The sequence below is a fragment of the Myotis daubentonii genome, chromosome 3 (assembly GCF_963259705.1).
Source record: "Myotis daubentonii chromosome 3, mMyoDau2.1, whole genome shotgun sequence".
NCBI classification, from domain to species: Eukaryota; Metazoa; Chordata; class Mammalia; order Chiroptera; family Vespertilionidae; genus Myotis; species Myotis daubentonii.
In genome coordinates, this window is record NC_081842.1 from 732,628 (window position 1) to 802,932 (window position 70,305).

Consider the following 70,305-nt stretch of genomic DNA (forward strand, 5'->3'; position numbering starts at 1 on the left):
TCAGACATTCCTCCTGGGGCAAGGGAAAGAAAGGAAAAATAAACAGATGGGACTACCTCAAACTAAAATGTTTTTGCTCAGCAAAGGAAACCATCAACAAAATGGAAAGATAACCAATTAAATGAGAGAGCCAGTGATACACCTGATAAGGGCTTAATATCCGAAATTTATTTTAAAAGCTTATAAAACTCAACATCAAAAGAACAAACAACCCAATTAAAAACAGGCAAAGGACCTGAACAGACACTTCTCCAAAGAGGACGTACAAAAGCCAAGGGACAGATGAAAAGATGCTCAATGTCACTGATCATCAGAGATGCAGATTAAAACCACAACGAGGTGCCATCTCACACCTGCCAGAACGGCTGCCATCAGCAAATAAAGGAATGACAAGTGCTGGCGAGGATGCGGAGAAAGGGAACCCTCCTGCACTGCTGGTGAGAGTGCAGACTGGTGCAGCCACTGTGGAAGGCAGTATGGCGTTTCCTCAAAAAACTAAAAATGGAGCTGTCTTACGACCCAGCAATTCCACTTCTGAGAATATATCTGAAGAAGCACGAAACACTGATTCAAAAGAATATATGCCCCCAGTGTTCACTGCAGCATTACTTACAGTAGCCAAGAGCTGGAAACAGCCCGAGGGCCACCCTAGATGAGTGGAGAAAACAGCTGTCGTAACATTTACACAGTGGGATACTACCCGGCTGTTCACAGAAAGAGAGAGAGAGAGAGAGAGAGAGAGAGAGAGAGAAAAGAAACGCAAATTTTACCCTTTGCAAGAGCGTGGATGGACCTGGCCAGCATTTTGCTAAATGAAATAAGCCAGTCAGAGAAAACAAATTCCTCATGGTTTCACTCAGATGTGGAACCTAATGAACAAACTGAACTACCAGCAAAATAGGGACAGACTCACAGACAGAGAGCAGGCTGACAGTTCTGAGGGGAGGGTGCTGCGTGGAGGGATTGAGCAAAAAAGAAAGAAGAAGGGAAAGAACTCAGGGACACGGACAGCAGTAGACTGATGAAGGGGGAGGCGGTGGGTGGAGATGAAGAGAGTAGGGGGGGTAATTGGGAAAGAGAAAATAAACTAGAAAGGAGAGTAAAACTGGAGAGGGAAGAAGACAAGAAGAGAAAGGGTGAAAGTGTCCTCCTCTCCTACAGGGGACCACGTCTTTGTCGCTGGGAGTTTTCGGACGAAGTGAGATCATATTTCTCAATTAGTTTAGCTCTTGTGTAGCCCACGGTAAATTTTCTGCATCATTTTCCACTATAAACTGTCACCTGTGAAGTCCGCATTGCTTCAAAGTACTTTCTTATGTTTTCCCCTCAAAAATATGGACAGAAAACTTCATTCTTGCAATGTGCAGTTCTGTGTTTGAAAAACCTAGTCTTGTGGTGCAGGCGCCGTAACCAAATCCTAAATGGGGCCACACCCCTCCCTCCAAACCCCTCAGGCTTTTCTCAACCCCCTTTCAGTCACTACCTTCCAAACCCCTAGACCCTGGAAATGGCTGCCTGTTCTACATGAACATGGCTGTGCTTTCCCAGGAGGCCCCATGGTGTTGGGGTCCCCACCCCCGTCCTGCTTTGGGGAGTTCGCTAGAAGGACTCACATCATTGTGCTCACGGCGAAGATCTGTCACAGGAGAGAGGTGGGGTGCACAGCTGGGTCAGCAGGGGAAGAGCAGGCAGCCTCCAGGGGTCCAGGGGCAGGCGTTTCATGTCTCTCCCCCACGGGGCCACTCAGAGCTCACTCTGGCCCAGCAAAGGGAAGGGTGCGTCTGTGTGGTATCATTTCTGCCCCAGGAAGCCCCTGGACACTCAGTGCCTGAGATCAGAGAGGCACCAGCAAGATTCCAGGCCGTCAGGGGGAAGGTGGCTCAGCAAAGCACACGTGTGTGCAGACCCGGCACCGTGAGCAGCCACTGTGTCAACGAGGAACTGAGAGAACACGCCTGAGCCCTTCCTCACCTGGTGACGGCCGTAGGGTCTGCAGTGATGCCTCCGTTTTACTCCTGCTCTTGATAAAATGCGTATTCTCTCCTTTTCTCTTTGCTGGTCTTGCTAAAGGTTTATCAACCTAAACCTTTCAGAGAACCAGCTTTTGGTTCCATTTACTTTTCCTGTTTTTTAGAAAATGATACTGACTTCAGCGGTGACCTGTATTATCTCCTCCCTGCCTTCCTCCTCAGTGCTCCTTGCTGATGGTTTGGCGGAATCTCGTTACTGATCTGGAAGCTTTCTTCTTTTCCAATGTAAAATGGGCTGCCATGGTTCCCATGTGAGCGCTGCCTTCACTGCATATCACACATGTGCATATCTTTTGTGTTCATGTTCATGCAGTTCAAAATGTTTTATTTCCTTACAAATTTTCTCCTTTAGACACACATATGTGTGAGCACACACACACACACACACACACACACACTTATATTTAAACTGATTTTCTTATACAAAATATACAGATGAGTTTGATTTTAGCCAGTTAGACAATCTGTGTTTAAATGTGAATTTAGATATTCACAATGTTTAATTTTTAAAAAATATATTTTTATTGATTTCAGAGAGGAAGGGAGAGGGAGAGAGAGAGAGAAACATCAATGATGAGAGAGAATCGTAGATGGGCTGCCTCCTGCACGCCCCCTACTGGGGATCGAGCCCACAACCCAGGCCTGTGCCCTTGACTGGAATCGAACCTGGGACCCTCCAGTCAACAAGCTGACACTCTATCCACTGAGCCAAGCCAGCTAGGGCAGGTTCTTTAATTATAAGTCTGTACAGCAAACAGTATAAAGAGCTGAAGCCATCATGCGGGAGGCGAATTCCTGTTCTTTTTACCGGAGAAGAGCTGAGGCTCACAAAGCTCGCAGATGTTTCCGCGGTTACATGTCATGGAACCAGCACAGCAAAAAGAAACATTGAAGAAAAATCATTGCTATCCTACGAACAGCCAAAGGAACAAGGAAAACACGGCACAACAAATGAAAGGAGATGAAATGAGTTTTTTCTTCCAGATTCGTTAGGAAATTTAAAATGTAATAGAGCAACAGAAGAGCCAATTCCACATAAAATTACAGAAATAGCAGTGATGCCAATCTCATCCTGATGTGAAGGGGAACATGAGCTCACAGGATGAGTTTATATCCTCCCAGATATCAAGTGGCATCAGATGCAGACACCAGGGCCCAGCAAATCCTATCTGAGCTGGGCAGCGTGTGGGACAAATCACCTGATGGGTGGGGTTCAGGCCTGGGGAACCACTAGCTAGACATTCAGAGGGTGAGAGTCCCCATGGCCTCCTCAATAGTAGTAGCCAAAGCCAGAGCCATAGCCACAGCCACAGCCATAGCCACAGCCACAGAGAGAGCGGGAGCCATAGCTGCAGCCATAGCCACAGCCCAGTCCACGGAAGCCACAGCCACAGCAGGAGCCACAGCCCCAGCCCAGGCCTCCATAGCCACAGCCTCCATAGCCACAGCCTCCGTAGCCACAGCCTCTGTAGCCACAGCCTCCATAGCCACAGCCTCCGTAGCCACGGCCCCCATAGTAGTTCCCGTAGTAGCCACACATGGTGCTGGGGGTGAGGGTGTCCTTGGGTGGAGAAGGGGTGGAGGGGACTTCAGTCTGCACCCCTCTCCTACAGGAGCCTTTTATGGGCCTCAGGGTGGGAGGGACCAGCACCTGGGCGCACACCATTGGCTGGTGGCAGGACCCACCTGAGTCACTGCTGACTCCTGGGCCCCCGTGGCTCCCAGGCGGGGTCATTCATGAGAACCCATTGTCTCATCCTAAACGCCACACTTGTCGGTCTCCTTGAGAATCATGGGAGCTCTAATTCGCAGATACAATGGGAAAATCCAAGTATTTTCTTTAAAGTCGTCTGTGTGGGAGACATTGCAACTGAACACACTTGAGTCCTGACGGAACAGGCCTTTCTCTCAGCCCTGGGTGTGGACAGATCCTTCCTCTTTCAGGAAACAGCCCAGTGAAAGCAGCCAGATGTTCACAACCAGGGTCAGGGTGAGGACCAGGGGAGCCCAGCTCTCCAAACAGAGCTATCGCCAGAGGAGGTAGAGCCCTTTAACACGCTGAGAACATTTCATAAATTCACTCATACTCAAGAGCCAGGCAGTGTATAAAAGAAATGTCAGGCATATGTTCCCATGGGGAATTCTGGAAAGAGGAAACATGTTTGTCATTAGAGTGGATTTCCAAATGTAAATATTCCTGGAGGGCAGAAAACATCAGCGTGAGGTGGGATGAGGTACAGTTTCAGAAATCCTTCTAGAATTTGGAGCAAAAATGTTGTAAGAAAAAATGTTCAAAGTGTAAGGGCTGTGCAGACATGTTTTAGAATCTGTCACTCAAAGAAAGGGATAAACAGAGGAGAGAGGAACAGGGGATTGTAACGAAAGACGTTTCTAAAGGGGAGGTTCAGAAACACAGATGTGGTCCTCACATGTACTTAGTGAAGCATCGCAAGCTATTCACTGAAGGGTGATAATACCTAGATTATCCTGGGAGTTCTTGAGCCTTTTCTGGAGAAAACGCTAGCTGGCCAGGAAATGCAATGTTTGTATTCCTATCAGAGATGAAACCTGTCATTATGGGGCCAGACTCTTGAATAAGCCGCCTCCTCTGGTCGCATTTCTGTTGTAAATGGGGTGGTGTGACCACACCTGAGGGTTGTTCTGAAGATCATGGAGATAATGCACATCAGTACCTCACACAACTAGTAAACGCCGTTAATCATCACTGTTGTTAGAGCTCTGACACAGGACCTGCATGGCGAACACCAGGCAAGGTGAACAGAGACTATTCTTACACACGAAGAAGCAGAAGATAAATCTTGCCTGTAGTCGTACATGATGACACATGTGAAGCACGTGTTAAATTCTAGGCATGTTCTAAGTGCTTTACATATTTTAAACATGTACTTCTCATTAAAAACCTGGAATGGTGCTAATTTTTAGGCAAGAATGCCAAGGCCAAAGAAGTTGAATAACTTGCCCAATGTCATAGGTTGCTAAGTGACAGAGGCTAAATCCCACACAATGCGGTATGTCCATATACACTTTCTGACTCATGAGAGAGCTTGGGAGTTGCTAGCCCTTTATCATGGTAATGGATTGTTTATAATAGAAATCCATAATTTAGACTGATATAAATAAAGTTACAATCAAGTGGGAAGGAAAACTTCTTTGCAGTAGGACACCAGCTAATATATTTTTTAAATGATGAGAATCAAAAAACTCAACATTTGCCATCCATCATCATGACTAACCATTCAGGCAAGAAAGAGAGATAAATGTGAAGGCCAGAGGTGAGCGCTGGGAGATGAATGGAACATCTATATCGTCACAAAACACCTCTAAAGAAGACTTCCTGATTGTGCAAGAACCATGAAAGCAGCTTCTGAGGAGAGAAATCTGGTCCTCACTGTATGGGTCAACTGATCAAGTTATCAGCATCAGTAATGGGACAAGCCATCCTCCCCTCCCTCCCCGTGGGGGAAAGAGAACCAAACGTTATCACTTCCTGTATTTGCTTCACAAAATCCATAGCCTTGTTCTAATCACAAGGAATGTAGGACAATCCAACCTGAAGAATATTCTAAACAGAATTTCCTTCAAGCTACAGAAATATGGAAGTCCTGGAAGTGACTACACCACGTGGTGGCGGGTCCTGGCCTGGCCCTGAGTTCGATTGTTTTTCTGGAAACACATTACTGGGGCGACTGATGTTGGAATGACCATTGAGGAAGGAAGAGCAGGCAGCAGCCTGGCTCACAGGGGTCTAGGGGACCATGTGGGACCAGGAGTTGGGATGAATCAAGGAGTTGCTGGGGCGGGAAAGGGGGTGTGTCTTCAAGCCTCTGCCAACCTTTGGGTGGGTGCTGGGAATGGGCAGGACCTTGTGTGCCAGGCTCTTCAGCTGAGCGATTTGTGTAGGTGGCTCACAGCCCAAGCACCTCTGCCTGAGACCCCTCAGCCCCTGGGGCGCCCATCCTCCCTGCTGACCAGGAAAGTGGGGATGGCACGGGACTCAGTAGAGAACTAGTCTGCAGAACAATTCCCCAGGGTGGTGCCCAGGTGAGGCACAGCCTTGCAATAACCTGCTGAGTGTTGGGTGGTCCAGTCATTCGTTTCCAAAATCCAGCATACAGCCCGTCAGCGCTTCCCCGACTGCACGGCCTTCTCAGTGACACGCTACTCACACACGTTCTCCTCCACTGTGCTCTTAGGTTTCACTCCACAACACGTATCCACTCAGTGCCTGATTAAGCTTCAGTTTTCCTAATTTCGGGCACATTTGATCATCTTTGTCTTACAAGTATTCACTTGTAAAATGTATAATTATTACAATTGATATGATCAAAAACAGATTGTGGCATTTTCTAGGGAGTAATTATCTTTGAATCTTAAGCGTGTGTCAGTGTGTTAACATCATGGACTAATAAGAGGCGGGAGATGCTCTGGATTCCATGGGATGCTGGTTACAAAGGACAATACATTGCAAAGTGTGGCCCTTCTCTCTAATTTAATTCTGTGTCAAAAATAATAAAAACGGCACGTGGGGAAATGACCATGGACTATGAATTAGATGACAGTGTTGTATCAAAACCGTATTTCTTTTGGTGATAATGTGATTGCAGTTACTTGGGGAACATCCCTGTTCACTTGATAATAGTGTTATGAATTCTACAGAATAGTTTCCCATGGTTCAACAGTGTGGTGTATGTGTGTGTGTGAGTGTCTGTGTCTGTGTGTGTGTGTGTGATACTGTGTGTGTGTGTGGTGGGTTGTGTGGGGGGTGGAGGTGGAGATACAGAGAGAGAAAATGAAACTGACAAATATTAATTTTTCATATCAAGGTCAACAGAATTCAGGTGCTCACTGCACTATATTCCTGGGTTCTTTGCGGGTTTGACATTTTCCAATATTAAAGTCTGGGAGAAATACATTCACATTTAGGCAGATATTGCTTTGGGAGTACTGAAATCTGCAATGAGTCACTTCTTCAATGCCTAAATTTAAGTGGTTCCTGTTTCAAAGACCAAATAGAGTAAATAGAGTGAATAGTTGGGGTCTAAAGTTTTCACTGTAAGAAAAGACACCCAACAGTGGAATGGGGTTCAGGGTAGAAGCACCTGTGTTTTCCAGGTTCAGGTGGAGCAATTCATTATCTGAAGACTTTAAAGTCGTCAACAAGCCAGTGTGAGTACAAACGAGAGAGATGTTTGTTTGGGCTGTTAGCGGTGGCATTGACCTTCCAGTTAGACACATCAGGGGGCCTAAAGACGTCAACCAATTAACACATGTGTAAGGGGCCAATCATGGAAAATTATAATCACCAGGAATATTGTCTTGTGAGCTTACAATTAAGTCTAGTATCTAATTTGAGTCACTATCTAATTTATTTGTAGTCAACTATTGTGACCTCTGGAGTAAGAGAAGTAGCTTTAACAATCTGTTTCTTGAGATAGACCAAGACCATTCAGTTTATCACAATATCAAGTGGAAAACGATAAGCTTTATGAGTAAAGTGAGGAGAGGAGACAAGTCCTCCCAGAAGATCGATGTGAAGACAAGAAGCTCTTTCTTCTGCGCTGTGACCTTCCTGGGATCCTCGTTCCTTCTCGAAGCCTCATTTCCTTCCTGCCTCCGACCAGTGGAAATGAATGGGACAGGCCACTGTCTGACGCTAACACACTCCTCACACCCCTTCAGGGCCAACCCGGGAGCCAGGACCCCCATAGCAGGGAAGGTAAACCCAAGTTTACGGATCCATCAGTCACAGAAAATGAGTGGGAAAGTAAATGACTGATGGCTACAACTGTGGACACGCACCAATTAGAGGAAAGAGACAAGATTATAGAACAACAGCAAATGCCGCCAACACTTAAATATGTGATGAATGTTAGACAAGGTTTCACCTCAAACATCAGCTCTAGTTCAAGACACATAAAGATAATGGAGGTGGAGCAGGTTTAACCTCCTCTGCTCTTACCTGGGCAGCATCAGAAACCACTTCCTGTTCAAATCGGCCACAGAAGATTAGACCAAAGAATTATGTGTCAACTTTCAGATCTTCTAGGATTTCCTCCGTGAAGGTTTCAGTGTCTCAGCACTTAGCCTGTGAGTGTTTTCAGGTGATGCTCAACTGTACTGACACATGATCCCTCCTTGAACCCTAACCCTAAGTCTAGCCCTAATCTAGTCCTAACCCAAACCCAAGCCCTAACCCTAACCCTAGCTCTATCCCTAACCCTAACCCTAACCCTAATTATAATCTAATCCTACCCCTGGCCCTAACCCTAACCCTAACCCTAGCTCTAGCCCTAACCCTAACCCTAACCCTAACCCTAACCCTAATTATAATCTAATCCTACCCCTGGCCCTAACCCTAACCCTAACCCTAACCCTAGCTCTAGCCCTAACCCTAACCGTAACCCTAGCCCAGCACAGCTTGTGGCATTGCTGCTCCCCCAGAGCAGAAAGTGAGGGCGATGAGGTTATCTCTTCCTTGTGTCACACAAGGGTTTGATAGAGCAACTGAAGTAGAAACATTAAAAGAAGACATCCCCTAAGTAACTCATTGTTTCCTTAAAACACAAAATAAGAGACACTGGACTTTGTATAAAAGTAACGCAGGCGTATTGTTTCAGGTTGAACAGGTTTATTAGGAAAACGGAGAAGGAGTCCTACATGAAGGTCAAGGGCAGGACCTGTGATGACATCATTCCCTGAGAGACCTCCCGGGACCCTCAAGATGAACTTCCCAGGACCCCCTCATGAGTCAGACTCAGGAAGGAAAGGTGGGGTGTCAGACCCAGAGGGCACTGGAGGGCACGCCTTCCACAGGGCCCAGGGCAGGTGGCTTCAGACTGGTGAACCCCGACGTCCAGGTGGGCGGGATGAGTCTCCCAGGTGTCCTCAATAGTAGTAGCCAAAGCCAGAGCCATAGCCACGGCCACAGCCATATCCACAGCCACAGAGAGAGCGGGAGCCGTAGCCATAGCCACAGCCGTAGCCACAGCCATAGCCACAGCCACAACCCAGGCCTCTGTAGCCACAGCCGTAGCCACAGCCACAGCCGGTGCCCCAGCCCCAGCCCAGGCCTCCGTAGCCACAGCCATAGCCACGGCCCCCATAGTAGTTCCCGTAGTAGCCACACATGGTGCTGGGGGTGAGGGTGTCCTTGGGTGGAAGTGACTTCAGTCTGGACCCCTCTCCTCACAGGAGCCTTTTATACACCCTCCGTGTCGGGGGACCCACCACAAAGGCATGTCACCGGCTAATTTGTTGACTCCTGATTGAAGGCCTGGCCTCAGGGGACACGGAGAATGTCCATTGTGGTTTAGCCACATCTGGCTCATCTGGGGTCATTAATAAGAATGGATTGTCTCATTTTCAAAACCTGCTCGCACAAGTTCCTCAAATTACCCATTTGTAACCAGCTTCTGGCAGAAACGTCATTTCCCAGAGACACGGACCTACTCCAGTCAACCAACACCTTTGCCTCCTTCTGGCTGATAGTCAACAGGTCATGAGAATCTGCCTTAACCTGGAGTTCCCCCAGCGCGTCCCTGCTGCTCCAAACCATTTTCTTTCCTTTAGGAATTCTCGTCTTACGTGAGAGCTGGTTTACTGTGAAAAGCCCGCAGCTATTACTCAGCCTCATGAGAGGTTTGACCAGAAGGCCGTCGTTTGAAATTCTGGAACAGCAGTCCTGATGAAACGGAATTCCTTTCTCGCTTACATTCGTATTTCCTTTTATGTTTCTATTTTTAAAACCCCAAATATTTTCCCAGTGGTTTCACATTTATATCTGAACCTACAGCCAGCAAATAGACACGGTGACACGTCATTTATGAAACCGCACTTTCATGGAAGCGTTTTCTTTAGGTTTCAACATCTTTGCAGTCTTTGTGCTCTGGCTACAAGGGGGTTGAAGAGTGAGCCTGGCAATGACACCTACCAGGCACCGCGGCGGCTTCACCAACAAGCCCGGGTCCCGGGCAGAGCAGCCCCGACCGTGAGAGCCCTCACCAGGGGCCATGTCTCTGCTGTGCCGAAGCTCAGAGCTACATTCAACGATCGAGTCAAGTAGCTTCTCAGCTCATATTCTTAGACGGCCTCACAGGTTTCCCAAGAAAACAGTAGACTCCAGAGAAAGTTCTAGAATCACTCTCTGGGTTCAAGGCCTATCTCTGTCACTTATGGCTGTGCAGCCACTATAGCCATGAGCCTCAGTTGCCTCATCTGGAAATGGGCTGATAACAACACCGCCCACCCCACAGGGCGATTCTGAGCATTAAAGGAGTCAGTGTGTGTCGGGCCCGTGGAGCAGTGTCCGCACACAGTAGGTTCTGCGATCATGTTTGTTCTTAAGTTTGCTTCATCCCATCACTGTTCCCCAGAGAGAAGCTTTAGTGCAGAGCCGCTGAGCGGGACATCAGAACTCAGGCGTGGCTCTGTCCTGCCTCAGGGCTGAGCATCTGGGCGGGGGAGAAGGCCCTCTGGTTTCCTGAGAAGGAGCAAGGCCCATCGGTCACCCCAGACGTCCTGCAGACAGAGCACGCGCTGGCTCCCACCCGATGGAGCGAGGGAAGGCGCACCGATTTCCTGGCCCAACCAACGACTTCCTGGCAGAGAGCCCCGGGGAGCAGCACCCCCCCACCCTGGGTGATGGGTGAGCAGAGCAGAGTTCTGCTGCAGCCACGGAGAGTGGAGAGCGGCCCTGTCCTGGCCACAGATGCCACTGCAGGACAGAGGGAGGCTGCCCCTCGATGGGCCAACGCCTTCAGCCCTGAGCACACCCGCCAGGGCTAACTCCACTGTGCGTCACGCTCTGTGGGGGTCCCACGTGCCGGCTCTACTTCTCTCTGGAAGCTGTGCTGACGTCACTGGCACAGACCTCGTGTCCAGGCCCATGGGACGGAGGGATGGGGTGCCCACTCTGAGAGCCTTGCTGCTGTTTGATAAATCTCCTCATGCTTGGCCATTTCTATTATGAAGTCCATTCCATATATGCATTCACATACTCACTCCTTCTTCATTCACTCACCAGTCAGCTCCTCACGTAAGCCAGGCACGCTGCAGAGATAGGGTTAACGGAGAACATCTGTGTTTTTCCGTAAACGATGAGAAGTAGTATCTTGTTTTCTCAGTGTGTACAGTGTTTGATCGGTGTACCCCCACAGCACACTGGAACTCTTTCCAATGGCCTTCTAAAGCCACCACAGTCCATGTCACGAGAAAGAAGTCAAGTACCACTAAGTCCACGCGGCCAGCACCTTGGACAGTGCCCCGGGAGTGGATTTAGCGCCGTGGAAAGGGGAGGGTCCGGCCTCCTCCATCCTCGTCCTCCATCCTGCGGCCACAGATCCCTGGGGGACAAGTCCACCACATTGAACCCTCGGACGATTCCGATGAGGGAACTGGACAACCGTGCCCTTAAAACTACCCCATAGCACGGGGCAAGTGGCCGTGTGTGCACAGCTGGAAAAGCGTCTTCTAGCAGGCTCTGCCGTGGACACCATCGCACAGGGCCTGTCAGCCGCTGGGACACGCAGGACGCCGGCCAATGCGGTTAAAAACACAACTCAGCTGTGAAAATCACGGCTCATTTAAAAATAAAGCCCTGAGCACCTTCTCCTGCAGACGGAATTTATCTCTCTCCACGCGGAGAGCTGCACGCGGGTGACCCCGAGCATAGAAACACCGGCCCTGTGCACGCGCACCCCTCAGCTCTGTGTCCCCGCGCCCACCCTGCTGCCCGCCAGCTGCGCCTGAGCCAGGTCACCCTGGGGCCCGCGGGGCCGCAGAAGGAGGGGAGGGGACACGCCGCAGCTCACCCTCCTCAGCCCCACGCCTAGGCCAGGGGGACTGGCTCGCACTGCGACAGAGGAATCCACAGCGGCCAGCACTTCCTACCAGGAAACAGATAACAACTGTCCGAATGCGGCGTCACACGTTAATGGAAAAGAACACAAATAAGTGCTCAGTAGCTGAGGAAAAATGTAACCAAACGGAAAGATCAAAACGTATTTAAAACGGGCAAAGGACCTGAATCGACACTTTTCCAAAGAGGCCGCACCGAAGGCCACGACACATGTGGAAAGATGCCCGATGTCACTGACCCTCAGAGAGGTGCCCCAGGAGACATCACCTCAGTGCCGCCAGAACGGCTGCCATCAAAAACCGACAAACAACAGGAGCTGGCGAGGACGCAGAGAAAAGGGAGCCCGCGTGCACTGCTGTGGGGATGCAGGCGGGTGCAGCCATTATGAAAACAGTGTGGCGTTTCCCCAGGAAGTTAAATATGGAACTCCCTTGTGACCCAGTGATCCCACTTCCGTGCATATATCCTAAGAATCCCGAAACACCAGTCAGAAAGGCCATATGCACCCCTATGTTCATAGCAGCATGAATTACAATAGCTACGATCTGGACACAGCCCAAGCGCCCTTCAGTAGACGAGCGGATAGAAAAGCTGAGGTGCATCTACACAGTGGAATACTATGCAGCAGTGAAAAAGGGGTTCCTATCCTTTCAACAGCGTGGAGGGGCCTAGAGAGCATTACGCTGAGTGAAATAAGCCAGCGTGATCTCTAATGAGCAAATAGAACAGCCTGGATCCATGGGACAGAGGACAGTTGTCAGAGGGGGGGTGGGGAGGGGCGGGGGCGGGACTGGATGACAGAAGGCGGAGGGGTCAGCCACAGAGCAACAGGCATCACCCGTAGACAGACAGTGTGGCGATGGCCAGAGGGAAGGGGCTGGTGGAGGCGGGTAAGGCGGGGTGTGGCCTGTAATAGTGTCAATAATAAAAATCAAGTGAAAAACTAACGTGAGCATCGGGAGCAGGCCTCTTTACCACGGAGAGACCCGGCCTTGCAGCTGTCAGTTAACCGGGGCCACGCCTCCCTGAGGAGCGCGGTCCTGGGATGACAACCTTTCCCTCCGACAAAGCCGTGCGTTAAACTTGCAGACGCGGCTGCACACTTTCCTCGCCCGCCCACGTGGCCGGCCGCTGTGTGGGCGCCAGTGTTCCTCCCAGGGACGCGGGAAAGCAGCCCCGAGGCCGCACACGCCTGAAGGTGCGTGGAGCCGGCCGAGACGGTGTCCACCCAGCAGGTTACAAGGAGCGGGCGAGGCTGCTTGAAGGAGAGAGAGCGGAGATGTGAGGACAGGCGTCACCATAGCATCACCTGAGGCGTTCCCGTGGCCGAGGGAGGGAGGGAGAGAGGGAGGGAGCGAGGGAGGGGGGAGGGAGGTGGGAGGGAGAGAGGGAGGGAGGGAGCGAGGGAGGGGGAGGGAGGTGGGAGGGGGGAGGGAGGGGAGGGAGGTGGGTGGGAGGGAGGAAGGAGGAGGGAGGGAGGGAGGGAGCGAGGGAGGGGGGAGGGAGGGAGGGAGGAGGGGGGAGGGAGGGGGGAGGGAGGGGGAGGGAGGGAGGGAGGGAAGGAGGGAGGTGGGTGGGAGGGAGGGGGAGGGAGGGGGGAGGGAGGGGGAGGGAGGGGGAGGGAGGGGGGAGGGAGGGGGAGGGAGGGGGAGGGAGGGGGAGGGAGGGGGAGGGGAGAGGGAGCAGCGCTTTGCAGGTGGGTCTGAGCTGCCAGTCACCCTCGCCGTGGTCTGCGGTCGCGCCGCCTGCTATTAACTTTGCACAGAAGCTCCTTTGAAGAGCCGCACCCACTCGGGGAGCCTTTCCTGCTTCCGATGGGGAGCAGGAGGTGTCGCTGTGGCGCCCCAGGGGTGGCCTGGTCACGGGACAGGTGTGGGTGGAGCGATGGGGTTTTAAAGTCAACATTTTACAGCTTCTGGCAACAGTGGGTCTAGGTTCCCATGAGCATGTGTGAACATCCGTGGACCCACTGAGGAGCCCAACGTCGCTGGGTGTGCAGGATGGGCACCCCCCCCCCCCCGTCCCCGGGGCAGGGCAGGCGGGGAAGTGGGAGGAAAAGGTGAAGCAAAAAGTCCTTCTAGCCCAGCCGTGGGCAAACTAAAAATAAAACTAAAAAAAAAAAGACCGTACCCTTTTATGTAATGATGTTTACTTTGAATTTATATGAGTTCACACAAACACTCCATCCATGCTTTTGTTCCGGCCTCAGGTCCAGTTTAAGAACCCATTGTGGCCCTCGAGTCAAAAAGTTTGCCCACCCCTGGGCTAGATCCAGACAATAGCCTGGTGATTCCCAGAGGGAAGCGGGGGAGGAGGTAGGAGAGGGGAAAGGGGGGTAAATGTGAGGGAAGGAGACTGGACTTGGGGTGAACACACAGTACAACATACAGATGATGTGCTGTAGAGTCATACACCTGAGACCTGTATAATTTTGTTAACCAATGTTACCCCAATAAATGCAATAAAAATGTTAAAAATAATAAAGTAAATTAGAAAAAGAAAGTGCACAGAGCACCTATCAACAATCTTTCTTATTAAAAAGTAAGCCTGGCCCTTGCTGGTGTTGCTCAGTGGATAGAGCGTCAGCCTGCGGACCAAAGGGTCCTGGGTTCAATTCTGGCCACGGGCGCATACCTTGGTTTCAGGCTCCTCCCCAGCCCAGGCCCTGGTCAGGGCTCGTGCGGGAGGCAACCCATCACTGTGTTTCCCTCTTGTTTCCACTCTCCCTAACAATCAATGGGAAAATCTCCTGGGAGGGCAGGAGGGGGGATTAAGCAAAATAAGGAGAATGACCAGAATCACATCTGCTCCCCACATTCACCTGGGGAGACGCTGACGGTGTGAGAGCCGGAGGACATGGGGGAACATCGAGGATCCAGGAGCCCCGTGCAAATCTGAGCACGCGGCAGGACAACAGTGGTTTCCTCAGATACAACGTGCATGAAAGAAAGGATTGGGGGAGGGACTATTACATCTCTAAGACGGGTTACGTGACAGTGTGTCTAAGTGGAACATGAGTCCCAACGTGGGAAAAAGTTAATTATAAAAATATACGTGTGAGCCAGTGTAGGAACCTGAGCCTGAGCTGCTAAGTTTTAGCCCAGGGCTCCTCAACCTTTTTAAACAGGCGGCCAGTTCACTGGTCCTCAGACCGTTGGAGGGCCGGACTACAGTTTAAAAAAACACTATGAACAAATTCCTATGCACACTGCACATACCTTATTTTGAAGTAAAAAAACAAAACGGGAACAAATACAACATTTGTATTTGCATGTGGCCCGCGGGCCGTAGTTTGAGGACCCCTGTTTTAGAGGATTCCAAGAAACTGTTTCTTATATGTGATTATGGGATTGTGGAGATATATATATACACCCTAGAGGCCTGGTACACAAAATTTGTGCACTGGGGGGCGGGGGGTCCCTCAGCCCAGCCTGCACCCTCTCCAATCTGAGACCACTCGGGCCTAAACTGGCAGTCAGACATCCCTCTCGCAATCCAGGACCACTGGCTCCTAACCACTCACCTGCCTGCCTGCCTAATGCCCCCAACTGCCCTCCCCTGCCTGCCTGATCGCCCCTAACCCCCTGCCAGCCTTATCTCACCCCTAACTGCTCTCCCCTGCCAGCCTAATGCCCCCAACTGCCCTCCCCTGCCTGCCTGATCGCCCCTAACCCCCTGCCAGCCTGATCTCACCCCTAACTGCCTCTGCCTGGGCCCCCAACACCATGACTTTGTCCGGAAGGAAGTCAGACGTCTGGAAGATGGCCGGTTGACCCAGTCTAATTAGCATATTACCCTTTTATTAGCACAGATAATGTTTTTAAAACTCACTTTGTGATAGAGATACACACTGAGTGCGTATAAGAAAAATGATAAACCTTGCTTGGATTGGTTTTTAAATACTCAGCAGAAATAACAGCAGTAAGAAAAAGTACACGGGGAGAAGATGAGCTAAGTGGGATATTGGCAGTTATTAGATCCCGACGGTGAGTTTATAACGATTCAAAGTGCAGCTCTACACCCTCCCCTGCTGCACGGAACGCAGTGACTAAAGCGGATAATAAGCCCGGAGAGGCCTGCAGCCCCCCATGTGCTCTGGGGACGAGAGCGTCACCGTTCGCGCCGAGGAAGACCCCCACGTGGTCTTTGCGGCTGTAACGAGGGGACTGAAAGCCGGCGCTGGGGAAGCTGGTCAGGATGGCACTGGTGAAGGAGGGGTCACATTCTTCAAGCCCCGTGAATAGAGGGTGAGCAAGGGTTGTAAAGCGAGAACAAGAAGACACGTCGGAGGCGCGAGGTTTTGTCATAGGGATGCTGACTCAGCCGCAAAGTCATCTCTCTTACAAGGGCCTCTCATTGTCTAATAAAGCAAAGATTCGGACGTGCACGCGCACAGATTAGTGGGGAACGTGTCGTAAACGGCCCTGCAATGGGTCCCGCCCACCACGCGGGCGCGTATAAAAGGACCGTGGTCCAGGGTGATGCTCAGACTGAGGACACCTACCCCCTGCTCTTCCATCAAATCCTTCCCTCCTGAGACCATGAGCTGCTACGGCAACTACTACGGCGGCCGCGGCTACGGCTACAACGGCGTGGGCTGTGCCTATGGTGGCTGTGGCTATGGCGGCCTGGGCTACGGCTATGGCGGCCTGGGCTATGGCTACGGCTGTGGCTACGGCTGTGGCTATGGTGGCCTGGGCTGCGGCTACGGCTGGGGCTCTGGCGTCTATGGATACGGCGGCAACCGCCCGTCTTACTGCAGAAGATTCTGTTTGTACGGGTGCTACTGAGACGCTCCCAGAGAAGCTCCCCCGCAGGCCCTCCCCGGCCGCCGCACCCACTGCCCCACCCTCCAGCTGGGCAATTCCGTTTCTGCTCGAAAAGCCAACCTCAGCCTCAAGCGTCTGAAAGGAGCAGGACCAACTCCCGAGTCAAGGAAATCGCCCGGAACGTTTCACAACTTTCTGAAAACCTTTTCCTTTGCTATTTTATTGACTTTAGAATTCTTACATTTTTGATCAATAACTTTCCTGCGAGAAAAGTTTAAATTAATCTTAATAAACATCTCATTGCAATACTGATTTATTGCATTTAAATTGCTTTTCCTTCATCATTTGTGTGTGTGTTGGGATGTTGGCAAATGTGATGGTTAATTTCATCTGTCACCTGGCTGGGCCCAGGGAGTCCCAGAGAGCCGATACGTGCTCCGTGATTTCCGGGTGTGTCCGTGGGCGAGTTTCGGAAGGAGACTTGCATTTGAGTCAGTGGGCGGAGTGAGGAGGCTCACCAGGGCAGGTGGCATCAGCCCCTCCGCTGTGGGCTCATGGACAGAAAGAGAGGGAGGGCAGCCGTGCTCTCTCTGCCTGAGGTGGGGCGTCCATCGTCTCCCGCCCAGGGCGGCCGGGGCCGCGTCTCAGGTCTTCGGGTTTGGACTGAACTGTGTGGGCATTTGGCTCCCCGGCTCCCCAGCTCGCAGGTGGCCGGTCACGGGACCTCGCGTCCCCCACGATGACGTGAGCCATCCTGTGACAGCCTCCACGTGGACAGAGCAGAGCGGGCACATCTGCACAGCTCCTCCTGGTTCTGTGTCCCCTGAGAACCTGACTCACACCGGTGGGGGGAGAGAGAGAGAGAGAGAGAGAGAGAGAGAGAGAGAGAGAGGCTTGGCACACCCTGAGGTGACAGTGATGCCGGAGAGACCCGAGCGTGACATCAGCCCCTACAGAACATGCGCTTCCTCTGGTTCCCTCCTCGCTTCCCCATCTGACCAGCCAGAGGCTGAGCTCCAAGCCCGGCCTGGGTCACACCGGCACCAGCCAAGCCGCAGGTGACAGGTGGACCCGGCACCAGCCAAGCCGCAGGTGACAGGTGGACCCAGCACCAGCCAAGCCGCAGGTGACAGGTGGACCCGGGAGGGCGGGGACGCTCACCCTCCCCTTACACTGCGCTTGACGTCAACTCCTCGTGAGAGATGCTCGCAGCGGTCTCCGACGGCGGCAACAGAAAGCCGCCAAGAGGGGTGAGGAGATCAACAGATGGACTTGTATACATGTATATAAGCCAAACCAATGGACATGGACAACGGGGGGATGGGAGCATGAGTTTGTGTGTGGGGGGGGAGGTTGGGGGTTAATGGGGGGATGAGGACACATTTGTAATACCTTAACTAATAATTAAAAAAAAAAGGAAAAAAAAAAAGAGGGGTGAGGAGAAGCAGCCGTGCGGGGTGCTAGTGGGGTGACCGGCTGGTTTCCTGACGTCAGGAAGCAGGAGAGGGAAGGCCAGACAGGAGCACGGCCACAGGAAGCTGCACTTCCCTCCCAGGGCAGCCCGGCCCATCCATTCCCTGCAGACCCCACGGGGGAAGGGAGGGACGCTGGGCAGTGATGTGGGGTGAGGCAGGGACGTGCTGGCCTGTCCGTCTCGCGTGGGGAAGGGTCACGGGGCAGGAGGGCGGGGCCGCGGCAAGTGGGTGCAGTCAGACCGCGTTCCCGCGCGCCCGCTCGCTCCTGCCGCTGGCTCTCCCTCCCTGCTGCTGGTTATTTTCAAAGGGCGCATGTTCCAACTTACAGATGGTGGGCTGACAGATCAGAATTGTGTCTTCTCTGTTACAATGGATCGTGAAGGCGCCCACCGCCCAGAAGGGCAGGCGTGACCGACACCCCTAACGGGTGCCAGGGCCTCGTGTGCTTGCTCTGTGTCCAGGGGGGAGATGAGCTGTCGTTGCTCAGAGTTCCAAAGGACCATGTCTCTGGTCCCATCGGCTGCACCATCTCAGGTGCTAACGAATGGTCTCCTTTCTATAGGATTCCTTCCCAGAGGCGCTGGATCGTCCTGTTGGGTTTAATTTTAAGCAGCGTGGGAAGTTACCCCGCAGCCTCGGAACCATAAGAAAGGAAACACTCAGGCAGTGCAGCCGCTTGGCTCGGCGGCCACACTCCGCTGTATCGTAGAGATTCTAGCTCTGTTTTCCCAGGTGTGGGGGGCGGGGGAGCCAGGTGGGGTACAGGGGCCGCTAAGGGGCTTTCTGCTGCGCGTCCACGAGATGATGGATGTGGGATATGCTGCACCGTTGCCCTTGAATACAATGAACACGCACAGTATGTCTCTGTGTTTACTTTATGGAAAAGAAAACCAAAATAGCCCTGAGTCATTCCTAAGCATTGAAAGCAAAATCCTGTGGGACTGGTACACGACGGAACACTGTGCAGCTGTGAAAAGAGGGATCTTACCCTCTGGGGCAGCACGGATGGACCTGGAGAGCATGATGCTCAGTGGAATAGCCACACTGAGAAAGACACGGGTCACATGATCTCACTCATCTGTGGCATCTAATGAACAGAGTGAACGGACCAACAAAGTAAGGCCCGCAGCCAGGAGGCAGGGAGCAGCCTGACACGCCTCCACGTGGGGTTGGGGGCGAGAAGAGAGAAACCGACGACCTTGTATACGTATAGGCACAGCCCATGGACACGGGCCACAGGGCGTGAAGACCTGGGGGTGGGAAAGGGATGGAAGGGGGGGGAAGGGAGGGGAAAGGAGGAGAGATCTGTAATACTACCAACAATAACAAATATTTTTTTTTACAAAGAGGGAATGTGAAATCCCATCACTCTGTAGAGCCCTCCACGCCCCTGCATCGCCCACACTGTGGAGGCGGCAATGCCTGGAGCTCGGGCCCCACGGCCGTCCCCACCTCCACGGGCTCCCACGAGAGACGGGGAGACAGACACAGGACGAGCAGACCCCCCAGTCCCAGGCTGTGCCCCTTGGAAGCGGAGAAGACAATACACTAAACGGGAGGCCACACGGCAGAGGGGCCGCTTGGCGACTACAACACACAGCCCTTCCCCGCACTGTCCCCTGCGCCGGCCCCTGCTCCCCACTGAGGACCCTTCTCGTCGCCAGGACGACGGCCTGGGTCAGAGTTCACGGCCTCTTTTCATGGATGGAAACAGGAGTTCTGAGGGTCGGACGCCTTCTGGCGCCTGCACGGCTGGTACACGGGGACCCAGAGGGGTCTGTGTGCCCCCCCCGGGCTGTTTAAGTGGGACCCCCCTCCCCGCACAGGCTCATCCTGAGTCTCACCTCCACCTGCTCTCAGCCCCCAGGAGCCCCCGCATCCAGGCTGAGGCCGATGCAGGGGACACCAGGTGTGTTAGGGAGCGAGGCCTTGTGTGAGGAAGTGGCTGGCTGTGCCCCATGTCAGGGTCACCCAGGGGTGCAGCCTGTGCTCCCACAGCAGCCATGGAGCAGGGACAGGAAAACAGCCCGAATTCACAGCTGCAGACTGCTCAGGAGGGGGCCTGCTGCCTCGGGACGCAATGGAGCTCAGGGGCCACCAGGTTCCCGGCCAACAGCAGTTCTTCCCTTTGCTGTGAGTCACAGACGGGGAGTTCCACCCGGACCTGGAGGGGTCGCTTCAAAGGCCCGGAGGCCCTGTAGACAAGTGGCTGGTGGCCTAGCCGCAGCCGCAGCCATAGCGGGACCCGCATCCACAGCCGGAGCCGCAGCCGCAGCCCCCGCAGGAGTTCCCGCAGTAGCTGCCGCACAGGGTGTGCGGGGGGGGAGGGGGGGCGGGGGGGGTTCAGGGGAGGTGCACGGGGGGAGGGGGGTGGGGAGGGGGGCTGATGTCTGCCCCACTCTCCCAGGACCTGCGTGTCCCTCCCGGCGGGCGGCTGCTCCCTCGAGTGCTCTCCTCCCTCCTTTTACAAGTGTTTGCCCAACGTGAGCTCATCCGTGTCCGATGGCCTTGCTGGGAAGCCAGCGTTTATTGCTGCTCCCCTGGACGTGCCTCAGCCTCAAGAAAAGTCAAGACATTTCTAAGCACACGCGTGCGCACCCATCATTTACCTCCCGTAATTGCGCGAAGAGGCCATGACACAGCACCTCACCGGATACATGGGCCTGTGACTATGTTTACTAGTTTGCTCTCTCAACGTCTGAGAATTGCCCATTAAACTCGAAGTTCTGCTGTTAACACCCTCTTTACCGTCGTCATCATCGTCTCCATCATCACGTCACCTTGTTGTTTTTCTCCTTTCTTGGTATTTCAGGGAGGTTTTCACCCTAAACTCTCCTAAAGCACTTTTCACAGACTTGGGACCAGGAGTTAGTCTTTCAACGTGTTTGTGTACATTCCCAGAAATGGCCTCTTTTTCTCCGAAGGAAACGGTGTCCAGCCCCTACTTTTCTCGCCAAATTATGACATGTCCTCCTTTGGGGAGAAATGAGCGCTAAACTCCCGATGGGTAAATTATGTAAACGGCATTATTGATCATTTAGATAAGAAGGACCATCTTCTCCCAGAATCTCAATGTAGAGGGAAGAAAAGGCCGGGTTCGAGGATCCCTGCATCTGCCTGGGTTCAGTCCGGAGGCAGGAACCACAGCTGGTGAGGTAGGGACAGTTTAACATAGAAATTATTAAGTCATGATACAAGAGTAACTGTAAGATGTGAGGAAACTGCCTGGCCAGCGTGGCTCAGGGGCTGAGCCTCGACCTAGGAACCAGGAGGTCAGGGTTCGATTCCCGGTCGGGGCACATGCCCAGGCTGTGGGCTCCATCCCCAGTGTGGGGCGTGCAGGAGGCAGCCGATCGATGATTCTCTCGCATCATTGATGCTTCTATATCTCTCCCTCTCCCTTCCTCTCTGAAATCAATAAAAATACATTTTTAAAGAAGATATGAGGAAACTCGAAATGCCCTAAGGAGGGGAAAATACTCGAGGAAGGAAAGCTTCGAGGGGGGCTCTGCAGGTAGCGGGGAAGTTGGCTGTGGGGTCCGTGGCTGAGCGCGCAGCGGGCAGCCGTGTGTGGGGCAGACGGCGAGGAGCAGGGAGCGCCGCCTGAGCTACTTCCTAACCACCAGGCCATGGGGTCGTCCTCAATTCGTAAACTCCGTGTCTGCACCTGCCACCTAGAAATAACTGCGTGGTAAAAGTCCGTCGAGGGAAAGAGGGGGGGTGGGGGGGGGGGACACTGATCTTACTCTCCGGTTTATTTCCCGTGTTTCCATCCAAGCATCTGCATTCCCAAAGGAACAGCTTCTCAGATATCTGTATGCACTTGTATTGATCACACTCAATCTTTAAGTCTAATGTTTACATCCATGTTGCTGCGGTTGTGTGTGTGGGGTGTGTGTGTGTGTGTGTGTGTGTGTGTGTGTGTGTCTTAAGTAACATTCTTCACACTAACTTTTCAAAAGCCACCCACTCCCTCGGCGAATGACCGCCTGTGCGTGTGCCTGTCCTCGCTGCCCTGGCCGGAGGCACGTCGAACGGAACACTTTTGTAGACACACAGAATCAGGCCGATGTCGCCAGCTGGCTTCGTGGCTCCTTGAGAGGCCCGGGAATCAGGAACGAGCACAGAAATGACAGGCACCGAACCACAGACACGCCTGCGGCCACGGGGAGACGTGCCCTACCGCCCAAGGCCGTGGGCAGCCATGCAGGGCGCAGCCGTGGGGGGAGGCCTGAGCAGTGGCCGCGGAGACCCCGCAGAGAGGAGCGGAGCGCCATTCCTCACAGCCTCCCCTCCTGCTGCCGCGCCCCTCCGACCTCCGGCACCCGAACCCCAAGAGCCGGCCGCAGCCTCCCCAGTCCTCACACCGACACGGGTCACACTCGGGCGGCCTCCCTGCCTCAGACGCTGAGTCTGATCTTGCCGTCTGAGACGGCGCCCGATGGCTTTTTAAACCAAACTTCACTTTTCAGAGCAGCTTCACATTCACAACCAAACTGAGCAGAACGCACAGAGGTGCCCCCCCGCCCGCCCCGCTGCCCCCACAGCACAGCCCTCCGGTCAGTAACGCCTGCACCAGAGGGTCCGCCTGGACCACTTCACGGGCGCGTGGCCCCTCTCCCGACGGTGACACCGTCTTCAGGGCGGCGCTGAGCTCTCCGGCCATGTTTGAGTTGGGTGGCGGGTTCTCTTAGTGTTGAGTTTTGAGAGCTCTCTGCACATTCTGTCCTTCTTCTTCAGGAATGTCTTCGGCAAATATTTTCTCCCAGTTGGTGACTCGTCTTCTCGTTCTCTGGACATGGTGGGTCCCAGAGCAGGCGTTCTTGACGTTAAGGAGGCCCAGCTGGCCCCTCCTCTCTTTCATGGGCCATGTCCCTGGTTTTGTATCAACAACTCATCGCCAAACTCAACGTCATCCAGGTTTTCTCCTGCGCTGTCTTCCAGGAGGGTTGTGGTTTTGCCTTTTACCTTTAGGTCTGCGACCCACAGTGGGTTGATTGTGTGCAGGGTGCACGGTCTGTTTCCAAAGTCAATGTCTTTGTGGGTACATGTCCAGTTGTTCCAGCCACACTTGTTCTTTGCTTCTTTTTCAAAGAGCAGTTGACTCTATTCGTGTGAATTATACGGGGTCTCTCTATTCAGGTTCACTGATCAATTATGTTTTTAATGTTTTTCGCCAATACCACTCTGTCTTGATGACTGCAGTTTAAAGTAAGGCTTGAAATCAGATAGTGTCAGTCCTCCAACTTTGTTTTTTTCCTTCAATGTTGTGTTGGCTGTTTTCTGGCTCTTTGCCTCTCCATATAACATTTGTAATCTTTTTGTCAATATTCAAAAAATAACTTGCTGGGGTTTCTATTGGGATTGCTTTTGATCTATAGGTAAAATAAGGAAGAAGCACTGACATCTTGACAATATTGAGTCTTGCTGCCCATGAACGTGAAATAATATATTTTGTTCATTTTTTAGTTCTTCCTTCATTTCTTTCACAGAGTTCTGTAGTATTCCTCGTGTAGATCTTGTACATATGTTTAGACCTCTATCAAAGTATTACATTTTGGGGACTGCTATTGTAAGTGGTATTATGCTTTAAACTTCAAATTCCATGCACTCTGTGTTGATATGTAGAAAAACAATGACTTTTATGTAGTAACCTTATATACTGCAACCTTGCTATATAATCTCTTATTAGTCCCAGAAGGGTTTTGTAGATTTATTTGGATTTTCTAAATAAACAATCATGCCATGTGGAAAAAGACAGTTTTATTTCTCTTTTTTTCCTATCAGTTAATCTGTTTTTGTCATATTGCATCTCAAAGACTTCCAGAATGATGTTGAAAAAGCAATAGATAAGGAGGGCATCCTTGCCTTTTCCTATCTTAGCAGAGATGTTTCTGGCTTCTCACCACTAAATATGCTGTTAGCGTCAGGGTTTTTGTAGAAATTCTTTATCAAATTGAGGAAGATTCTCTCTATTCCCAGTTACTGAAAGTTTTCATCATGAATGGGTTTTGGATTTTGTCAAATGCTTGTTCTGCCTCTATTGAAATGATTGTGTAATTTTTCTTCTTTAGGCTATTGATATGATGGGCTACGTTAAGCAATTGATGAGGGTTGAACCAATCCTGAATAATTGGCACAAATCCCACTTGGTTATGACGTCTAATTCATTTTATCTATTGTGGGATTCAAATTCATAATATTTTGTTGAGAATTTCTACATCTACGTTTATTTAAGATATTGGTCTGTGGTGGTTTTGTTTCTTGCAGTGTCTTTACCTGTTGTTGGTATTAAGGTAATGATGACCTCATAAAATGAGTTAGTAAGTATTCCTTTATTCTATCTCCTGGAGATATTTGTGAGACATTGGTATAACTTATTTCTTAAATTTTTTGTAGAATTTACCATTGAATTCATTCTGGTTTGATGCTTTCTGTTTTGGAATATTATTATTGACTCAATTTCCTTAATAGATATAGTCCCATTAAGATTTTATATTTCTTCTTGCAGCTTTGGTAGGCTACTTGATTTTTCATAGCAAGTAACTGTTTATTGGTTATTATAAAAGTGTTTGTAATTGTTATTTACTTTATTTACTTATTTATATGTTGGATAGCTACTTAAACTTTTGTCTTACTTCCCCACTAGAATATGCCCTCTTTGAATACAAAAATAATCATTCTTATTCAACATTGCATTAAAGCACATCACAGAAATTAAAGAAGACATACATATATGAGGAGATATACCATGTTCATGGATTGGAAAACTCAATATTGTTAAGATGTCTATCCTACCAAAATTGATCTATATTCAACTCAGTCCCAATTGAAATCTCAGCACAATATATTTATGGATATTGACAAGCTAATTTTAATGTTTATATGGATACCAAAAACAACTAAAATAGCCAAAATAACTTGGAAAAGGAGTATCAGCATAGTCACATTACTTAATATCAAGATTTATTGCAACCCCGAAGTAAACCACCAGGCGGCATGGGTGGGAGAAGGGGCACATTTGGTAGATGGAGGAGTAAACAGACCCAAGGAAGAGCTGAAAGTGGCTGCCTAACATGGCGGACGGGACGCAAATGCTAATCTCAGCGATGACTCCAGCCACAGAGACACAAATACTTGCAGGAACAAATGCCATTCGTTTATTGAAAACTGTAATTTTTTCAAACTACAGTGTACTTATTCCCGTGGATAATACAGTGAATAGACACTAGAGAATAGAAAAGCCAAAAATTGACATTTTGAACATAATCAGAATCAAATCTTCTGTCTTCGGGGTGCATAATGGATGCATTCAAACTTCCTCAATAACAACAAGACTTTTATGTAATAACAGGAGGTGTCCAATCCTTACTGGAGTGTAGAGATGAAGAATGGGGCATCATTCAGGGAAAGGCATTAATTTTCAATATTATGTTGGAGGCGCAGGGTGTTCTAGGAGGATGTTCTAGCAGCAAGAGGAATAGCATCGTCGGTAGCAGGATGGTCGGAAGGTGCAGCAGCCACTGCCATAGCCAGAGCCGTAGCCACAGCCGTATCCAGAGCCATAGCCAGATCCATAGCCACAGCCATAGCCACAGCCGTAGCCAGATCCGTATCCACAGCCATATCTGGATCCATAGCCAGAGCCGTAGCCACAGCCGTAGCCAGAGCCATAGCCACAGCCGTAGCCAGATCCGTATCCACAGCCATATTTTGATCCATATCCACAGCCGTAGCCAGATCCATAGCCACAGCCATATCTGGATCCATAGCCAGAGCCGTATCCACAGCCATAGCCAGAGCCGTAGCCAGAGCCACAGCCGTAGCCACAGCCCCCGTAGGAGTTCCCGTAGTAGTTGCAGCACATGCTGGCGGAGGGTGAGGGTTGGGTTGAGGCGAAGAGGGACGTTTCTGAGTGTGAATGTCGCCTCCTCCCCTGGAAGCTTTATATCCGCGAGAAGGGCCCGGGAATGCCATCGCGTCTGTGACTCACGCAGGAAACATTCACTTAACGCCCGGAATGTGCAGGTCACTCCTGTCAGTGGATCATGAGAGGACTCGGTAGTAAATGACCATTAGTATAGAGTCTCTCACTTTTACTGGGAACTGTGTTTGTTTTGTGTCGCCTGGGCCTTGTCTTGAGCCAATGACACGTCTATGAGGTGAGTTTCCATCAATTATCCAGTTACCTGAACACATGATGCCAGCGATGCCTTTTAAACAACAAGGCTCCGGGCGAGCAGGGGAGTCTATGCTGGGAACGCAGCTATTCCAGTGAGCTTGACCAGCTTAGGACACGCTGGCTGCGTCACAGGTCATCTCGCGGGCCCCCGCTGCCCTCCAGACACTGCTCCCCCTCGCACAGCACAGAGCTCCTGTGCGTCCAGTCCGTGGCACAGTCTCGTCTGAGGATGTATTTTTACCCCGAGGGCCACTCAGTACATTTTTATCAACTCGAGGTGGTCATTTACTTCAAACCAAAATAACACACACACACATCTCCTCTATTGTAACTGCTGAATGTTTGTTAAATCACTAATTTCAGAGATTTTAACCTATTGGGTCACAAAGAAATTGTAAAAGTAGTAGGTCTCTTCTTACAATATGGAAACTGAGGCATCAAAAGGTGAGAAAACTCACTGAGTTCCACAGCTAACACGGCACCAAGGCCCAGTCTCTGTTCCATGAAGTCTCCCTCTCTGACCCCTGGAGGCCTGAGCACTCGCTGGGCCAGGAGCTCGTTGTCGCTAACGGTGACCTGTCCGTGGGGAAATCACTTTGTCATAGTCCCCAGTCACCTCCGAGTCTCTCACTCTTCCCGGGGACACTCTGGGTCCTGCAGGAACTTTCCTTCAGCACCTTGTGCAGGAGCCAGAACCCTCAGGCATGGCTGAGGGGCCACTCCCCCTCTCCCTGTCCCTCCAGGGGCTTTGTCTGTGACATCATCCCCGTGACTGGTCTCCTGACCCCTGTTGATGTGCCGACCTGACCCCCAGGTCACCCACGCCCCCTGCACCCCCCAGGACACAGAGAGGACCGTGAGGGGCCTGTCGTAGTGACCACAAAGGAGCAGCAGAGGCAGCGCCCACCTGTGATCTCACAGGCCTCCTGGGTCTGGGGTCTGAGCTCAGCCTGACTGGCATCTCGGCTCTGATTCTCACAAGGTCACACCCAAGGGGTCAGCCAGGACGCAGGGGAATGCCTTCACCTTATCAATTAAACAGAGTCGCCAGATTTGGTAAGTATGACCCCAATATTGCACACAACTTATTTATACTAAAAAATATATTTTGGGACTGAGCCAGTTTGGCTCAGTGGATAGAGAGCGTCAGCCTGCGGACTGAAGGGTCCCAGGTTGGATTCCAGTCAAGAGTACATGCCCGGGTTGTGGGTTCGATCCCCAGTGTGGGGCATGCAGGAGGCAGCCTATCCATGATTCTCTCTCCTCATTGATGTTTCTCTCTCTCTCTCCTTCTCCCTTCCTCTCTGGAATAAAAATATATTAAATATAGATATACTAGTAGCCCGGTACACAAAATTTGTGCACATTAAAAGGGAATTAATTGCCCTAACCGGTTTGGCTCAGTGGATAGAGCATTGGCCCGTGGACTCAAGGGTCCCAGGTTCGATTCTGGTCAAGGGCATGTACTTTGGTTGCGGGCACATCCCCAGTGGGGAGTGTGCCGGAGGCAGCTGACCGATGTGTCTCTCTCATTGATGTTTCTAACTCTCTATCCCTCCCCCTTCCTCTCTGTAAAAAATCAATAAAATATATTTTTTAAAAAAGGGAATTAATTAGCAGAGATATTTTAATATTGCTATTTGCCCTTTCTCTATAATAGAAGTATGAGAGATGAAAGGAAATTAGTAAAATGTATATGAAAATAATATATAAATTTATTAATAAATAAACAGTAACAAAAGGAGCTGATTCCATGAGGAAAGGGGCTCCCTCCTCCCTCCTGTCAGGGTCCGGGGTGCAGGAGAATGGGGTTCCTGGCTGGCAGGCCACTGACAGCAAGCTATCCAACAGCGGACTCTGTGAGGAATGGGGTTCCCTCCTTTCTACTGTCAGGGTCTGGTTTGAAGGTTGGCCATGCCCCCTGTGGGGCCAGACCCAGAGTTCTACCACGCCGTGGCCTCCACCTCAGCAACCCAGGACTGACTGCTGCTGGGCGCTCCTGGCGCTCTGAGGGTGGGTTCTTCCCTCAGGCCACACGGGAAACAGCTGGGGAGGGTGCAGCCCTTGGCAAAACGACCCAGGATTCAGTGGGTCCATGCTCCGAGGGCGGGTTCCTGCCTCAAACCCCGCCCTCACCAGAAACAGCTCCAGGAAACAGCTCGGGGGAGGGCGCAGCCATTGCCAAGACAACCCCTGCAGGACTGACTTCCTTCCGCTTGGTCGCTGCGGTTCAGGTCGTGATGAACACCACCCATGGCTTTTATATAAGTAGATTTGTATTTTTGTATCTGAAATTCAAATGTATCCATCTTGTGTTTTGCCTGTCAGCCCTAAACATTCATAATCACAGAAGTAACATCCTATCATCACCTTTGCCAAGGTTAGAAGCAAGTTACAGGTCACTCCCACCATAACGGGGAGGGGCTGTGTGCCCTCGGGGACCATCTCGGACTCTCATGCCCGCCCCTGAGCGTTCACTCCTTCAGCGCCACGAACGATGGCATCGTCCAGGACAGGCGGCGAGGTGCCGCCGCGAGACTCAGCACCTGGGCCCCCTCCACATGCTCCCTCCTCCTCCCCTGCTCAGAGGCCATTTCTCTTCTGTGGTTGACCAGCTCCTGCCCATCGTGCATATTTAACCTGGAATGTTGTCCTTTTTCCAGAACCATTCCTGACCTTTCTCTCCACTTACTCTTAGTCCCGCCTCCTAGTCGTTTCCGCCCCTGCATTTCCCAAGCACCCCTGTGTGTGACTGTCTCCTCACGTCCTGGTCTGTGTGGCTGAGGGCTCCCTGCCTTTCCCCTGCTCCAGGAGCAGGGGTGACATAGGTCAGCCCTCCGTTCACGGCTCGTAAGGAAATGTCCTTTGTCAGAAGCTCGGGCCACGTGTGCTGAACAGGACGACGCGCTCCTCTCGCTCACAGGAAGTGGTTCTATTTCTCCAGGGAGAGCTGTCAACTCCTCCTCTGCCCTTTCTCCTCCCAAGACAGCAGAGTCTTTCCGATCCCAGGGATCCGGGAACGCCATGTTCACGTAACCGACGGCCATTATGCTGTGGCTTCAGCGCTTGAAGTCTTTGCAGGTCCCCCACGGAGATGGGATTTCTAACGTCAGAACAGCCATAGAGACAGGCCTCCCTCCCGGATGTGAGAGCTTCCGGTTCTGTGTTTCCCGGGGACCAGCCTCGCCATCTGCCACCGGGCGACAAGCTCCGCTCCATTTCTCACCTGGGGCACCGGGCGCAGGGTGGGGGCAGAGCGGATGCAGACCACCGTTTGCTCCACCCTCTCCCCTCAAACACCCTCGTGGTGGGGACCCTGCCTGGGCCCAGACACACCCAGTGAGGACGCCCCCGACAAGGGCATCGTCCTCATCGCAGGAGGTCGGGGACGAGAGAGAGCTCTGCGTGCAGGTTGTGTGTCCCCATCGTCCTCCCCGCCCACTCAGAGTGCAGACAGACAGACACGCTGCAAAGCTGGCCGCCTTTCGGTCTGTAGCTGGGCAGACCCCCTGATGCCCGCACCCAACGTGCTGAGAATACAGACCTTTCAGCGATGATCTTCTCTAGGTTTCCTCCCTGCGATAAGGTCAGACAGGTCCCCCTTCACCAAGTCCCCGATGCTCACCTGTCCCCTCCCATGACCTGCCCACACCCAGACCCGGGCTCCCCTGGCCGGTCTCCCGGTCACTCTCACACAAACTCGTGAGCCTCTGTGGGAAGCACGCCAGGGTCCCCGGATAGTCCGGGCCAAGGGGAGCACAGAGCCTTGCTGTCAGGACACCGGAATGGCCAAGGCCTCTCGGAGCAGGAGCCTCATCGGGTGCCCGAGGCCAAGAGGCCACCAGCAGGAGCAAGGACACGGCAGGCTGTGCCCTTCTCCGCCGATAGGATGGCCGTCGCTGTGGGCAGCTGGCCTTCCTGTCTAAGGAGTCATGTCCAGGCTCCTGACCGGAGGAGTGTGTGTGAGGAATTCTGCCAGAGAGAGAGCAGCCGGGCAAAGCAGAGGAGAGAGACCTCAGAGAAGAGGGGGGAGAGGCGCAGAGAATGTAGCTCCTGTGTGTGCAGGAGGGGAGCTCAGGCGGAGCTGAGAGCTGGGACTGCTCTGCTGTAAGGCTGAGCTCACAGAGAGCTCAGGGACAGCTGCCATGTTCCCCAGCCAGGGAGGGGCAGGGCGCCGGGAGGGGCAGGGCGCCGGGAGGAGCTGCTGAGCTGGAGCTCAGGCGCCGCCACAATGTGAGGGGGTGAGTGTGGGGCAGCGTGCAGCTGCTCGGTTCACAGCTGTGGGCACAGTGACGGAGCTGCTGGCGGGGAGAGGCGCATGTTCACCAGCGCGTCCACTGCCTGCATGGACTTTGCTGTAAAGAACCGTTTCGTCTTGACGGCCGTGTGGCCACCGGCTTCTGCCATCAAGACTCATCCTCCTTCACCCGCAGCCTCTCCGGCTTCTCCGTCTGCCCCGCCGCCAAGAAGGGGCCGCTGTCTCTGACACCTGGCACCTGGAGCTGGTGAGCAGGGGATGAAGCAGGAACTTGGACTAAGTTTCCAGCCGTCGGTACAGGGGGCAGGGTTCGAGCAGGAACCAGCCCTGAGTGTCAGGGAGAACTGAGGAGAACACATGGACTCAGAGAGCCCGGAGCAGCCTCCCGTCTCCCCTCCCGCCCACTCCTCACCATTAGTGTTTTCTCAAAGCAGGTTTCCTGAGGTGCACACGTGTGTGAGTGTGTGTGCATGTGTGTGTGTGCGCGTGTGTGTGTGCGTGCACACACATGCATTACTGGGTGTGCTGAGTAATGTGGAGAGACATGGACAGACCCAGGGTCATGGGACACACGTGCTCAAGAACAAACCCTGAGGAAAAGGAAGTAACAACACAATATGCAGCCAAGAAGCGGCCACCTTTTCCGAGATGAAACCCAGACGCGTCAGACTCCGTGTGTGCCAGGCACCGACCCCGGGGATGGAAGACACGCAGCTGGGGTGACAGCGGCCCCGGGTGGGCCCTCCCTGAGGAGGTCGCGGAGACAGAAGATAAAGAAGTGAGTCTGCCCGACACAGAGGATCACAGCCGTGTTAGGACCAACAACACGTTTATTTGGAAAGCGCTGCAACATGGAAGCACCGGGCGGGCGGGTGGGCCTGCACGTGGCCTCCGAGCAACGCCAGGCCCTCCACCTGCGGGAGTGTCATGGAGGGACTGGGGCCCCCGAGAGCACCCAGACCTTCAGGGCGACCCCGTCTCCTTCAGCCTCGGACCACCCTCTGCTCAGTGGGTGGTGAGACACAAGCAGAGAGGCCCGGAGAGATCGCTTCCGGGGAAAAGGTGAGGGGCAGGTGCATCCTAGCAGCAGGATCGCATCTTCTGTAGACAAACGGGCGGTGCCCACAGCAGCCAGAGCCACAGCCGTAGCCACAGCCAGATCCATAGCCACAGCCGTAGCCACAGCCGTAGCCAGATCCACAGCCATAGCCAGATCCATAGCCACAGCCGTAGCCAGATCCACAGCCACAGCCATAGCCAGATCCATAGCCACAGCCATAGCCACAGCCGTAGCCACAGCCATAGCCACAGCCGTAGCCACAGGAGTTGCTATAGTAACGGCCACACATGTTGTCAGGAGGAGAGAGCTCGGCTGTGCTTGGGGAGGTGGTTCTGGGGTGTGAGCCTCCCACTGCCCTGGCCTTTATGTCCCGTCAGGGGCCGGCACGCATGCCATTCCTCCCTGACTTAGCCAACAGCATTCCAACAACTGCACGCTATGCGCCAGGCACGCTGACAGTCCAGCCGCTTTGCTGGGGATGAGCTCATTACTTTGGAGACGGGTTTTGTGAAAGAGCATCATTCTCGTTTGCTTTGTCTCCGTGAGGCCCCGGACAGACCGGACGGAGCCCCTGGAAGGCACAGCCGCGGAGAGCTGCTTCGACGGAGCAGCCTTTCCACCGAAGGTCCAAGAGGCTCAAGGGGCAGGGAGACCCTGTTTATTCGGGTCTTCAAATCCCCACCGCTCCCCGGAAATGTGTAAGCCGTTTAACTCACCTCTTTATTTTCTCTAAATACTTTCTAGTTTTATTTTCACAGCCCCAGCTGAACCATAGCAATCGGCAAGAAGATGCCTGTAAATTAGCGATAGATAGATGATAGATAGATGATAGATAGATAGATAGATAGATAGATAGATAGATAGATAGATAATAGGTAGATAGATGGATAGATGATAGATAGATGTTAGATTGATGGATGGATGGATATATGGATAGGTAAATAGATGATAAATAGATACATAGATGAGATAGATGATTGTTAGATAAATTAGAGATAGAGGTGATAGAGACAGAGATGATAGAGATGATAGCGACAGATACAAAAATAGAGACAGAGAGACGGAGACACATGATGGAAGCTCACGATTGAGTCGTCGCATGACCATATACTGACTCAGTTGCAAACTCCCACGTGGCCCTGGGATTCTAATCTAATCACGAGAATGTCTTCTATCTTGATTGCATTATTTCTCCTATGTCTGTTCAGATCTCGGGTACTGACCGGTCATGGCAAGACGCAGTCGCTACTCTGCTTGTCCCTAAATCGGCTACTCCGAGTGCAGGGCCGGGCACACAGTTTGGATTCAATCAGTAACCCCTCCCCCCGCCCCCAAAGAAAAGATGATGACGTTCATCGGTCTCAGCATTTTACATAACTGCTCCTGGTGAGCCTCATGCCTCTTCCGTGCTGCTGGTGTAGAAACTGCTCAGGACACATGACTCCCGTCCTCTCATTGTTTCACACGGTGGTTTCACCTTCTCACCTGACGACCATGTTCAGATCTCCACACTTTGCACTGAGACGCTGGTTGTGGTGGCCTTAACGTGACAACCTCGCAGCGTGGAGGTCACTCCCAGCACATGTATGTGCTCCCCGTGTGGCCTCTTCATGCCCTGATGGAGCCCGTCTGTACACCGATCTGTTCCTAAGAGCACAGCGTCCACATGACACCCCTGGACGCGTACTTCCAGTTCAGCAGTCAGAGGACGGCTTTGCGTCGTGCGTATAAAGCATCTTATTTGGGAACCGCAGGTCCGTGTCCTGTCAGAAATCGGCTGATATTCCTGAAACTCCAGGAGCGGCGGAGGCCGGGCCACGGTAGGAGCAGATTTTACTTTGAGGACGACGTCTGTCTTGACACGTGATTAAGTCTCATCATAAATAGAGAGATTTCAGTCAAAGATCCACTAGGCAGTGAACTCTCACCGTGGGTGTGAAATGTCCTCTAGATTCCCGCCATCTGGGATGTCATCATTCCCCTGACGCTGTAGCATTTTCCTCACTTCCAACCCCGAACAGCGCTTCCCACGCAGGCTCGGTCCGCGCGGCTGCGGGACACGGCGCAGACACTTCAGACCAGAGTTTGGAGCGAGAAGCCGAGGCCGGAGCCAGGCGGCCACTCACCTGAAGCCACGGGGGCTGCGGGTGGGAGCCAGACCCCGTGTTCTGCCCTCAGCTCCGCGCACGGGATCCCGGCCCCTCCCCTGCTCACCCCGCAGGGGCGCTGCCCTCCACACTCCTGAGAGCAGGAGCCCGGCGTTCCTGGCAGGTCTGATTTGGGGTCCCCGCCCTCCCAGCCATGATCACAAAGGCATGAGGCCTCCTGACTGGTCCCCCATCTGACAGACACTCCCACTGACGCCTCAGCCTCCGCCAGCACCCCCTCCTGGGCCTGGATCCCGGCTCTCACCCCGTAAATCACCACCCTGCCTTTTACAGCCTCTGTGACACACCCTGGGAAAGCAATGACCTCACTCCGTTTCCCATCTCACCCACTGCCCCCACAGGAGACCATGACTCCTCTGAGAACAGGGCTACGTGGAGAGAGAGGAGGTGGGCCGGACAGACAGACAGACAGACAGAGAGGTGCAGTCTCCACACCTACCACCACAGCGTTCACTCCCTTTCCTCGGCCTCCACATCAGATAACCACCCCTTCCTTGGATGACTGAGCATCCAGAAGCCCCGGTTCATTTGAGGAGAGAATGATGGAATCCACAGCAGCCACCACATTCTCTCCTGTTTTCCTACCACACTTCGCAGCATGAAGAGCGCCCTCCTCCCTTTACCATGCTCCCGTCCCTTCCAATAAATGCAGGAGACGGCAAATGAGGGAGGGGGGGACGGAGGGGAGAAGGGAGGGAGGCAGGGAGGGAGGCAGGGAGGGGGAAGGAGCGCACAGCGGTAGCAACGCGTGGCATTTAGGACGTGACTGTGACAATGAGTTGTGAGCTGGTGGGGGGGCTGTCTGCAGGTCTGAGTGTTCCCCCAATTCCAGACCCTCCCGGGCAGTCGGGGGTGTGGGGACAGAGTCTGCCTGTTGGACGAGGGCGTGTCCATCTCCGGGTAACACTGAGCCTGGAACGGAACTGCCTTTTCCATCACCCGATTCTAATGAGGACACAGCTCCGGTGACTCCTGGCTCCAGAGGTCCAGTGTGTGCTTTCTATCCGGGAAGCCTAGTGGCTTTGAAACCTATGCATACGTGTGCATGTGTGTGTGCATGTGTGTGCGTGCGTGTGTGCGTGCATGTTCATGTGTATCTGTGTGCTTGTGAGTGTGCGTGTGCATGTGTGTGCATGTTCACGTGTATGTGTGTGCTTGAGTGTGTGTGCATGTGTGTGCATGTTCACGTGTATGTGTGTGCTTGTGAGTGCATGTGTGCATGTGTGCATGTGTGTGGGTGTGGTGGGGTGTGTGGTGTGTGCATGTGTGTGCGCACGCATGTACTCATGTGCGTGCTTGTGTATGCATGTGTGTGCGTGCATGTGTATGTGCATGTGTGTGCATGTTCATGTGTAGGTGTGTGCATGTTCATGTGTAGGTGTGTGCTTGTGCGGGTATGTGGTATGTGCATGTGTGTGCATGGGTGGGTGTGCACGCATGTGCTCATGTGCGTGCTTGTGTGTGTGTGTGTGTCCTTGCTAGGCAAGCCTGGTATTGTTATCATGGTTCTCATTTGATGGAAATGGTACAGGACCCGTGGGGTGTGCTCCAAGGCCCCTAGGATGCCTGGACTTGGGCTGGGACCACCCCCGTATGCGTATACGATGCTTCTCCCACGCACACGCCTTTCCCCTGAAAGGGCGCGTTCGGCTTCTCTGTGCTGCGTCCGCATTGCCGGCCGCGCGGCCCTTGCCTTTGGGGCCGTCACAGAGGAAAGCCAGGGTCCCCCCAGCACCGGCCCTGCCGACCCACCACGGCCGCCTGATGACCGAGGCGGCTGCTGGGAGACGCAGGGGTGGCCACAGCGTGGAGACGGGGGGGTGGGGGGGGGAGGACACTTCACGCCCTGGCGGGACGGAGTGGGATTGGGTCATGCTACCCAGACCCGCACACGAGTTAGACCATGAATTGCCCATTTCTAGAATTTCCCGTCGATACGCTTGGGCTGTGGTTGGTCAGGCGTCACTGAACCAGAGTGAAACTGCAGATGGCGGAGGGGGGGGCGGGGTGGGGGGACGGAAGGCTGCAGCTGAGGCCGCAAACACAGGCAGGTGACGTGGCCAGAGCCCACAGCCGCGCACAGGCCGGCGGGGCGGTCGCGGGACTCCCATGCGCGTTCCTCATGTCTGTCCCCATGAACGGCGGCCCAATAAGCCCCTCGTTAACACGTCACACGCCAACTGCACGTCACCAGCCCCCGCCCCCGCCGAGCTCTGCTGGCAGCTCACCCCACAGCTCACCTGGCCTCGCGTTTGCATAAACCCACGCAGGCGGCGGTCCTGCCCGCGGTCCCGTGCGTGCGTGTCCCGCAGGGAGCAGGTGCCTCCGGACCGGCCGCTCCCGTCAGGCTGCCCAGGGCCGGCCGCCCGCTCAGGATGGCCCGCCCTTCTCTTCCCAGAAGGAAGGAGGGAGAGGCAAACGGCTGTTTACAAGGGCTCCGCCGCTGGTGTCAGCTGTGTAAAGGGCATTAGCTTTATTTCACGATCCTATAAAATTAAGCCGTAAAGTGAAGGCCTGTTGAGGCTCAGAGCTCAGCGTCGCAGTCTGTGCCCCTCCCGTCACAGAAGGCCCGGCACCCGCAGGCCGTAAAGCCCCCGTTCCGTCCACACAGCCCTTCCTCCTTCTCCCCAGCGAGGCTGCAGGGAGGGTGTTTACCTGCAGAGTTTAACTGGATTGTTCACAGGCAGCCGCTAAACAAATCAACTCCACGAACCATGTCCCGAGTGTCCCTCAGGCCAGGCACAACCAGGCCCAACGTCCCAGGTGTGACCAGCGGGCTGGCACTCAGAAGGGGCCGTGTACATGGTTAAGGGGCCGTGTACCTGGTTAAGGGGCTCTGTACCTGGTGTGGGGTTGTGTACCTGGTTAAGGGGCCGTGTACCTGGTTAAGGGGCTCTGTACCTGGTTAAGGGGTGTGTACCTGGTTAAGGGGCCGTGTACCTGGTTAAGGGGCTCTGTACCTGGTTAAGGGGTGTGTACCTGGAGTGTACTGCTCTGCGCTCACCGTCTGTAAGTCCTGTCCCTTCATCTGTAAATTGTGTCTGTAATGACGTCTGCTGGACATGGTGACACGAGCTGGGACTTGGGGTGTCTCTCCCCCTCCCAGGACGGCCCTCAGTTTCCCAGTGCCCCCACCCACCCACTGCTGCCCCTCCTCTGCCCCAGGGCAGCAGGGGCCACGGCCTGAGAGAACCTGACAGCAAACAGAAAACGCCGGAAGCTCGAGGGAGAAACGGACGCAGGAACACGGCTTCTGGTTTGAACAAAGGCGCCAGCTTTTCCGGCCGCACGGGACCCAGCACACTGCACAGCGGCCGGGACACGAGCCAAGGACCGGAGGATGGGGGGGGCGGGGGCTGTGGTCAGGCGCCGTCAGTATCTCAGGAATGTGCTCTCACCCCAGCCCGGGCCCTGCTCTGGGCTCCCGCTCCCGCCCAGCACGGCCCCCCAACCCCCCCTGAGCAGGCTGTGCCTGGCTTTCCCCTCACCCACTGCCGGCCGCCGGCCGGGACGCAGGTCAGGCGCCCCCAGGGCTCCTGAACTCACCCCACGGCTGGGACGGCTGCCCTACAGGGAGGCTGTGACGTCCTTCCCAGGAGGAGACATGACAGGGAGGCGACATCACCCCCCGGAGGACGGGACCTCGCGCGGGAGAGGGCGGGGCTTTTGTGGGTGCCATTCTGCTCCCTGAGGGGCTTAATTCTAGCTCATCCAGAGGGAGGGGCTCAGGGTGGGCCTCGCCTATCAGGCAGCGCCAGGCAGCGTTCTCTCTCTCTCCCTCCCCCTTCTCTCTCTCTCCCTCTCCCTCCCCCTCCCCCTTCTCTCTCTCTCTCTCTATCTCTCTCTGTCTATCTCTCTCTCTATCTCTCTGTCTATCTCTCTATCTCTCTCTCTAGCTCCCCCCCCCCCCACTGGCTTTAAGGAACACATAGACTCTGCAGCGCCAAGGACACGAACTCTGCCCCGAATCTGAGGGGAGTGGGAGCAGGTCGTCCAGTTGGGCCTCCAGCTGGGATTCGGGTGCCGACAGCCCGGGACTCGCCCTGGGGAGCCAGGCCAGGACCCAGGCAGGCCTCCCAGCCTCTGACCTGCGGGCCAGAGGCGAAGGCTGTTTAAAGCTCCTGGCTCGCGGCCGCGTGCTGCCCAGCAGTGGGTCCCTCATGCACGTGCAGAGCCCGGGCGGTGGACATGGAGCACGTGTGCTCTGGTGTCGCGTGACAGACACGGCTTCTCGGAAGCCCCCCCTTCACCCGGCATCGCCGACGACCACTCTGCCTCCTCTTCCTCCTCCTCCTCCTCCTCTTCCTCCTCCTCCTCCTCCTCCTCCTCCTCCTGACCACGATGCGTCTCAGGGCGGCCGCGCTCTCCTGCTCACACCTGCATGTCCTCCTCCCGCGTCACCACTCTGCTCACGCACCCAACCTTCCCATCACGGTCACAGGACAGCCCGGCCGGCGTGGCTCAGTGGTGAGCGTCAGCCCGTGAACCAGGAGGTCACGGTTCCATTCCCGGTCAGAGCACGGGCCCTGGCTGTGGGCTCGATGCCCAGCAGGGGGCGTGCAGGAGGCAGCCGATCGATGTTTCTCTCGTCAATGCTCTATCTGTCTCCTTTCCTCTCTCTAAAATCAATAAGATATTTTTTAAAAAGGTCACCATCATTGAACCGATCGTCAAACCCAACTGATGTGTTGAAATGATCGCTATTATTTTCTGAAGAAGCAGAAAGCGGAAAGGGCCAAACCACGGAAACATAAGCTCTCCTTCCACTCCCGGCTGCTCCGTGCACCGGTCCATGATGAAGACGCCATGACACCTGCCTGGCGTCCCCCAGCGGCCCAGGAGCGAGGCTCGGCACCTGTCCTCGGGCGCAGCCGCGGGGGGGGGGGGGGGCTGTGAGCAGCTACGCTTCTTCCTTGAAACCCATCACCACTGAGAGACCGTGAGGACGGGTGGTGACAGGCTGAGGACCGTCAGCCCTGCCCTGCGAGCGGCCTAACTCTCGCGCCCTCTTACAGACAGAACGGTGACCACCCACCAGTTATCTTCGAAAATACAGTTTGGGGAAGAAAGTGCATTTTTCAAGATCACAAATCAAATGAAGGACAGAGAGACGATTAAAGCTTCGAGGTCGGCGTTTTCATGCCAGACCCTGGGAATTGCATCACTGCGCGCCAGACAAGTCCAGGCTGGGAGGTCCCCTCTCCGGGAACGGAAATCCCTGCTTCTTGGAATGGGAGATGCTGACGGTAATCGGTGTTTCCTGGATATTCCTCTCGGAGACAGAGGTGCCCGTGAGTCCGCGCATCACAAACACCTGCCCGTAAACACATGCTCCCCCTCCCACTCTCCTCCTCGCTGGCCAAGGACTGTTTTAATCCACGTCAATGCCTATTTGAGGTGAATAATTCCGCCATCAATCTCACGAAGCAGAACGGATCTTCCCTCTGCCCCCCGAAGGCCACCTCTCAGAGGTCCCACCGCTCACACTGCGGCGCGGCCACTGCCAGGCCCTCGGGGGGGGGGGGGGGGGGGGGGGGCGGGGCGGTTCATCTTCGGGACATGACGGCTCCGGGTCCGAGACGGGCCCGTGTAGGTTTTTATTGTTAGTGAGAAAGGGAAGGCCCTGGAGCCATGACCCCCGTGGTGGATGCAAAGAGAACCAGTGACTCTGCACAGTGAGGGAGGAGGAGGGAGGATGTGGAGGTGGAGGCCGGGCACAGAATGAACGGCGGTCAGAGAGGAGGGGGCTGCCAGACAGAAGCGCCAGGCACAGGCGGCGGGTGTGTCTAAGCCCTTCATGGCGTCGCAGCACATAGGCGCGTGCAGATGTGCGTGTGCTGCTCGGTGCGTCTGCGCAGGGAGCGCCTGTGTGAGTACCGCGAGGCGAAGAGATGAAGCATCGATTTCTCGGAGACGCCGCTGCCTCCTGGGCACACCCCAACCTTCACTCTCTCCCCAGAAAGGAAGCCACGATCCAGGCCATAGACTGACTCCCAGTGCTGTGCACCAGCTCTACCTGGTTGTTATTTGTTTGTTTTTAAATATATGTTTATTGATTTCAGGGAGGAAGGGGGAGGGAGAGAGAGAGAAGCATCAATGATGAGAGAGAATCATAGACCAGCTGCCTCCTGCACACCCCACACTGGGGATCGAGCCCGCAGCCCGGGCCTATGCCCTGATCAGGAATCGAACCCGAAACCCTTCAGCCCACAGGTTGACGCTCTATCCACTGAGCCAAACGGGCCAGGGCTAGTTATAGGCATTTTTAAACTTTACATAAACAGAATCACAGTCCTCCATTTCTTTTGTTCGCTGTGATGTCTGTGCAATTCTTGCCCGTTCTGCATATATCGAGATGATACATGTGTGCTCATTGCTTCGTAGCATGTAAGAACTTTATAAAAATACGACGTTTTATTTATGCAGCTCACTGTTGATGAACACTTGAGTTGTTTCAGGCCTGGGCCATGAAAGATAACGCCACCAGGAATGTTCCTGTGTGCGTCCTTTCATAAGGATGTGGACGCATTTCTCTGGGGAATGGTCTTCAGAGTAGAATTACATGATCCTGGGATGTGCATGGGTTCGTTCTAAGAGATTCTGCCCCAAGACATTTCCCAGAATGGTACCCTCAGAGGCCCCTCTGGCAGGAGTGGACACGCGTGTACCCACATCGCTAACAGCCTTGACGCTGCTTTCACGCTCACTGTCCCGGTGGGTCCGGAACGGCCTCAGACTGCAGTTCCCGTGCGCATCTCCCTAAGGACTGAACGTCCGCTGGCTATCGGAACACCCTGTTAGGTGAACTGTCCCAGACGTGTGTCCATTTGTCTACTGGGTTATCTTTTTTCTAACAAGTTTATCAATTTGTGTATGGTTTGGACACAAGTCCTTCATCAAACACAAATAGATATTGCAGATACGTTCCATCAGCCTACCACTTGGCTCTCAGTCCCTCCCGGTCAGCCTCTCTGCAGAGCACATGCAGGAACTTTCGCTTGCTTCTCTGTGGCCGTCAGACCCGGTGAGCGTTGGTTATGCAGGAAAGCAGGTGCCTGTATACTTGGTTTGTCCTCCAGGCCTCGCCTGACGCCTGATTCAAAAAGGCCCCGAGATCCTATAACAGGCATCGGGTGCTGCGTTTCAGCAATGAGTCCTGCACGCTCACTCGGTCTACATTCCTGTCTCAGGAGCTCCCCTGGGGCCCCGAGGGCCGCCTGTCTGGCACTGAGGGGCACCCCTCTTTCTCGCAGTCACCTCCACTTCGCCACTCCAGCCCCTCCCACAGCGACTGCGCCCTTAAATCTCCGGTAGCGACCCCTGGCCCCATTCTCAGCATCCCCCCTTTCCTGCATCCTTTCCGGGGCCCCCGCCTCCTTCGCTGAAAAGTGTTCCCTTTTCATGGGCTCCTCCTCAGCTCTACTTCAGGGCCAATTCGCTCCCTTGCTCCTCAACACGAACGCACTTCTGTTTCTCAGGCCTCCTTCTCACGGAGTTTACTGGGGTGACACTGGCTCACAAGTCAGACGGGTTTCAAGTGGACGGCGCAACCGAACACATCTGTACAGGCGCCTGTGCCCGCCTGTGCCCACCTGTGCCCGCCTGTGCCCGCCTGTGCCTGCCGCCCCAGCACCGTCTCTTCCCCACTCCCCTCCTTTCGCTCATCTCCACCCCCCTCCTCTTTCCATCCCCACCCCCTCCACCTACCCTGGATAGAGACCCTGAATAATGTCAGAAATCTCGAGAAGAAAGAACCAAGTTGGAAGGATCACACCACCTGATATCAACCTGTGCCACAGGCCACAGCTATCGAACGGCCCGGGCCCGGCACAAGGACAGGCACGTGGATCCACGGAACGGACGGAGAGCCCAGAAACAAGCCCACGTGTCCACGGCCCATTAATATTGGACAAGGGAGCCAGCACCTACCGCGGGCGAAGGACAGTCTCCTCAGTGAACGGTGCTGGGGAAAGCGGACAGGGACGTGCAGGAAATGAATCTCGTCTTCTTTTATCAAAAACACACACCCTCCCTTTCCTGCATATCCAGGTGCTCAGGTCACGATGTCCAGTAGCCTTGCCACGATATGACAGTGCTTACCCCCTAGGATCCTAAATTCCTAGTGAAAATAAGTCAACACGCATAGACTGGCCAAGTTCGTTTCTGTTCAATAAAAAGCCGTAAGTAACCTATATTTAGTAATCAATGTGTTAGCATTTTCTCCTGTTGGAGAATCATCCAAAGAATCAATAAAATTCCATGACTTGACTTAACTTAGCAAAACTCTCCAGTTTTAAGTTACCCAAAAACGTTTGGGGGTTCTGGGTTTTAAGCGCACACACCGTAAAACATAGGTATTGCGCCTACGACTCTCACCCCATTTGTATCGATTCTGAATCCTTCGTTTCGATTCTATTTAGATGAACCACGAAAGCTTCCCTGGGCACCAAGCAGCCACCATCCCTCGAGAATGTCCTCGCCGACAAATGCTGTGACGTGACCGTGACCAGGGCGCCCAGATAGAACCGCATGTCACACGGACGCTGTGGAGTCCACAGGCACGCCTTCCGGTGCAGGTCCGGGTGGGGCTGCGCTCTGCCGCCGGCCGGTGGGTGTTGACAACGTCAGCCGCGGGCCACACAGAATCGCCAGCTTCCCCGTGCGCCCGCTCCCCTCGGTCAAACACTGAATCAGCCCCCCCACGGCCTCGGCAGGGCCAGCCCCAGTGACCCCCGGGCCGTATGGGGCCCGCGGGCTGGACACTGCCCGCTCCCAATTAAACCGACAAACGAACGCTCCTCCTGAGTATTTCCTCAGGGCGCGTGCACCTGGAAAGCGTTTGGGTGAGTTTCCGCGATCTTTCTGCGGCTGCTGGGGGCACTTGACGCTCACGGGCACTGACGCTCCTGGGGCCAGTGAAGTCACTCTCCTTCGCAAACAGATGTGGGCACCGCCCCCCGGAGCAGGGGGACAGCGTGTCCCTGTAATGTGCACGCGGACGTGCGGGACCCGCAGACGACCTCCCGGCTTCAGTGTAAAGACCCCAGTCACCCCTCAGGCCCGGACTCCAGAGACCAGTGGGAGCCGCACGGTCCTTCCAGTGCAGGGACGATGTGAGGTCACCTGCTCAGGCGGCCAAGGATTTGGGTTGCTGTGTGTGTTTTTTAATAAAGGTTTTTTGTTTTTTATGTTGTACAAATCCATTTCGAGCTGTTTCTTAGTCATTTTATCTTTAAGTCTTTCTGCATGGCATCAAAGAATGTATCCTTTGTCTCCGATAGGTCTGGGGCTCTCTCTCTCTCTTTTTAAAATATATTTTTATTGATTTCAGAGAGGAAGGGAGATGGAGAGCTAGAAACAGCCATGATGAGAGAGAATCATTGGTTTGGCTGCCTCCTGCACGCCCCCTACTGGGGATCAAGCCCACACACAACCGGGAATCAAACCCTGACCTCCGGGTTCATAGGTCAACACTCAACCACTGAGCCCCGCCAGCTGGCAGGGGCTCTCTCTGAAGGGCGCACCTGCAGGTGGACCTAAAACCCAGCTTCCCAGGACGGCCACTGACCCTCAGAGGCCCCCGAAGTCACCGCTTCCCAGACGCACGCGAGATGCCGGGCCCCGGACCAGCTGGCCCATCGCGCCCTGGGGGTCCCCGGAGCATCTTAAGCACCAGGGGCCTGTCCCCCAACAGCTGCTCTGAGACGCCGGGACCCGGGGTGCCTCCCTTCCAACCGAATGGTGCTCCAGAGGCTCCCACAAACACAGCCACACACAGGAAGCAAGCGAGTACTGACCAGGAAGGGGGTGACTTCATGAAAAAACAAAACAAAATTCCAAATCAAGACAAAGCTCAAGACGCAACGGGAGTGGAGCCTGGGTCCCGGAGAGACGCCACTCGCACCCGGGACAGCAGAGCGGGAGCTCGGGGGCTCGGCCGCACCTGCACCCGGTCGGTCGCTCACCAGCCTCCCGTGTTCTCGGGCCTGAGCACCCCATCACGTCGACTTTAACTGTAAAACGGCCAGTGATCTTACCAGCAAAGTGGGTTTGTTCAGAAGTAGAAGAATCGCCGTTCGGGGACAAGCAAACTCTGGCCAAACGCACAGGCAGGTCCGACAAGCAGGGAGAGGGACCTGCCTTTATAGAGAAAAGGGAGCAGCTGTTTTGCATGAAAGCCCATTGGAGGGAAGGAGAGCGCGGGGCTTCCGATTGGCCGGCTGTTGCTGGGCGGGGGGAGTGGGGCCTGTGGAAGTCTGCAAGCACCTTCCTGCTGGGTCTGTAACTGAGGCTTCCTGCTGGGTTTTGTGATTGGCCCAGAGAGGCCGTGCTCGAGGGCTCCCCCTCCTGGCCTCCTGTACGTTTTTTATTAAATTTACGGGTTTCCCAGGCTCTCGGGGAACCCTTCCCTGGCATTATTTTCCTGCAGGGACGTTACTGACGCGGTCAGCGTCCCCTGAGGCTGCTCGCTGTGTTGTTTAGGTCCCTGCCGTGTGATGTGTTGTTTAGGTCCCTGCCGTGTCATGTGTTGTTTAGGTCCCTGCCGTGTGCCGTGTCATGTGTTGTTTAGGTCCCTGCCGTGTCATGTGTTGTTTAGGTCCCTGCCGTGTGATGTGTTGTTTAGGTCCCTGCCGTGTGATGTGTTGTTTAGGTCCCTGCCGTGTGATGTGTTGTTTAGGTCCCTGCCGTGTGATGTGTTGTTTAGGTCCCTGCCGTGTCATGTGTTGTTTAGGTCCCTGCCGTGTCATGTGTTGTTTAGGTCCCTGCCGTGTGCCGTGTCATGTGTTGTTTAGGTCCCTGCCGTGTCATGTGTTGTTTAGGTCCCTGCCGTGTCATGTGTTGTTTAGGTCCCTGCCGTGTCATGTGTTGTTTAGGTCCCTGCCGTGTGATGTGTTGTTTAGGTCCCTGCCGTGTGATGTGTTGTTTAGGTCCCTGCCGTGTGATGTGTTGTTTAGGTCCCTGCCGTGTGATGTGTTGTTTAGGTCCCTGCCGTGTGATGTGTTGTTTAGGTCCCTGCCGTGTCATGTGTTGTTTAGGTCCCTGCCGTGTCATGTGTTGTTTAGGTCCCTGCCGTGTGCCGTGTCATGTGTTGTTTAGGTCCCTGCCGTGTCATGTGTTGTTTAGGTCCCTGCCGTGTCATGTGTTGTTTAGGTCCCTGCCGTGTCATGTGTTGTTTAGGTCCCTGCCGTGTGCCGTGTCATGTGTTGTTTAGGTCCCTGCCGTGTGCCGTGTCATGTGTTGTTTAGGTCCCTGCCGTGTCATGTGTTGTTTAGGTCCCTGCCGTGTGCCGTGTCATGTGTTGTTTAGGTCCCTGCCGTGTGATGCAGCCGCTGGGGCTCAGAGGGGCTTTATTTTCACAGCCGTGGGGATTGTCGCTGTTACTGCTGCTGGTCGATATCGGCTGATTTCAGATTCCGGCCCTTCCTGTTAGGTTAACGAGGGCAAAAGCAGCTTCTGTGGGTCAGAAAATGAAAAACGTTCCACTCTGCGTTTGAGGAAACCGTCTCTCGGTTGCTTATTTAAAAAAATAGATCTGTGCCAAAATCATTTTTATCCCCGGGAAAGAAGTATAGAAATCTTAAATGGAAAATAAACCATGCTTATGTGCCCCCCAAAAATTATTGGGGTGACAGTGGTTAATAAAACCATAGGTTTCAAGTGTTCATCTCTATCCTCTGTATATTGCATTGTGTGCCCTCCACCCAAAGTCAAGTCATCCTTTGTCACCATATATTTGGACTCCATTTAACCTAAAATTTTAAAATATTTTTATTCATTTTGGAGAGAAAGCGAGAGATAGAAACATCAATGATGAGAATCATTGATCGGCTGCCTCCTGCATTCCCCACACTGGGATGGAGCCCGAAACCCGGGCCTGTGTCCTGACCGGGAATCAAACCGTGACCTCCTGGTTCATAGGTCGACACTCAGCCACTGAGCCACCTGGGCCTGGCGTGGACTCATGAGTTTCCTCTATTCTGTGTCACACGCCCAAGCCCCACCTTTGAGAACCCTGCTTCACAGTAACATCCCATCGGGCACCAGCATCCATGCCATCATCAGGCCTGGACCTGCCTCCTCCATGGACCTCTGGGCCCTGCACCGTCCCCTCAGGCCATGCTCAGTGGATAGAGCATCGGCCTGTGGAATGAAGGGTCCCGGGTTCGATTCCAGACAAGGGGGCGTGCAGGAGGCAGCCGATCCATGATGCTCTCTCATCACTGGCGTGTCTCTCTCTCTCTCTCTCTCTCCCTCTCCCTTCCTCTCTGAAAACAATGAAAATATATTTTTTAAAAGGGGGGGGAATAAAAGGGAATGGATTGGATTGGAATGGATTCGAAGGGAAGGGAAGAGGAAGGGAGGGAAGGGAACAGACTTAAGGGCAGGAGATGGAATGTGGTTGAATTTGACTTTGCAGTGATGTCTGGTATGAAGTTGGTAAGAGAAACACTGAAGTCACAGAGCTTCATGAGGTTGTGGCACCAGATGGAAGGCAGGGATTTCTGGCCTGGAGCAGGGGAAGGGCCGCTGGAGAGGGCAACACTAGAGAAATACAAACACTGTGGAAAGGGACTGGCCGTGGTGGTGGGAGAAGGAGAAACGGGCCAGGAGGCGAGCATCAGGCCGCGGCAATGGGGCGACAACGGCATCAGGCCCGTATTTGATATGTTTTCTTTACAGCGAGGACGGCTGTCGCTCTCTGTTTGCGAGCCCTTGGGAATGAAGGAGGGTTCCCACGGACAGAGTGGGAACAGGGCCCAGGTACGCGCCCGGGCAGTCCCAGGGCTCCCGTGAGGGACGGAAACCGATGTTTATCTCACTGGCCGTCCCCGCCCCGGAGACGCTCGTAAAAAGGAGGATCCTGTTATTGACGTTACACCCCTGGCTACGGCGGCGGCCATTACAGCCCCTCACTATCCGCACAGTCGGCCGTCGTTATGTCACTGACTCTGTTATCCTGGTGCAGCCGCGCGTGGGGGTGGGGCCATGCACACGCGGGCGCCGAGCTCCTGCGGGGACACTCCCACCGGCTCAGCAGCGGACGGTCCCCCCAGGAGCTCGGGATCAGCCGACACCTGCAAAGTCTCGCGTCAGGAGGACACAGGTTCCAATGGAAACTGGAAACTACTTTCTTTTTAATGTTGTTATTGGTTTCAGAGACAGGGAGAGGGAGAGGGGGATGGAAACATCAGTGACGAGAGAGAACGTGGGTCGGCTGCCTCCTGCTCGCCCCACACGGGGTCCAGCCTGCAGCCCGGGCCTGGGCCCGGAGGGGAAGCGAACCCTGACCTCCTGGCTCAGGGGTTGGTGCTTCACCACGGAGCCGCGCTGGCCGGGCTGGGAATGACTTTTGTAGGATCGCAGGCCGTCCCGGGAAGCCGGCGCTTGGCTGGGTTGCTGACCCGTGCAGCGCAGAGCCCGGGGGGGCGGGGGGGGGCAGGGGGGCGCCTGCCATGGCCGTGCCAGGCTGACCCTGGGAACACAAGACGCGCCTTGTCCGCAGACTGAGACCGTCCACACCGCTGTTCCCCGAGCCCGGGGCGAGGGGCGAACGGGTGCCTGCCAGCCCCTGCCTGTGCCAACGGCGCCATCCGCAGGTGCTCCCAGAGACTAGAGCAACAGTTTGCGTGTGATGCTGGGAAAAAAGGAAATTATCTCGGGTGAGGATTAACAGAACAAAACAAAAGACAGACCCTTGGGAGAGGATTAAAGACAAAACCAAAACAATCGTTTCTGGGGGTGGGATCGGGGGAAGCGAGCACAGAGTCCCGCTGTCCAGGCCCCGGAGCCCTGGTGCTGGAGTTAGACAGCTCCGCGCACTGAAAACACCAGAAATCGCTGCATCGGGACCCGGCCACAGGCACGCTACGGACTCAGCCGTTTTCACTTCTGTGGAGTCGGAGTCGCGTGCTCTCCGCTCCATCAGGGGAACTGGGCCGCGACGGCTCGGTCTCTCACCCCCTCTCCCTCTCCCGTCTGCCACCTCCGCCCCGTAAAGAACTGACCCTGTCCGGGCGGGGAGCCCACCCTCACACCGTTTCTGCACCTTCCCTGCGACGCGGCGAGGCTGCCCCTCCCTGCCTTCGCTTACACTTACCCGTGGAACTGATACCGGGTCATAGATATCCCGCAGTCAGGGCTCCGTCACATAAAGAGCAACTGACGCAGACGCCGATGTGACTCCCCCGCCCTTCCATCGCCCCGCGCGGAGGCCCGACGTGTCTCCGATGTAAGCAGGACACTCCCAGCCCTCGTGTTCACATGATCGAACATCTTAACTGAAACCTGAAGGAAGAAAAGACAGTATTCGAGCTACTTCAAATATCTGAATGTGTAGCTCTTACACACAAGTGCCTACATTTGCAGAAGTTTCAGACGTTTATTTTTTAAAATCAGTGTGATCGTGTGACGGGAAGCTGCGCTGTTCCTAAGGCCCCCTCAGCCTCCGTGACCACAGGCAGCTGCGAGCGAAGCCACGTGCGGCCTCTCTGGGGTCAGGGCCAATGTAAGCGCCAGCCCGGTGCCGAGGAGGCGTCTACGAGAATTAGATCTCCCACACCTTCCTCAGGAGGAGGACGATACCCGGTCCTCGGTCCCACTAGCCAGGGGGCAGTCCACGGCGACGGGCATCTGGGACAGGCGCACGGAAGATGGCAAATAGAGGGACAATCGCCCACAAACACGGAGGTTAACCGGCGTCTCGCTGTGGGGCGACCCCTTTGGAACTCAAATGCCAATGATGCCAACATACCTCAACCCAGGCTGCTGCTCTCGGGACCCTGGCAGCTGTTTCAGAGTCTCCTCTGACGGTCCCTGTGCCCTGTGGGAGGGAAGCGCGAGCTACGGCAAGAAAGCGCCCGAGACCCAAGAAACATGTGACAGGAGGGGACACGGAGGACGGGGAGGAGCCACCCAGGGGTTGAGGAGTCAACTCCTGTAAAATGGAGTCGTCCTATTAGCTGAGAGCCTGCCATGACGAGGTCGAGTGAAACGGGGACGATGCAGGGGGAGCCCCTGGACCCCGGCTGCCCATCCACGTCCAGCTCCTCGCGAGGCTCCTGCAGGGACGCGGCGCCCAGGCCGTGCGCGACGCTCCCTGCGGCTGTGAACACGGGTCCAGCTGCCCGTCACTCCTGGCGCCCGGGAAGCGAGACGGGGTTGCCTCCTAGATGAGCGTTGGTTCGGATCCTGCCGGCAGCAGGGGGAGCAGCGGGTCATCCACGAGCATCTGCTCCGACCCCCTCCCAGGGGCCGGTTCTACGCGCAGGAGGGAGAGACAGCCTCGTGCAGCTACGAGTGCAGCGTGGACAGGGGAGGGGGGCCCGCAGCCTGGCCTTCAGGAGCTCAGAGTCGGATAGCGAGGGGCTAATCGTCTGTGATGTTACACTCAGCTCAGCCTGCACCTGGGCCTGGAGGACGGTCAGCGTTCCTGAGAGAAACCCCCGGAGGGGGTCAGGGTCCGGCACAGCCACCAAGTCAAAGCGTGTCCCGACCTTGGTCTGCTCTCAGATGTCTTTCTTCTCTGAGTCATGGACCCACCGAGGCATCTTATCTTTTCACAGCCTCGTTTCCTCCTCCCGTGCCCCCGGGTCTGTGAGAGAACCTCTCGTCTCTGGTTAGTAAGATAGATATTATTAGACAACCATAGCTCTATTCCTATTACCTGCCCTGCCCACTATCACCAGGGCATGTGGGGTCGTCTTGTGTTCCCACTTCACTCCTTCTACAGCCAGTGGTGTTTTTTACAAGGACACACCTCGTTTATTTAGCCACTAGAGGCCCGGTGCACAAATTCGTGCATCGATGGGGTCCCTCAGCCTGGCCTGTGCACTCTCGCAATCCGGGACCCCTTGGGGGATGTCGGAGAGCCGGTTTTGGCCCGATCCCTGCAAGAATCCATGCACCAGGCCTCCAGTGTGCATATAAGATCTTTGGTTAATCTCTTCCCACCCTCCGCACTTCCCTCTGAGATTCGTCAGTCTGTTCCATGTTTCCATGCCTGTGCATTGAGTGTCTGCCCCCTAGTGGTCAGTGTGCATCATGGCTACTGATCAAACAGTTGAACGGCGATTTAGGCTTTTATATAGAGAGACTAGAGGCCCGGTGCATGAAATTTGTGCACTGGGGGGGTGGGGGGGAAGAAGGGCCCTTCAGTCTGGCCTTCACCCTCTCCAATCTGAGACTCCTCAGGGAATGTCCAACTGCCTGTTTGTGCCCACACTTTTAACAGATAACAGCTCCATTGTTGTTTCTTTCTTATGCTTAAAACCATTGGAATTAGTAGGTATTCAAAGTGTGTATACATTTTGGGGGGACACCCTGTATATCTCTAGTCAGCGGTGAAAGAAACCAACAGCAGATTTGGAACCCCCAGACAGGGGACCTCGCTCACTCCCCACATGTCTCCCCACTTCACTTTCCACCTTCGTGGACAGCAGAAAATCAACGTTTTCTCTCATTAATTCAGAAAAGCACGTCCTGTCACCCACTGCCCAGCAGGAGTGCGCTAGGCCCCAAGCAAGCGAGGCTCGGTCAGGGCAGCCTTCACTCATGGGTGCTGGCACCCAAAGTGCACATTCCTCCTCTACAGTCGCCCCGACTATCCCACTGTTTCACTGAGAGGACGGAATTCCTCTCCACCTCTGGGTTCTTGATCTTGAACGCTGACCGAAGGCACCTCAGCAAGGGCCACCCGCGCCCACCAGGTGTGTCTGTCTGCACCTGCTCCTGCCTCAGCACCTGCATTAGCCCCACAGAGGTGATCTCATAGCTGCGCTGGCCTCCGTGGGAACAGGGCATCACCACTGCGCCCTCTCACTGTCATCTCACAGGCGCCCACCCTCAGCACCCAGAACACCCAGACACTCTCCAAAGGACGTGGGCGCATCAGAGGGGATGTGTGCACATCCTGTGGGGGTGTTATGCATGCTGGGTTGATGGAAGTGCGGTGGAGAGGCGGGGGGAACTTGTGCACACCTTGGTTTGCAACTGTTGCAGGCGTGGGAGGGTGACAGTGTGCTGGGGGGGTGTTCGCACGCCAGGGGAGGATGTGCACACCGGATGCCTCTGGCTTAGCAGATCTGCAAACCCCCATGGTGTGGCCAGGAGGACGTCAGTCTGGCCCGCCACGGTGGCTGTCCCTGTGATCCTGCACCTTCTGGGCCAGGAGGCGGATCTTGCGCAGCCACTCCTGGGCGCTGATGGCCTGCAGGCGCTACTTCAGCTCAGCCTGCAGGCTCCGCTTGGCGTGCTCACAGCTGTCACCACCACCATGTGGAGAGTACAGGCCGCCCTCCGCCGGCCTGCCTCCTCTGTCCAGAGGCTCTCTGTGCTGCTCACCTGCCCAGAGTGACTGGGGCTGGGCGGAAGCCACGCGTCCTGCCCTGCCCAACCTCAGCTGATCCGCCCCTGTGCGAGCTGCTGCCCCGCCGGGAAGGGTCACGGATCTGGGTCCCGGGACCATGGACAGCCTCAAGCACTGCTCACCGCCTGGCAGGGTCACAGATTGGTCCCAGACTGCGGACAGCCTTGCCCGCTGCCACCCGCCTTCAGTATGCAAATTAGCCGCCATCTTGTTGCTTGAGGATGGGGGTCCCGCTTGGGTGCCTGGCCAGCCTGGATGAGGGGATGATGGCTGTTTGCAGCTGGTCACACCCCCTTCAGGGTGGGGGTCCCCACTGGAGTGCCTGGCTAGCCTGGATGAGGGGATGATGGCTGTTTGCAGCTGGTCACACCCCCTTCAGGGTGGGGGTCCCCACTGGGGTGCCTGGCCAGTCTGGGTGAGGGGCTGAGGGCCATTTTCAGGCTGGCGGGTGACTGAAGCTCCCAACCTCTCCTTTTTTTCTTTTTTCTTTTATTCTGGGATTTATTTACCTTCTATGGCTGTCACTGGAGCTGAGAGCCAGCTTTAGCTCTGAGGCCCAGCTCCAGCTCTGAGACCTCAGCTGCTGAAAGCAGGGATCTGGGTTTGTTTGGCTTCTATAATTGAAACACTGTTGCGATCCTGCTGGCTGAAGTCCGGCTGGCCGAAAGCAGGTTTCTGGGGTTTTGTTTAGCTTCTATATTTGCAACATAGTTGCTTAGACTACAGCTCAGAGGCCAGCAGCGGCAGGCGGGGAACCTTGGCTTCCTCCATCACTGGAGCAAGCAAGCCTCCTGTTCGCTTCAGCTGCCTGGCTGCCGGCCGCCATCTTGGTTGGCAGTTAATTTGCATAGCGCCCTGATTAGCCAATGGGAAGCGTGTCGGAACTATGGTTAATTACCATGTTTGTCTATTATTAGATAGGATGCCTCGGCTGCCAGACATTGGTTTGCCTTCATGGTTTGACTGATGTGAATCCTGCTCTGTAGATTCAAGTACACGGTTTTGTGTGGACATGTTCTGACTCCTTTTGGCTCTACACCTAAGAATTGAACTTCTGGGTTGGAGGGTACCTCAGCTTTAAGATGTCTGAGAAACAGCCAGAAGGTATTCTGAAGCACCTGCCCCATTTTAGGTTCCCACCCGCTCTGCGTGCGGGCCCAGCGCCTCCCAGACAGGGTGGGTGTCTGGCCCTCGGAGACAGCCACGGCCATGGGTGTGAGGTGGCAGCTCACTGGGTGTGCCTGGCATTTCTCGGAGCTCGCGAGGCCAGCCTCTTGGCCAGGGCGGACTGGCCACCCACTTACCGTCTTCAGAGAAATGTCCACGTGCTCAGATCGATGCCCGTTTTCATTGGGCTGTTTGTCTTTGCCGACTGGGTGGCCAGCATTCCGCTCAGATATTCCGGGTAAGTTCCCTCGAAGACACGTGAGGCGCCCGTGTTCCTCCCTCCAGCTCAGGGGCTGTTTCCCCCGCTGGTGGCTTCCGTGTGTGCAGAGGCCTTGCGTTCAAGGTGCTCCCGGCTGTGTTTCTGCTTTTGCTGCTTTTGCTTTTGGTAGAAATAGAAACACACACATTCGCGGCCCCGGGTGTGGCGTCATGCGTACACACGTTCGGTGCCTGAGTGACTCAGCTGTGAGACCCATTGCTTACAGGAACAGAGAGTGTGAAGCACCAAGAGAACTCCCTCTGGCGTTTCGCCTTTAATATGCCTTTTTTTTTTTCATTCACATGCAGAATTTCATTTTATCTTTTCCAAGATCTGGGCTCACTCGCCCGAAGCGTTTCCTGTCCAGGTTCCCCGAAGGGTGAGCTTCATTTCAAGTGTGAAAACGGGCATGAGCCAGGGAAGCGGTGAGAACAGACGTCCTCGGGTACGAGGGAGCCTCGCAGTTTGTCTCCTAAGGGACTCGCCACACTACCAGCCACAGCCCTGCTCGCGCGGTAACTGGGCTCCAGGGCAGGGCAGGTGACAGGACTTGATGAGCACAGTCATGTTTTTATTTTTTAAAATATGTTTTCATTGATTTCAGAGAGAAAGGGAGAGAGAGATAGAAGCATCCATGATGACAGAGAATCACTGATCGGCTGCCTCCTGCACTCCCCACACTGGGGATCGAACCCACAACCCAGGCACGTGCCCTGACCGGGAATCCAACCCTGACCTCCTGGTTCATAGCTCAACGCTCAACCACTGAGCCAGGCTGGCTGGGCCACAGCCGTATCTTCGTGTGTTACAGGAGAGCAACGCCTGTGATTCTTACAAACACTGTGGTAGCGAGGAAGCAATCATTGTTCCACACTGTAACCCAGGCCAAGCGGAGATTTCTCAGGTAACACTGCTCTCTAGCGCCTGGGATGTAGAATTGAGCACCTGAGACACTGAAGACTCAGAGCAGAGACCCAGACCATGTGAGCCCCGCTGTCTGGCCTGGGCCCCCGGGGCTTCTGTGTCCCGCTCCCCAGGTCACAGGGCAGTTCTGCGGGAACACACGGCTCTATGAGGCCGGGCCCCTACGTGGTGCGAAGGACCACAACCTCTTTCGCAAACACCAGCACAGGAATGTCTTGGGAGGTGGTTTCAATGCCGCTGCTGAAACGGGCTGGTCTGTGAGCTCAGCAAGCAGGGGCATGGCTGCCGCAGTTGACGGAGCAGAGCAGATGCATAAATGCTGACGTGCCCAAGTGTTGGGGACTCTGCCCTGAGGCTGAGAATAAGCTGCAATGTCAGGGGGCCCCCCCGCCCCTGTGACGAAGGAAGCTGGCAGGAAAACACCCCCATCTCCTCGAAACCCATCCAGGTACAAGGAGAGGCATCAACGCTTTGAACGCCAGAAATTAGCAGCAGGACGGCCAACAGCTTTGGGAATAAGATGGTCCATAGAGAGCAACCGCAGCCATTGCTGGACCCACAGCCACAGGATGGCCCACGGCCACAGGATGGACCACAGCCACGGATGGCCCACGGCCACGGGATGGACCACGGCCACGGATGGCCCACGGCCACGGGATGGACCACGGCCACAGGATGCATCTCACATGTGCTGTTTCAGCAGCGATGGCGGGATCATGGTGCGGCCACAGCGGGGCCTCCAGGGAGCATGTGCTCGGCTGGCTGGTGCGATGCTAGCATGGCCACTGCTCGCTCCCTGATGGGGCACTTGGCATAATAAACCAGATCAGTGTCCTGTTATCCGTGACTTGAGGGCCAGCCTGCAGGTCAAAGCCAAGCTCAGACATGACCGCTTGGCTGAATGTGGACAAGGCCCCTCTCTCCCAGCTGCTTCCTCTGTCCTGGGGACAGTGGTGTGAGGCCAGGACTGAGTACGCTGATACGCAGGGAGCGTGAGAACAGTGCCTGGAGGTGGGGGTGATCGCATTAAGTGTTAACTCTGGCTGGGAGGGCACATGTTAAATTATGCATTCAGAGGGAGAGTGGGAGAGGGTGCGAAGGAGGGAGGGAGAGAGAGGGGGAAGGGAGAGAGAGAGAGAGAGAGAGAGAGAGAGAGAGAGAGAGAGAGAAGAAAAACGCGGCCTCATGGCCGCAGGCACTTCAGTGTAAAACAAATATGAAACCGAGAACCGACTGAGCAGCCTGTTGGAGTGTCCGTGGCGTTGGGGGCAGAGAGTGCCTGCAGCGGGCCTGGGGCTGCAGATCTTCCAGGAGGAAACGGTTATTAGCTTCGCTCCTGTTCCCGGAGGCGACGTGCAGGCTAGCATTTCACACAAATGCTAACGGTTGGACTTGCCTGTTAGCTTAGCCGTCATGGGCGGACGAACAGGTGCCCTTAGAGCGCTCTGGGGTGAGACAGATAGAAATACGTTTCTGTAAATATTGGGTCGTTTTCAATTAAGAGCTTCGTGCATTATTTCATTTCTGAAAGAGAAAAGCAGAAACTGAAAGACACTTTCCCCGGGATTCCAAAGGCCCTCGGGAAATGGGAGATGAACTGAGTCCTTTCCCAGCAGCGTCCCCTCGCGGATACAGCCGCCTGCTCAGCCCCGGGCGGCAGCGCTCAGGCGTGTCTGTCCCACGGCCTGGCACGGGCTGCCCTGTCATAAGCGTGACAGGCTGAGCCATGAGCAGAGCGTGGGCTTAAGCCACTCGTTCTAAAGGCAACAGAGGGCTGGGAACAGTTCACCCGTGTGGGTCTCCTGTGAGGATGGCCGCGGGCAGGTGAGAGCGCATGACCCTGACTGGCAGCCACGCGTGACCATCGAACACGTCACACGCGTCTTCCCACAGGAGAGCCGGGCCAGGCCTGCATCCGGGGCCACGGGCGGGAGGCCCCAGGGACCAGGCTCAGTGGCTCCCCGGGGTTCAATTCCCGGCAGAGAAGTCAGCTGTGCCAGGAAACAGCCAAGTCACAGCCCTTAGAGCAGCGGTTCTCAACCTGTGGGTCACGAGCCCTTTGGGGGTCGAACGACCCTTTCACAGGGGTCGCCTAAGACCATCGGAAAACACATATATAATTACATATTGTTTTTGTGATGAATCACTATGCTTTCATTATGTTCAATTTGTAACAACGAAATTGGGGGTCACCACAACATGAGGAACCGTATTAAAGGGCCTCGGCATTAGGAAGGTTGAGAACCACTGTGCTAGAGCAAACGTTTCAGAAATCGCACCCCCTTAGCGGATGCTCCCCAGACTGTGAGGCCGGCCATGAGAAGATGCCTGGGCCGTCCTTGGAGATCGAGCCCCAGCCGGTGTGGCTCAGTGGGTAGAGCGTGGGCTCAGGGACTGAAGGGCCCCGGGTTCGATTCCAGTCAAGGGCATGTGCATGGTTTGCGGGCTCATCCCCAGTGGGGGGTGGGGGGGGCGTGCAGGAGGCAGCCGATCCATGATTCTCTCTCATGGATGGTTCTGACTCTCATCTCTCTCCCTTCCTCTCTGTAAAAAAAAAAAAAAAAATCAATACAATATATTTTTTTAAAAATGCAGGAGATTGGAAAGCGCTTCCCGGAGGCTGTGTCACAGCAGATGGGCCTGGACGAGACCCGGTTTGGCTGCAGCGCGTCCAGGGAGCAGGGGCCCCGGGGAGGCAGGAAGCCAGGGAGCTCCCGCCCGAAGGCCGCGCTGCCCCAGGCCCAGCGGGTCACAAGGACCTCAGGACAATCCCTGTGCTTCCCTGAGAGAGAGGCCGCCCGACTCAACGACTCCCCGACTCCCCGACGCCCCCACTCCCTGACTCCCCGACTCCCCGACTCTCCAGACTCCCCGACTCCCCGACTCCCCGACTCTTTGCAGCCCAGGGAGCAAAGGCCAAGCCACCTCCACCCGCAGCGTCCAACTCCTGAGCGTCCCCCCTTCATCCAGAGTCTGTCCTGCGCCTCCAGAGCCCTGACATCACCGAGGTGGGGGCAGGGGCGGGGGCAGGGGCGGGGGGGGGGGGCGATGGTCCCCGCCAGGGACCTGTCTGCCCCACAAGGCCCCGCCCTGGGCGAGTCCCAACAGGAACCCCAACCCCAACCCCAACCGCCCTTATCTCAGCGCCAGGCCCCAGGCAAGCCCGGCTCCGGCTCCTGTGAAGTCTTTGCAGACAAACCAGCAGCACTTCCCGTTTTTCAGGGTTTCACAGCGAGCGCACCTGGGCCCTCCGCCAGGCAATTGAAACTATGGGTTCCACATCACAGAGAATCATTGATCACTGCCTCCTGCACGCCCCCTACTGGGGATGGAGCCCACAACCCAGACACGTGCCCTTGACCAGAACGGAACCAGGACCCTTCAGCACACAAGCCGACGCTCTATCCGCTGAACCACACCCGCGAGGGCCGCTGCCCATCTATGGAACATGCCAGCTCCTACCTGGGCTCTATCCCAGGAGCTGTCCTTGTTTTCTTCAAAGTTCCTTCACCACGTGACCAGGCACCTTATGTATTATACCCCTTCCCCTCATGCTGAGCATAAGCTCACCCAGGGCTGCGATTGTTTTACTTATCATTTTATTTTAACCTTTATCCAGAAAGGGATTACATGTCCCCATTTCCGCACTGACTCTCCCAGTGCCGTCATTTTCTGGGGAATAGCCATGAGCACGTTTCCAAACGAAGGCGTGGAAATAATGGCTCCTGGGTGACCACGGTGAGGGGTGGGCCTGAAACCTGAGCCTTAAGCACAGGAGGGACTGCAGGTGAGGGAGTGTGTGCACAGGAAGGAATACAGGTGAGGGAGCGTGTGCACAGGAGGGACGACAGGTGAGGGAGCATGTGCACAGGAGGGACTACAGGTGAGGGAGCGTGTGCACAGGAGGGACTACAGGTGAGGGAGTGTGTGCACAGGAGGGAATGCAGGTGAGGGAGTGTGTGCACAGGAGGGACTACATGTGATGGAGTGTGTGCACAAGAGGGAGCACATGTGAGGGAGTGTGTGCACAGGAGGGACTGCAGGTGAGGGAGGGTGTGCACAAGAGGGACTGCAGGTGAGGGAGCGTGTGCACAGGAGGAACTACAGATGAGGGAGGGTGTGCACAGGAGGGACGACAGGTGAGGGAGCGTGTGCACAGAGGCACTACAGGTGAGGGAGCGTGTGCACAGGAGGGACGACAGGTGAGGGAGCGTGTGCACAGAGGCACTACAGGTGAGGGAGCGTGTGCACAGGAGGGACTACAGATGAGGGAGGGTGTGCACAGGAGGGACGACAGGTGAGGGAGTGTGTGCACAGGAGGGACCACAGGTGAGGGAGTGTGTGCACAGGAGGGACTACAGGTGAGGGAGCGTGTGCACAGGAGGGACCACAGGTGAGGGAGCGTGTGCACAGGAGGGACCACAGGTGAGGGAGTGTGTGCACAGGAGGGACGACAGGTGAGGGAGCGTGTGCCCAGGAGGGACGACAGGTGAGGGAGCGTGTGCCCAGGAGGGACGACAGGTGAGGGAGTGTGTGCCCAGGAGGGACGACAGGTGAGGGAGTGTGTGCACAGGAGGGACGACAGGTGAGGGAGGGTGTGCACAGGAGGGACCACAGGTGAGGGAGGGTGTGCACAGGAGGGACCACAGGTGAGGGAGCGTGTGCCCAGGAGGGACGACAGGTGAGGGAGCGTGTGCCCAGGAGGGACGACAGGTGAGGGAGCGTGTGCACAGGAGGGAATACAGGTGAGGGAGCGTGTGCACAGGAGGGACCACAGGTGAGGGAGCGTGTGCCCAGGAGGGACGACAGGTGAGGGAGCGTGTGCACAGGAGGGACGACAGGTGAGGGAGTGTGTGCATAGGAGGGACTGCAGGTGAGGGAGCGTGTGCACAGGAGGCACTGCAGGTGAGGGAGCGTGTGCACAGGAGGGACTACAGGTGAGGGAGCGTGTGCACAGGAGGAACTACAGGTGAGGGAGCGTGTGCACAGGAGGAACTACAGGTGAGGGAGCGTGTGCACAGGAGGGACGACAGGTGAGGGAGTGTGTGCACAGGAGGGACTGCAGGTGAGGGAGCGTGTGCACAGGAGGCACTACAGGTGAGGGAGCGTGTGCACAGGAGGCACTACAGGTGAGGGAGCGTGTGCACAGGAGGAACTACAGGTGAGGGAGGGTGTGCATAGGAGGGACTGCAGGTGAGGGAGCGTGTGCACAGGAGGGACTACAGGTGAGGGAGCGTGTGCACAGGAGGGACGACAGGTGAGGGAGTGTGTGCACAGGAGGGAATACAGGTGAGGGAGCGTGTGCACAGGAGGGAATACAGGTGAGGGAGCGTGTGCACAGGAGGGACTACAGGTGAGAGAGCATGTGCACAGGAGGGACTACAGGTAAGGGAGGGTGTGCACAGGAGGGAATACAGGTGAGGGAGCGTGTGCACAGGAGGGACTACAGGTGAGGGAGCGTGTGCACAGGAGGGACTACAGGTGAGAGAGCATGTGCACAGGAGGGACCACAGGTGAGGGAGCGTGTGCACAGGAGGGACGACAGGTGAGGGAGCGTGTGCACAGGAGGGACGACAGGTGAGGGAGGGTGTGCACAGGAGGGACCACAGGTGAGGGAGCGTGTGCCCAGGAGGGACGACAGGTGAGGGAGGGTGTGCACAGGAGGGACTACAGGTGAGGGAGGGTGTGCACAGGAGGGAATACAGGTGAGGGCCCTCTCTCTTGGGGCGTCTGGAGGCGCCACGAGGGCTTTATAGGGACGCGCCTCCTTCGACCTCTGAAGCCGGAATTGTCTCCTCGACTCCCGGGTCTCATAGAAGGAAGACACCTGGCGATGGTTGCAGGAGCCGGAGCCTGACGGCCTGCCGGTCACAGAGGACCCTCCTGTCGGCCGGTACCCGGGAGGAGGAGCTCCTGTCCGTCTTCAAAGTCTTTGGTGACATCAGACTCCTGTTCAGACTTCGCAACAACACAAACCTGGCTGGTGGCGACACCAAACCACGAATTTACTGAACTCCCCACCCTCCTCACGCCCTCACCTGGGCTGCAGGGTGAGATATTAAAGGGCTCGCAGATCTAACAAACCTTTAAAACGAGGAGCAGAGGCAGAGCAAGCCTCAATCAGCAGCGATGCAGGCAGCCACCCGCCATAATTACAGAGCTGAGAGGACGCGGTCTGGGAAGGGGGGTGGGATTCCAGCGGGCTCAGGCATCGGACGGTCATCGGACGGTCGGGTCAGAGAACTAAACTGCACGGTGGGTGTTAGGACCAAGCAGAGTGCAGCTCATCACCGGTGGCAAAGGAAAGTCCTCTTTACAATATAAATTACAAAACACACGTGGACGAAGCAGGAACACTGAGCGCTGAGATGGGTTCAAACATCACCCAGGACGCTGGTCAAGACAGAGGCTGACTGGGCTCAGGGCGGGGGTGGACCAAGGAGCAGGTGGGAGCCGGTGGGTGGGAAATGGCTGAGAGGAGGCCTTGGGGGAAGGGCTGGGTTCAGGCTAAACCAGTGGTGCCCAGCCTGCTTCTGGCCACGCCCCCCGAGCATCTCTAACATCCTGGTGCCCCTGTGACGCAGAATCCTTATTCCTCAAAAAGTGACTCCTGTTCACATGGAGGGAGCCTAAAAGGCCGTGAACTTGGTCTAGACAAGCTTCCAAAGAACCTGGCAGCCACGAAAGAAAAATAAAAGAACGAAAGGACAGTCGAGGACCGAGGAAGAAATCACTAAGAAATTTTTTAAAAAATAATAATATGCAGTGACATGAAAAAAATAGCAAATTAAGTTTCAAAACATATAATAGAGAACTGAAATGCATAAATATGTTGCAATATCTACAATAACAAAAGCATAATGTGCTACTCAGACCGGAAGCCCTTCTGGGCGACCTTCTGGACAAAGCCGGGGCTGCAAGGGAAGCGTGGTCCCCTGGGGCCTGTCAGCAGCCAGAGGGAAGCCGGTGCCGGCAGCCGGGGAAGGGAGGCCTGCTCTTGCACGGATTTCGTGCACCGGGCCTCTGGTACATTTATATGCTGTATGTGAGGCGCCTAGAACCATAAGAAATGCAAAAAATGTGCAGTTAATAACGCCTTCTCCAACTGCCCCCTCAAACAGCACATTGCCCCCCTGTGGGTGCCCCACGTTGGGAACCACCGGGCTAAACCAACGTAACAGGAATCTCATGGAGGCACCGGCATCACCTGGGAGATGGCGGAGGAGGAAGAACCTGACGGGATGGGTGGCAGGGATGGGAGTCCCGGTGGAGCTGCCTCAGCGGGTTTCTCACCACATTAGACGACGTGGAGACACATGGACGCGCAGCCTGGCTGGGAGCTCGGAGCCCGGCTGGGTGAGGTCAGGGGAGCAAGCCTCTCTCCCTCCCGTTCCCCCTCCTTCGCCAGCTCTGCCTCTGCCCTGGGTGCGCCTTCCTCCTCCTCCTGAGGCGAGCACGCGAGTCATTCTGGACACGGACGGAGACGTGTGCTGAGCACGCCCCCCACTGCCCACTGAGCACAGCGCAGGGGTGTCCCTGGGCTGGAGGGATGGCATCACAGCGGGGCTGCTGGAATCCTGCCCAAGGCCCCTCGGCCCCTCCCCCACCACGGGACTGTGTCTGGGCTCAGCGTCCACGCAGTCAGACTCTCCCGGGGCCACAAAAACCCAAACCACGGAGTGCAAGGCGCGCACTGCCGTCTTTGTTTTAATTTGGAAAAAAAACATGACATTGTCTTTTCCTTTATGACGTGTTCGCTGGGGGCGCCGTGTCAGCCCGATGCTGTGCTTTATTGGGGGGACAAGAGGTGAGCAGGAAGGCCGGGGTCCCCTCGTGCTGCACAGGGACCTCGGGGGTGAGGCGGAGTCTCCCTGCTCGGCAGCAGGCGGCACGGGCTCAGCGTCAGACCCGCCGGGATTGTAAACCCTCCCTCTCCCGCTCGGCGACCACGACTGTCTTTGAACTTCCCAGTTCCAGCTTCCTCGTGTGTAAAATCAGGTCATAGAACCTGGAATAGAACCAACCTCCTGAGGCTGTTAAGAGGATTAATGACCTACGACAAGCCCAGAAACACATTAAATATTAGTTCTTGGGCATAATTATGTTTATCGTTGAAATGACTGAAAAATCGCGTTGGGATGCAATGGAAATGATGGCCGACTTAGGCTCTCGAGGACAGCCGCTGCGAGAGGTGTTCAGGGCCACAGAGGAGCCACGGGAAGAAAACACATGCTTGCCAAACATGTGGCTCCAAAGTTTGGGGAGTTGGTTGGTCGGTTAGTTGGTGGGTTGTTTGGACAGTCGGTCGGTCGGTTGGTCGGTCGTTTGGACAGTCGGTCGGTCGGTTGGTCGGTGTTAAGTGAGATTTACTTGTACCTAAGCCACCAGGAAGCCATGAGTTGGACAGTCCACTGGGCATCCATTGTCACACTTTGGGTGGCTCTGAGAAAAGCCACCCATTGGCTGAAAGAGGATTATGGGAAATCAAACATCACAGCCACGGGTATGATGCATTTGCGGGTTCTGCTCTGCTTCCTCCTGGCAACAGAGGGAGCCAACCTTCTCTGAGTAAATAAATATGTGGTTTTTAATTGATTGTAGAGAGCAAGGGAGAGGGGGAGAGAGAAACACCGACGTGAGAGAGAATTGCAGATGGGTTGCCTCCTGCACGCCCTCCACTGGGGATCAAGCCGGCAACCTCCCATGTACGGAACGATGCTCAACCGACTGCGCCACACCGGCAGGGCCAACCGTCTTTGAATGAGAAGAAATACCTTTTTCGTTGTCACCGAAAGCTCTTTCCAGGTGTGGAAGGCAGGGCTCGTGTGCGTCTCTGGAAAGGAAGGTCTATTGCAACGGGGATTTCTCCTGCTGGGCTGCGCCGCTCTTGAACACTCTTCTTGCTGAGAAAAGCCTCATTAATCTACCTGGGATTGACCCGGTCTCAGCCAGGCCTGTGGGGACGGAAGGACAGCTGTGGTCCTCTAGGGAGTAGGACACTCCAGGGCAGGGATACAGAAGCAAAAGAGAAGAAAGTGCAGGCAGAGGCGAAGGGGCAGGAGGCCCTGGCCGGGTGGCTCTGTTGGTTGAAGCATCATCTGTTCACCAAAAGGGTTGTTGGTTCAATTCCCGGTCGGCACGTACAGGAGGCACCAGCCTCTCCCTCTCTCTGTCTTCCTCAAAAAAAAAATCAATAAACATGTCATATCCTCAGGTGAGGATAAAAAATTTTTAAAAGAAAATGGGGAGGAGGACACTCATTTCACCATTTCCCGTGGCAGGGACGGGGTGAGGATGGCATAGTCCTTCTCATGCGTTAGACTCGCGCGGCTCTGTGTCTTCCCATGCGGATTTCCATGATTGCGTGGCCAGAAACTTCACTGGGAAATGGCATCACACCCCCGGTGACACACTTCCCAGCCGACCCTGTGGCAGAGGGCAGAGGGCAGAGGTTAGAGGCCTTCAGACGCCTTAGGGGAACCTGGGGAACGCTCCCAGGGCGGCACAAACTCGGTTTCTGGTGAGTTCTCCGTGAGAAAGTCTTTGTCGTTAAACCTCTGCTGTGAGCCAAACGGGCAAATGGAATTCGCGTCCGTGCATTCGGCCGTGATGGTGAGTCATCGGGCACCGGGACGCCAGGCAATTAGAGAGGCTCGCGAGTGGCCGAACGCCAGGCGGTGAGCGTGAGTGAAGGGCAGCGCGTCGCTGACACCCGGGACGGGGAACGTTAAAATAAACTCATCAGGAACCTCGCAGCCCGAGGTCCCTCCTCTACCCGGGGCTGTTGGTTATGGAGGCAAGTCTTTCAGAGACGAGCAAGCAGAGCAGACCTGGCACTGCCCCCTGGATCCAGGGGAGGCTGGGCAGGGGAGGGGAGGCTGGGCAGGGGAGGGGGGGAGGCTGGGCAGGGTGATTCTGTCTGGCACCAGGTGGTCACAGCCCCGTAGCTCAGGAAGGTACTCAGAACATCCCCAGCCAGGCCTTTCTCGCAGGAAACCCCCCTGAGCCCCCCAACACGGAGGAAGAACGCCTCTCTCCGTCGCTCTCCTTCTCTCTAAGACGCCTTTACTCTTCAAATCACCTTTCTCAGCTCCAGGGCTCTATCCACGGGAGAGCTTGAATATGCAGCTTCCTGTTCAGGTGACCAGACGACATGAGCAATGAACGAGGAAGGAGGGAAGAAAGACGACACTTCCCTTGGTGCCTGACCGTCGGAGCTGCGTCCCAGTCAGGCGGCGCGGGCACCTGGCTCCCACCCAAGACGGCTGAGGCCCAGGAGAGTGACGCGAGGTCGGCAAAGGGCTGCTCACCCGCCTCTCCTGCCGACGGAGCAGTCGGATGGCATCATGATGCCTGAGTGTCTAGGAAGGCGGACCTGCCATTACACACGGATGCCTGGCCCCGCCCCCTGCAGCACCGACTGCTCCTCCTCTCCCGTCGTCCTTTCATCCATCACATGTGTCCGTTCTGGTTTCATTTCTCGGAATCCTCCAAGTAAGACGATCTCTGTTCCGAGGTCCGGAATGAATGAGGAGGCTGAGAAGGACGGGAACGGAACCCCGTGCATCAAGGACCAGTCATTGCTAAATCGACGGCGCGTGGGCACATGACTCACGGAGATTTGTTGCTGCTCTTAATCCTCACCTGAGGGTGTAGTTCCTATTGATTTTTAGAGAGAGTGGACGGGAGGGAGGGAGGGAGGGAGGGGGAGAGAACATCCGTGCGAGGCTGACGCAGCCATGGGTTGCCTGCGGCATGCACCCCGACCGGGGCCAGGGATTGAACCTGCAACCCAGGGGTGTGTCCTGGACCAGGAGTCAAGCCCGGGACCCTTAGGTGTGCGGGCCAGGGCTCTAAGCACTGAGCCACCAGCCAGGGCCAGGTTGGTTGGTTTGTTGGCACACAAATCCCAGACCCCAGAGAAAACCTCCTCCTCAGCATTCCCCAGGCGCGTGCGGTTAAAGGTCGCCGAATGGCACCACGTGGCGTGGGAGAACGTGGGTTCATGGATAACACGCTGCTTCCTCCGAGCAGAGCCCGGCGAACCCTCCAGCTGGTGTCGGGGAGGGAGGCCCAGCACAGGGTCGCCCCTCGGACATCTCTGCGGGGAGACGTCCCCTCCTCTGCCGGCCTTGCTGAGATGCCGGCAATTTTCCTTCCGGGACTCAGCGTCCTGGGAAACGCAGTGTCCATGTGTGGAACCCTGGGCGTCTTCTGGAACTTAGATTCCTGGTGTCTCCATGCAAGTGACAAGATGTCCCTCTTTTTAAAATAATCATAAGGGAAATTGTTATAAAATAGAATACTTTCTGAATCTTTTGTTGTGAGTTTTTATGACTGCATGATAGTCCATGTGGGTCTACACGTCTTTCTCACCCGCTCACCTGCCTGTGGACACGCTTCTGCAAGTCACGCTGAGCCTGGGGCGCAGACACCCTCGCGTGTGACCTCAGTCCTTTGGGCAAGTCCTTGGAGGAGGGGCAGCCGGGTCATCGGACAGACCTTTCCTTCACGTTTCGAGAAACCTCCGTCCCGGCTTCTGTCCGCGTCTGAGCCCATTCACGTTCCCACCAACCGCGGAGGAGGGCCCTGGCCGGCACTGACGTCTGTCGGTCAGGTGGGTGGCGCCTCACTGAGGCTGCGGTTGGCATTCCCGGGGACTCGGGTGGCGAGCGCCTCTTCATGGGCCTGGAAAGGGTCCTCGGTGAGGTGGCGGGCGTGCCCGTGAGCGTGGCCGTGGGAGTCACTCACGGTGTCCACACGCCTCACGTCATCCTGGTGTCCTAAGTGCGTGCGATCCTTATTTGGCAATCAGGCCGCAGCGGAGGTGGAAAGACATGCGGATCTCTGGGCCGTGTTCACACGTGCCCGCCAGAGTTCCCGGGGGGAGGGGGCATGAGCGTGGGCGCGTTCAGCTGCCGCCGGCTGACCTCCTGCCGCCACGGCTGCGGGCAGGGAGGGCGGGCTAGATGCCCTCTGGGGGCTGTTCAAGCACAAACGGTCGGGCGTGGTTGTGGCTCGGACGCCTAACCACACACCTGCCAGGCCCGGCCCCCGTCCGTCCTGCCCTGCTCCGGCCGCACGCTGACGGGGCCGCGTTCTCACAGCAGGGAGCCCGCCGGAGGGTCAAGCCGGAGACTCGGCTGTGCCAACCGCCTCCTGGGGAAGGGTCTGAGCAGATCCGTGAGCAGACGCTCTAACAGTAAGACCCCCACTGGGTGGGAGGAGGGAGAAAGCACCTTCCACCAGGACTCCCCAAGTCCCCTTCGCACTTTCAGCTGCGAGGAGATGGCACACAGTGTAGCCCCGGGCAGACGCCATAGAGGCGCGGCTGAGCCGATCCCCCATCGCTGCGCATAACCCCCCGCCCCCCCACCCCCCCGTCGCTGTGCACACAATGTTTTCCACAGGCGGACGGCGACCTCCTTACTTGGCTCATGAAGACGTGTTGCTCCCGTCTCTGAAATCACGCACAGAAAGGCTGAGCAGCTGCAGAACCTGTCACGGGGGCTGCCGTCCTCCTCGGGCCCGTGAGGAGGTGCTCCCGACCGGTAAGGGGTGCAGCTCACCCCCTGGGGGGCCCGCAGAGAGGAAGGGCACCCGCCTGGTGCGCAGCCTGAGGCGGACGGCGTAGGTGGTGTGACACGGGGTTGCCCGCCCCCCGTGACCCGCAGGCCCCCCCACCTGCCTGGGCTGGTCTGTGGCTGAGGCCCGAACGCTTACGCGGAAGACACGGTCCTCTTCCCGGGCAGGGCCCCTGGGGGGGACGCTGAGGTCGGTAGTCTGAGGTCATCACCTGTCCTCCGCCCGCCTGCACGCACGTGGAAATGACTGAAAAGGCGGGGGGGGGGGGGATCAGCCGATGAACGTGTGTGCATATATGCACAACCCGTGGACACAGGCAGTGGGGAGGTGAGGGCCTGGGGGGGCGGGCGCTGGAAGAGGTCAATGGGGAAGGGGAGCCTATGCCCCCCATCGGGTGCTCCTGGGAGGAGGGGGTGCGAGGGAGGAGGGCCGCCTGGCGGTGGGCGCTGTGCCCTGGCGCCCCGTTGGCAGGATCCACCGCCTTCAGGGCAGGGAAACACAAGCCCCTCCTCCTGCTTGTCACTCAGGATCGGGGAGTCTTTCCTTTCTCGCTGCTTTTTTTTTAAATGTGTTGTTTTTAATTTTTTAAAATATATTTTTACTGATTTCAGAGAAGAAGGGAGAGGGGGAGAGGGAGAAACATCAATGATGAGAGAGAATCATTTGATCGGCTGCCTCCTGCACACCCCACACTGGGGATCGAGCCCACAACCCAGGCCTGTGCCCTTGACCCAGAATCAAACCCAGACCCTTCAGCCCACAGACCGACGCTCTATCCACTGGGCCACACCAGCCAGGGCTCTGGCTGCTTCTACCACGGCATCGCCCGCCTCCCCACCCCACCGACAGAAGGCGTGCACCCCCAGAAACGAAATCCACTCGGGGAGGGTGCTCTGCGGAGTCAGACAGGTTTATTGAGGCTGTGACGGGCCCACCCGCGCCCTGAGACGGCAGGCGGGGTGGGGCTGGGGGGACACCCAGAGGGAAGACAGGTGAGGGGGTCAGGCTTCTGGAAAGGTCCGGACAGGCCCCCCCAGGCGGGGAGCTGCCGGCAGCCCCTGGCGTTCATCTCCGTCCCGGGGTCCTGGTCGGCGGGCGAGCGAGGGGGCGGGAGCTGGTGGCGGGGCTGGAGCCGGTGGCGGGGCCGGGCCCTCAGTACAGGCCGTAGGGCCAGTACCGCCGGTAGCTGAGGCAGCCGCCGTAGCCGTAGCCGCAGCCGTAGCCCACGGGCGAGTAGGTGCTGCCGTAGCCGCAGCCCACGCTGTAGCCCAGGGGGTACCCGTAGCTGCCCCAGTAGCAGCCGGGGAAGACGGCGCCCGAGAAGTTGCCGAAGTTGCCGCAGTTCATGCTGTCCGTCTGGCTGGCCGTCTGGCTGTCTGTCGGTGGAGCTGGGAGAGGAGGCTGTGCTGTGTGCCGGCTGCCGGCCGCCGCCCTTATATCCCCCGGCGGGCGGGCGGGGCGGGCACCAGCCGCTCGTGTTCACGCTGACACCAATTTGCGTCCAGGAAGCTCGTTAACTGCTTTGCTCCTGCTCAGATGTCCTTCCAGCTGCGGGGACCCTCCTGGTGCGTGCCTCCCAGGCCCCTTCCCTGGAGCAGGCCTGGCAGGGCCCGCGGGGTCCTGGGCAGAGATGAGGCACAGACACGCGTGGCATCAAGGCGCCCTGTGGGCAGCGCTGACCCCCGAGGTCGTACCTGTTCCCAGCCTCCTGCTCCAGAAAGTCCACAGCGACACGCAGAGGAATTCCACGAGCAGATGCTGAATAAACTGTCCGTGAAGTCAGACACCCACAGGGCGTCCGTCTCAGACCCGGGTCCCGGGGTCACTGGGTGAAGCATTCCCTGCCGGGTGAGGGTTCTCACGGACGGGGACGGGAGATCTGACTGGGTGGGGGGCACACGGGGCCGCATCCAGACCTCGTAACACAGAAACCCACACCTGACCCCTGTCAGGTCCTGTGGGCTGGCGTCACCCCGAAACATTTAATAAACAAGAATTAAGAATTCTCTGGGGGCAGCGGACGGGGCCAAGGCCCCGGGCTCATCAGAAAGACGCCTTTTATTTTATTTTTGATTTCTCTGCTTACAGTCACCCTGTTCGGGAAACTGGTTAAACGTTTACCTCGTTACCGACCTCCCTGATGACCTCCGGCATCACCCTTCCACCCACTGCCCAGACGAGCAAGCTCATCATTGTAAAGAAATTAAAAATGTTTTAAATGCAATTTGCAAACTGATCCTAGACATGAATTATCAAACGACTATGATTTGTTGGTCTGATACACATTTTGAAGTAAATATTGAAAATAATAACATAAAAACACATGTGAAATTTTACCCTAAAAAAATATATATGTATATTCTATATAATAAAGAGGTAATATGCAAATTAACCCTCACACCCTCACAAGATGACTGCCTACGACCAGGCTGGCAGGGGGGTTAGTGAGGGACAACCAAACGACTGAACAAGCAGGCTGGTGAGATGACCAGGCTGGCGGGGGGGCGGGGGGAGCAGTTGGGGTGACCAGGCCAGCAGGGGAGGCAGTTGGGGTGACCAGGCTGGCAGGGGAGGCAGTTGGGGTGACCAGGCTGGCAGGGGGGCGGGGGGGAGCAGTTGGGGTGACCAGGCCAGCAGGGGAGGCAGTTGGGGTGACCAGGCTGGCAGGGGGGCAGTGAGGGGCCATCAGACAGGCGGGGCGGGGGGGGGGGCAGTGAGGGGCGACCAGGCAGGTAGGTAAGTGAGCGATTAGGAGCCAGCGGTCCAGGATTGTGAGCGGGATGTCTGACTGCTGGTCTAGGCCCGATCCCCGGGATCCGCCGTCGGACATCCCCCGAGGGGTCCCGGATTGGAGAGGGTGCAGGCTGGGCTGAGGGAACCCCCTGCACAAATTTCGTGCACCGGGCCTCTAGTACGTATACAGTCGGCTAATAAAGCCATCTGGCCGTCAAGGTGATTATTTACTCCCCAGAGGACCACGCCCCAGGATAGGGGACAGAAGCCGTTCCTCTCTAGACAGACATTTAGTCCTGAACGTGAAGTCACGGAGCAGCACGGCCCATGAATGCTAATTGGGGTCCGGGGGGCCCTGGTCATTATCCCGGGACCCCGGCAGCGCCTTACGGAGGGGACCCGGCAGCGCCTTACGGAGGGACCCGCGTGGAAACGCAAGGCGGAGTCTGAGGGACCCGCCCAGAAGGCACGGGGTGGGGGGGGGAGCGGCTGTGTGAGCCACTAACCCCCCAAACCTGCCTCAGGTCTCGGGGGTCACTTTCCTCCAGCTACAGCGGCCGAGACGTAAATTTCGGGGAGCACCTGGCGACCGCGGGGTGAGCCCAAGGTCACGGGGAGACGCTTGGAACAACGCAAAGCTGCGCGGCGTCCTCACCGCTAATGGGCCGGTGGCAGCAGAGGTGTGTCTGCGGGCGGGCGGCCCCTCCTCCCCCACAGCTGAGGGCACCGGTGACTCAGCACCTAGGACCCCAGCACTCCTGTGGCCACAGCTCAGCCACGCCAGGGAACCCCAGTCCGCGTCACCCCTAAACGGCAACAGACCCACAGCAGGCCCTGCCCTGGAAGGCTCGGGGGAGGACACTGCATTCCTGCGTCGCCGCGCTGCTCGGCCTGGTCACGGGCGGGTAGGCTGGGGGAGAACAGCTGAGCGGGAGGCAGCCCTCACCAGGCAACGGCGAGAAGGTTTGAACCGACGCCAGCGTTCATTTACGAGGCTCGGTTTAAACGCGTTTCCCAATCTAAGATGCTGGCTTTGCCCCCAGGCAAAACACCAGCTCGGCATCTGAGCAGCAGCGGTGAATAAAAATTAAAATATGCTGCCTTCTCCTGGCCGGCGTTGCTCAGTGGTTAGCGTTGACCTCTGAACCAGGAGGTCATGGTTTGACTCTGGTCAAGAGCACAGGCCCAAGCTGCAGGCTCGATCCCCAGTGGGGGGCGTGCAGGAGGCAGCCCATCCAGGGTTCCCTCTCATCACTGATGTTTCTCTGTTTCTCTCCCTCCCCCTTCCTCTCTGACATCAATAAAAATGCTGATCTAAAGTCAAGATCGCCTGCCGCCAACGGGGATTGCAGGCCTCGCCCAGGCGTGTCGCAGGCCAGACCCGCGGACCCGTCTGGGGCTCCTTGAGACTCGGTTCCAATCACTCGCCTTCTCGGCGCTTTGGGGGCTCAGC

General features: G+C 55.6%; 2 protein-coding genes across 4 annotated transcripts; both read right to left on the reverse strand.

Annotated features, from left to right (window-relative positions):
- Positions 1 to 25,293: 25,293 nt before the first annotated feature.
- LOC132229175 (keratin-associated protein 21-1-like) lies at positions 25,294 to 31,940 on the reverse strand. Of its 3 annotated transcripts, none has more exons than XM_059685931.1 (2): positions 31,814 to 31,940; positions 25,294 to 25,912 (listed from the first exon to the last, which is right to left on the reverse strand). In XM_059685931.1, the coding sequence occupies exons 1-2, from the start codon at positions 31,938 to 31,940 to the stop codon at positions 25,617 to 25,619; spliced, it is 423 nt and encodes a 140-aa protein (XP_059541914.1). In that variant the 3' UTR covers positions 25,294 to 25,616. The 3 variants fall into 3 exon arrangements, with proteins under 3 accessions (XP_059541914.1, XP_059541916.1, XP_059541915.1); XM_059685933.1 differs by lacking the exon at positions 31,814 to 31,940 and having other exon boundaries at positions 25,294 to 25,752; positions 25,879 to 26,018; XM_059685932.1 differs by lacking the exon at positions 31,814 to 31,940 and having other exon boundaries at positions 25,294 to 26,018.
- Positions 31,941 to 67,271: 35,331 nt separating this feature from the next.
- On the reverse strand, positions 67,272 to 67,506 carry LOC132229177 (keratin-associated protein 8-1). Its single transcript, XM_059685935.1, has one exon. The coding sequence runs from the start codon at positions 67,464 to 67,466 to the stop codon at positions 67,272 to 67,274; it is 195 nt and encodes a 64-aa protein (XP_059541918.1). The 5' UTR covers positions 67,467 to 67,506.
- Positions 67,507 to 70,305: the final 2,799 nt, after the last annotated feature.

Bases quoted from the DNA above. Each gene is read 5' to 3' on its own strand.
- LOC132229175 (XM_059685931.1), bottom strand. From the start codon at position 31,940: ATGTGTGGCCGTTACTATAGCAACTCCTGTGGCTACGGCTGTGGCTAT. The intron at 25,913-31,813 runs GCTATGGATCTG...GCTATGGATCCA, and splicing joins TGGATCTGGCTACGGCTGTG to GATATGGCTGTGGCTATGGA.
- LOC132229177 (XM_059685935.1), bottom strand. From the start codon at position 67,466: ATGAACTGCGGCAACTTCGGCAACTTCTCGGGCGCCGTCTTCCCCGGC.